Source organism: Coffea arabica, chromosome 1e (assembly GCF_036785885.1).
Source record: "Coffea arabica cultivar ET-39 chromosome 1e, Coffea Arabica ET-39 HiFi, whole genome shotgun sequence".
NCBI classification, from domain to species: domain Eukaryota; kingdom Viridiplantae; phylum Streptophyta; class Magnoliopsida; order Gentianales; family Rubiaceae; genus Coffea; species Coffea arabica.
Genome location: NC_092311.1, coordinates 19494134 through 19566222, shown reverse-complemented (window position 1 = coordinate 19566222; position 72089 = coordinate 19494134). Strand labels below are relative to the sequence as shown.

Sequence of the window (72089 nt, the reverse complement as noted above, 5' to 3'; positions counted from 1 at the left end):
GAAAATTGAGCTATTACACTGGAACACAGAACTGAAAAGGCAATACGAAGGGATTTCTGAAGAGGTTTTAGCAATGGCACAAAGTAAAACTTCTACGAAGTATCCGGAAAGACCCCAAAGGATAGAAATTGCAAGGGCACAAGTGAAGGGCTTCCATGGAAAGAAAAGGGGTGCACCTAGTGAAAATCAAAGTCAAGAACAAGGTGAACGATGTAGGCCACCCTTTAAGGTAGGTCGAGGAGCTAGTGGTGTGAAAATTTTGGGGACCTCTAAACAAGATACTCCGAGAGGAGCCCCAGGTGGAGGACAACAACTAAAAACTGTCTCACAAGGAGATCAAACCTCAATCGTCCACTTATCTTGTGGCTATTGTGGAAAAATCAACCATACTAAGGAGAGTTGTTGGAAAAAAGGGGGAGAATGCCTGCGATGTGGGAGCACCAAGCATTGGATTGCTAATTGTCCGGTCCTATTACGGGACGAGAAAGGGACCCGGCAATCGACCAAGACTAACCCTGGACCGTCGAAGAGAGAAGACAACGTAGAAGGTACGATCTGCCATTTAACTTAGGGTTTTATAGTCCCGATGGTAAGAAAATTTCGAGGACGAAATTTTTTTAAGGGGGAGAGAGTGTGAGGACTTGCAAATTCCTTATATTTTTCTTAAAAATTCCCTTTTATTTGGAAATTATTACTTTATAATAGCCCTACTACCTATTCACCCCACAATAAGTGCAAATGAATATAGAAGTAAGGGTTTTCTCATTTCGATTTCAAGTTAGCACGAATTAGGGTTTTTACATCTATCCGTAGTGTGACTATCTGGTGCGGAGTGTGGATCAAATTTGGTGATTAAGAGTGAGTTTTAGGTGTTGTTAAGTGTGTGAGTAGAAGTGATAATAATAAGTTAGTGAATTATAAGTTAAAACTCTAGTATACGCGATTTAAGGAAAATTGGCTCGAACCGACGTGTACCATTTTTTTTTTTCCGATTGACCACACCACTTGACCAACACTTTCCTATCCTAAAATATCCTTGATATTATTGCAAAATATCTCCCTCAATCTCAGCATGGAGTGGCCGAATTATTTGACCAAAAAAACAAGGAAAAAGGAAAAAATTTAAGAATGAATCTTGAAGCAACAAGTGGCGGTCTTCCATTGGATTGTTGACTAACTAATTTACACCATATTTATCACCAAAACCCAACCAATTTCCTCCACAATTTCAGTATACCAGCTGAGAGCAAGAGAGGGAGAAGAGTGAAGAGAGCTTTCCAATTTCCAACCTTGAATCCAACATTTTGAGTGAAAACAAAAAAAAACTAAACCGATTAATCACTAGTTTGGGAGTTTAGGAAGCTTGGAAGCTAAACTTTGCAAGGAGTGGTGGAGGATATTCTTTGTAAACTTGTTCTTTAGGTATATTGGTTGTCCCTTATCTTTGGTTCTTTTATTTTTGGCTTAAGCTGCTATACAACTCATATTTTGATTAAATTGGTAGCTATACAAGTAGTTGTGATGATTTTGGGTGCATTAGTAAGGTAGGGTTTTGTATTGTTCAGCCCTATTTCTTATTGTGTGGATGGTATATGATGTATATAAGCTTGTATATGAGGTGGTAGTGATGGTTTTAAGCTAGAAATGTGAATTATACCTTGAATGCAGCAAAATTCCAGAAGTGAAAATCCTTAGTACCCTGTTCTGCCCGGTTTTAGTTCACCATGATAGAGGCCGAATTAGGATTACCACAAAACATAAAAGTTGTAGACAACGATGTTTTTATAGTTTCCTGCAAAATTTCTGTCCAATCCAAGCACTGTAGCTCATGAAAGGACAAAACTACCCCTGAGACTGCCCTAGGTAGAGTCCAGCAGACAGTTTTGAAATTTCCTCATGTTGGCTGCATTTTTCACCTTGATCCGTACCAAACCAGTCTTTGGCCAAAACATGAAATTTTTAGCCCTATGTTTCATCTTTCCAACGCAACCAAAAACATCTCAAACGGAATTGTGTAGCCTGAGTTGTTGTCATTTGAAGTCAGTACTGATGACTATCCTGACAAGGACATTTTGGTTCTGTAATCCAGAGTTTTGACCTAGATACACTATGAATTGGACTGAGTAGTCTTCATCAAAGTTGTAGCACTCTGTCTTAGCTTCGAAACGGTATAAATTTCACCCTAATCCGATAAGCGTAGCCTCGGTTGTGTTTGTTACGCAAAACAACATCAAATCTGCCTTTTGTTTCTTGACTCAAACTTAATTTCCGCACATGTTCCTAGATTGATTTTGTATGTGACAACCCCACCTTCCCCTAAGGCATACCAAAGGGGTTAGCGGACTGCCTGCCCAACTCTTGCCAGGACTACTAGCGCAGTCTAAAATGTTCCGGAAGTTATTTGCGCGCTCAAACGAAGCAAAATCATGAAACAAAAAATGGAAAAGCAGAGCCGCACATGAACAGTGCCGGCCACGTCTGTGACAGCCCACATTTCCCTAGGGCATACCAAAGGGGTTAGCGGACTGCCTGCCCAACTCTCGTCAGGACTACTAAGACGATCGTATATAATCTAAAATGTTTCGGAAAATGTTAGCGCGCTCACGCGATTAAAATCTTAAAATGGGAAACGAAAATTAAAATAGCAAATGAATAGTGACTGCACGTCACCGTCCAACTAGAATCCAATCGTATGTAGATCTCACCATATACCTCGGAGAAACATTCCCAAACCAAATAGGATACATGAACAGGGTTTAACAGTGTTATACACATACGATTGTAATTTACAAATCAAAAGGGACAAATTTAGATCAAAGCACATTTAGGGTTTTTCCAACCATCGAGGAGCTTTACAAAAGAATATATTCAAACTATATGAAAACTAGCTCAACTCGTGCTTCAAAACAATATAGTTCCCTCAAAAGTTATTCATATCCCTGTAAGGAAAACAAAGTAATGAGGGTGAGCTTACGCTCGTGAGGTACCAATAAGACACACCAATAAACACATTTTATCACATAGTGATTCCAAAGCTCATAAACAAAACAAGTCAATGAAAGGATACAATTGGCTCTCAAGAGCCACTTTCCACTGGCCGCACTTGATCTCCAACCCGTTGACACTCCGTCAACCTTTGAAGAAAAGAACATCCCGTAGATCCCCACTTTACTCCGTATCCCTTCCACCGATCACCCCCTTCCCGGGCCCGAACACCTCACAGTAACAGAGAGGGTAATACTCGAGTATACCATAAGGTCGAGGAGTTAACACTCCACTCGACTGCAATGAACCCAAGGTCCCTTATCGATTCGCCCAAGCCTTTGCCGGCTCGATTCGATTAAAGACCAATGGGGTATGAGCTCAGATAACACAGTTAAGTTGTCGGGCAAAGCCCTCAGCCATGTCAAATCATACATGTAGACAATTTCACATTTTGACAATAACAATAATACAGATAAGAGATCGAGAGCAATAAAGTACACTCTCGTCTCATTCAAGCCATTCAAGTTCACATAACAAGTATAAGCAACCATTTAAGCAGTAGACCATATAATGGTATACTCACCAAGTTAAGTAAGCAATTTCACAAGTTAGCTTCAGGCGTAGGCGTCGGATTACCGGCACGACCCATACAACAAGAATATCACAATTAAGACTCGAACACGAGTCAATTCAAATCCACGCACTACCAAAAATAAGGCCCAATAGAATGTATAAGTGCACAATCAAGCTAGGGACATGTGCGGAAATGAAGTTTAAGTTGAAAAGCAAAAGACAGTTTTGACATTACTTAGCGGAACTGTCACAACTGGATCTACACTTATCGGTTTGGGGTGCAAGTTACACCGTTTCGAAGCTAAGAGAAAGGGATAAAATGTTGAAGAAGGACACTCAGTCTAGTTTGCAACATATCTAGGTCAAATTTACCAAAACAACCCCAGATTTTCCAGTTCGGAGCTTACTGTGAAATTCAATGAGCAGTCCTGATTCATTCAATCATATCTCAGCACATACGACTCCAATTCAAGTGATTCCAAAGCCATGTGAAATCTAAGATACCAGGCTATAATTCTTATGAAGACATCGACAACCAAATCAGTAGTATTCCCTGTCAAACTAGACAATTACAGAAGCTGATTATCAGGTTCGGACAGAAACAGGGCAGCAGCGGTATTTCGGTCTTTTCACAGGATACGTTGCTCCGATTGGGCTGAAATTTTGCAGGCAACTATAAACCTTCATTTCCTACAACTTTCATGTTTTATCCTAAGGCTTATTCGGCCTCTATCATGCTCAAATAAATTCGGACAGAACAGGCCTGTTTGGAACCCTAATCTGGAATTTTAGTTTCAAACCAACAATTTTTCACAAACACTCATTTCCAACACATACCAACTCCATCTTACACTATAAAAAACCATTAATCCATGACTAATGTGACGGCCCCACTTCCCCCTAGGGCGTACCAAAGGGTTCGGCGGGTCGCCTGCCCAGCTCTCGCCAGGACTCACTCGTTCACTTCAACCCTCAATTAAAATCGAAATAAATCACGAGAATAAATATAACGACGATCCAAAACTTAACGCAAAACTTATGTACATTACTATCTCAAAAGGGAGTATAAACATCGAATATACAAAGGTTCTCAGTTCACCACACATCCAGCCCGTGCCAAGCACTAGGGCGAGAACCATTACAACACCAAAAACTAGTCTAGGCTAGTCTAAACTGAGCTCTCGTCCTTGCTCGCCTTCCCCTGTTAAGGAAAACAACTAAAGGGGTGAGCTAAAAGCTCAATGAGATTCTATATACAAAAACAAGTAATTGAACAAGGACATTAATCATGTAATAACAAATAATCCAGAAAACATGTCCAATATAAAGCAATTATAATACATTCATTAAAAAGATACAGGCTCACAAGGAGCAATTCGTTGTTCGTTTCCCATTCATTGCCTTATTCCTCCAATTATAAAAAAAATGCATCTTTGTAAGTAAAACCCCTCATTTTTTATGTTCGTTTGTTCATTCTCATTCTCCTCCTCCTGGACGTTGGCCAGGCTTTCCCCCCCATCCGGACGTTGACCGGACTCCACCCATCCGACGTTAGCCGGACTACAAGGTAATACTCGAGTATACCAAATGTTCACCCAGGTCACCATATCGCCCGACCGAGTCCGCTTCTGGCTCGAGTCGATCGGTAACAAGGGCAAGGGCACAGTTCAGCCAAAAAGGCTTACATTCATGCGCAACTAGTATTTCAACATTTAATCACCGAAAATTTCATATTTATTTAGGTCGAGTGCGATAAAGTACACACTCACCTAGCAAAAGTTCATTTTAGAAATCATAGAAAACAATTAACATTTAATCAAATATTCACAAATAATCACATAGTCACAACAATTCTCATAGTCATAGAAACAAAACGTATATAGAACACTCACTAAGCTCGCAAATGTGGTTTCATTCACTTCCGTCAAAAGAACGTTGTGCACCACGGTCACGTCCTAAAACATGCAAACAAATACCATGAGTGTGACGCCCCGAAAAGTATAAGTGTGAGAACCCGGAAATTTTCTACTTTTCTAGGGTTTATTTTATTTAATCGCCCGCCTTTTCTACATTTTCTTGATTAGAAAAATTCCCCAGATAAAGTTTATGAGCAAAAATAGTTTTAAAATGATTTTTCTAGTATCGGTTAGTTTTTGAGAAATTAAAAGCGTATTTTGGACGTGGGACCCGCAAGTGCGGTAAATGCATTATATTTTTGACAACTTGTTGGAATTTTGTATTAAGTGATATGATTTTACAATGTGTTAAGATATTTGTGTAAGAGAGACAAAAAGTTAGGCAAGCAATTAATGAAAGTGACATGTGTCACTTAGGGATTCCTTCTTACATTTGACTTACTATTTATCTTTTACCATTTATTACATAAACCCAAAAATTGACTAAATATCTTCCATTTCTTCCAAGCTTGTGGCCGAACCTCTTGCTCAAGAGAAGAACAAAATCCTCCAACTTCCTACCTCATAATCTTGCTCCAATCTTCAAATTAAACCGATACAATTTCAAATCACTCCATAAAATCTCTCCATTTGGTGTTAGTGGTTAGTTTGGTGAAGTTTTTGGAGAAGCTAAGGTGCTAAGTTGGGTCTTTCCTTGGGTTTGCATGGTAAGTGACTAAGGAACCTTTTCTTTGATCTTGATAATGTTCAATTAGTGGTTGGTGGTGGTTGAATAAGTGATTTTATGGATGATTTCATGATTTTGGTTGAAATTAGTGAAGTTTTATATTTAATTAGGATTTTCTGTTCTCATATGATTGTTATTATGTGGTTATGTATGATGATTGGAAATGATGTTTAATGATTCTAGAAGGTGGAAAAAGTGGAAGATTGCAAGTAAATTCTGTTTTGGAAGAAATCTGGAAAATTAGGGTTCTTGGTTCTTCATTCTGTCCGAAATTGTTGGTCCTAGATAGAAGCCGAATTGGCCTTGGATCAAAACATGAAAGTTGTAGGTATTGATGTTTTAAGGGTGCCTGCAAAATTTCAGGGCATTTGGAGTAGTGTAGAGTGAGTTATGTCATTTTTACTGTTGCTGTTCTGGGTGATCAGTATGTGCGAACTGCACTTGTAATTGGCCATTTTGACTGGAATTGGTTTGGATTTGGATGTTGGTGTCTTCTGATGAAATGTATATTGATGCCTTAGCTATCATATGCCTTTGGAATCAATGCATTTGGACCTGTGTAGACTGAGTTGGACGAATTACAGCATTGTGTGATTTGGGAACCTGCAATTACGGTTCTGGGTTGGTTTTCTACATTTTTGACCTAGTTGTGCTAATATTTGGACTGAGTGACCTTCTACATTGTTGTAGCCCTGGTTCTTAGCTTCGAAACGGTGTGTCTTGGACCTCCATCCGATACTCGTAGTACCTTTGGTGCCATTACCGCAAAAGGACGTCAAAACTGTTTTCTGGTTTTGAGCAATTGTGGTTAATTGCTATGTGATTGGGTTTGATTGTAGGATGGAAAGGATGAATTTATGGGGAAATGCTGTCCGATTTTTAATAGCGTTGGTTACCTTAAGTTTCATGTGAAAGGCTTGGACTTGAATGATGGAATTGGCTATATTGGACGAGGATTGTGAGCCGTGGAGGTGAGTGACCTTAAACTACTTGCAACGTTACTTTAAAATGTTTCTTGCATCGTTTCTTTGATTGCATATCCTGTGTGCCGGCATATAAGTTCTTGACATGTTTTGGCTCAAATGAGTACTTGAAATTCGTGTGCTAGACTCCGACGTCTCCTCCACCGTTTAATGTTCCTGTAGAGCACCAATGGGCTCAATGTTCAATGTTCAATGTTCATGTTCAATGTTAAATGATTGTTTGGAGCGTTGGACGTCTAAGTACCATGATTTCACTGGCTCATGAGAGAAGTGAAAGTGCATTGATTGTTGAAGCATGACATTATTGAAATGAACGATTGTGAAACTGATTTGATAACTGAATTTCTTGGTTACTCGCTGAGCTTCTAGCTCACCCCAAAATGTTTTATTCCCCTCCACAGGGCTCAAGGCGAAGGAAGGGCTTGTATTGCTTAATCATGGATTATTTCATGTATGGATTGAATTTGGTTTTCCTTTTGTGTAATCATTCATATTGGGATTGTATTGAACGTTTAGAATTGATTGGATGTGTAATAGTCTAGCTTTGGACTTCCTCCTGTATAATAGTTGGTATCAAGGATCAGAGTGGCGCAGTGGAAGCGTGGACGCTTCGCTTTTGATATGTAAAGTGTGGAAACCTTTGATGTATATTTGATATAAATATCTTGAAATTCAATTGAGGATTGTAGTGAACGACTGAGTCCCGGCGAGAACTGGGCAGGCAGTCCGCTAACCCCTTTGGTTCGCCTTAGGGGAAAGTGGGGCTGTTACATGGGGCCGTGACAATGAGACTCGATAACGAGTCATAAACCAAGACCAAACATGACCCCAATAGGGTTCCATAAGTATATACAACCATTAAAGGAAACCAGAAATTTCAGAAATGTAACTAGCTTTGACCCTGAAAAGAAAACATTTTTTGTCCTCATTTTACGGTAATGGCACCAATTTCACTACGATTATCGGATGAGGGTGGAAGACCCACCATTTCGAAGCTAATAGACAGGGGTACAACATCACAGAAGGTCACTCAACCCAGTTTTGAGTGCAAACAGGTCGCAAATGCAAGATACTACATCAAAAACGTAAAACAGATTCACCAAAACGCATTCTAGCGGAAACATCATAAATCATGCTCTACAAGTCCAAATCCATAAATTCCAAAACCATCTGAAAGCTAAGAAACAGGGCTAAATTTCATCAGAAGGCCTCAACAACCAATTTGGAAGCAATTCCAGCCAAAACAACCAATTACAGGTGCAATTCTTACATTCGGGTAAAACCAGAACAGCAATAGTAATTTTGACTTATCTCATTCTACACTACTCCGATTGACCTGAAATGTTTTAGGCACCTATAAAATGTCATTCCCTACAACTTTCATGTTTTAAGCCAAGGCTAATTCGGCCTCTATCTAGGACCTAAAATTTCGGACAGAATGCTCCCTCAAGAACCCTAGTTTTCTGAAATTTCTTCCAAACCAGAAATTGGTTGCAATTAATCACTTTTCCCACCTCCTTAAGTCATTATAGACCATTTCCAATCATCATAGATAGCCACACAATCATGCTTATATTAAAACAGAAAAATCCCCAAAAATAATAAAACTTGATCATTTCAACCACAAATCAAGAATTAATCCATAAACTTGCATCTTCTACTACCACTAAGCATGATTTAAGCATCAATTAAAGGAGGAGGGTGGTTCTTCACAACTTACCTTAAAACAAGAGAGAGAGAGCTATTGGTCACCTTAGCTTTCCAAATAATTCCACACAACAACTCACCAACACTTCCTTAAGTGGTTTTATGGAGCAAAATCAAGGTTGGATGGTTGAGTAAGTTGATTGAAGCAAGATGGAAGCCAAAATCTTGAAGAGTTTTCTTTCTTTCCTTGCTTAAGAGATTCGGCCAAGAGGAAGAGAAGAATGAGGGATTTTTGGTGAATTTTTAAGATATTTAAGTCAATTGGTAAGACATGCAATAGTAGTCAAAAGGTCCAACCAATAGCCAAGTGACACTTGTCACCTTTTATTAAATACCTACCTAACTTGTCTCTCTCATATCAATCCAAATTGCAACCTCTACTTATCTCTTAACACCCGATAAATTAACTCCAGTATCTAAAACTTAACCTAATTGGTCGAATTTTTCTGAACTTTTCGCACTAGTAGGTCCCACGTCCGGTATACGCTTTTAATTTCTCAAAATCCATTCGATACTAGAAAAAAAACATTTAAAAATTATATCTGCTACTTAAATTCATCTAGAAATTTTTCTAATCACGAAAATGCAGAAAACAAGCCATGAAAAAATATATATATATATATAACTTAGAAAATGAAAAATACGGTTCTCACACTCTCTCCTCCTTAAAAGAATTTCGCCCTCGAAATTCATACCTTCCGTCGCCTCGGAGGACCCCAGAACTTGTTGCTGATCTACGGCATAAACTTGTGTTGATACTTTTGTGCGGTTTCCTCTTTCATGAGTTTGTTTCGGTTTGGTTCCTTCCACTTGTTGAGTACTACCCTCTCGTGGCTGTTTCTTCGGGCAATTGTTAAGTTGATGATTGCTACTCCCACAAATCAAACATTTTCCCCCTTTCCGCCAGCAATCATTCTCAGTGTGATTTGCCTTTCCACAGTATCCACAGGCCAATCGAGGAGCTACTGTTGGATCTTCTCGAGAAATGTCCTTTGATCCGATCTGACTTCCTTTCATGGACCTTTCACCTAATGCTCTTAATGTCCAAGGTGGGCGAGGTGAATGGTTCACTTTTTGCACTTTGGAGAGCATTGTCTTTTCTCCGAATTCCTCAGGTGTGCTGCTGGATGTATCTCTTTTCCGCGTTTGAAAGGCTTTTGCTCGGGCTTTCACATCCTCAATTCTTTGGGCCTTCTCAAGAGCCTCTGTAAACGTATTAACTTGAACTGCCGCTAATGCCTCCTGGATTTCTAAATTTAGTCCTTGTACAAATCGTCTTATTCTCCGTCGCTCTGTAACCACCAATTCGGAAGCGAATTTAGATAGTCTAGTAAATTTGGTCTCGTATTCGGCCACACTTAGGGTTCCCTGATGCAAGCCAATAAATTCGTCCTCTCTCCTTTCTTGAACTAAAGGTGGGAGATACTTTTCGTTAAATTCCCTTACAAAGTTCGCCCATGTCCATACCGTCTGTTCTCTTTCCCACTTGGCCTTAATTACATTCCACCACGCGCGGGCTGGTCCTTCGTATTGAAATACAGCAAAATTTACTTGTCTTTGCTCCGTGTAATTCAAAGCCGCGAAGATATTAATCATTGCCTCCAACCACTGCTCAGCTATATCCGGATCAGGCCCTCCTTGAAATTTCAGAGGTAGAAACTTTTGGAATCTCTCAAGAGCCTTATTCTCTCCGATCTCAGGATTTCGGGGTTGATTCACTGGCATTTGACCCTGTTGATCTACCAGTCGTGCCAGGATATTTGTCATTTGTTGCATCGCCGTTGCCATTTGATCTCCAGCCTCAACCCTCGGTCCCTGTTCTTGCTCGGCCACTGTTTCTCTTTCTTCTCTCGGTTCTTGAGCTTGCCTAGCTCCACGGCCACGACTAGCTCCACGTCCACGACTACGTCTCCCGTCCATATATATGTTTTCCCTCTCTATTTTCTTTTCTTTTCCCCAAAAGGTAACTTAGTAAATAAACACAGTAAATTGACTACAGGAACAAATTCTAGCATTCCAAATACACCAATAAACATATACGCACATAACATGCCATATCAAGAAGACGGATAAGCAAATACACAAATACATATCAAGTTGGACAGATAACCATGTACACACATGTATACTAACGTCATGTAATAACAATATACAGGTAAATCAAAAGGAAAAGGTGAAGTCGTCCCAGTATCAGCCCGTCCAGTCCCTCACATCACTTACTATCCAAACTAGATGTCCCTGTCCTCTTGTGCTCATTCTAGTCAGACAAAGCCTGTTCATGTTCCCAAAATACAAGTCTCAAGTACTTAGCAACTCTGGAGTACTCAGGCACAAGAATCCGAAATAAGATAATTCACATCTCGAGCTGCAGTCCCAAGAGTAAACTATCTACAATCGGAATTCCTACCTGACATACTTATCTATGATCCTCAGATACCATGAGAAAGATTTAAGGCCTATAACATTCGCAATTCATAGCTTCACTTAGTCCCTCATACTTATTCATCACTTAGTCCAGGGTCACTCCGCGCCGAGACCACGCGAAGCAGCTATAGGTTTTATCCCTCAATCGCTTAACTTTCAATTCAAATCGAATCAAATCAAATCTCACAGTCCGGCATCCTAAACTTCAAGCCTAGGATACACTACAGGAATCTGAAGCCTAAGCTCTGATACCACCTGTGACGGCCCCACTTCCCCCTAGGGCGTACCAAAGGGTTCGACGGGTCGCCTGCCCAGCTCTCGCCAGGACTCACTCGTTCACTTCAACCCTCAATTAAAATCGAAATAAATCACGAGAATAAATATAACGACGATCCAAAACTTAACGCAAAACTTATGTACATTACTATCTCAAAAGGGAGTACAAACATCGAATATACAAAGGTTCTCAGTTCACCACACATCCAGCCCGTGCCAAGCACTAGGGCGAGAACCATTACAACACCAAAAACTAGTCTAGGCTAGTCTAAACTGAGCTCTCGTCCTTGCTCGCCTTCCCCTGTTAAGGAAAACAACTAAAGGGGTGAGCTAAAAGCTCAATGAGATTCTATATACAAAAACAAGTAATTGAACAAGGACATTAATCATGTAATAACAAATAATCCAGAAAACATGTCCAATATAAAGCAATTATAATACATTCATTAAAAGGATACAGGCTCACAAGGAGCAATTCGTTGTTCGTTTCCCATTCATTGCCTTATTCCTCCAATTATAAAAAAAATGCATCTTTGTAAGTAAAACCCCTCATTTTTTATGTTCGTTTGTTCATTCTCATTCTCCTCCTCCTGGACGTTGGCCAGGCTTTCCCCCCCATCCGGACGTTGACCGGACTCCACCCATCCGACGTTAGCCGGACTACAAGGTAATACTCGAGTATACCAAATGTTCACCCAGGTCACCATATCGCCCGACCGAGTCCGCTTCTGGCTCGAGTCGATCGGTAACAAGGGCAAGGGCCCAGTTCAGCCAAAAAGGCTTACATTCATGCGCAACTAGTATTTCAACATTTAATCACCGAAAATTTCATATTTATTTAGGTCGAGTGCGATAAAGTACACACTCACCTAGCAAAAATTCATTTTAGAAATCATAGAAAACAATTAACATTTAATCAAATATTCACAAATAATCACATAGTCACAACAATTCTCATAGTCATAGAAACAAAACGTATATAGAACACTCACTAAGCTCGCAAATGTGGTTTCATTCACTTCCGTCAAAAGAACGTTGTGCACCACGGTCACGTCCTAAAACATGCAAACAAATACCATGAGACTCGATAACGAGTCATAAACCAAGACCAAACATGACCCCAATAGGGTTCCATAAGTATATACAACCCTTAAAGGAAACCAGAAATTTCGGAAATGTAACTAGCTTTGACCCTGAAAAGAAAACAGTTTTTGTCCTCATTTTGCGGTAATGGCACCAATTTCACTACGATTATCGGATGAGGGTGGAAGACCCACCATTTCGAAGCTAATAGACAGGGTTACAACATCACAGAAGGTCACTCAACCCAGTTTTGAATGCAAACAGGTCGCAAATGCAAGATACTACATCAAAAACGTAAAACAGATTCACCAAAACGCATTCTAGCGGAAACATCATAAATCAGGCTCTACAAGTCCAAATCCATAAATTCCAAAACCATATGAAATCTAAGAAACAGGGATAAATTTCATCAGAAGGCCTCAACAACCAATTTGGAATCCATTCCAGCCAAAACAACCAATTACAGGCGCAATTCTTACATTCGGGTAAAACCAGAACATCAATAGTAATTTCGACTTATCTCATTCTACACTACTCCGATTGACCTGAAATGTTTTAGGAACCTATAAAATGTCATTCCCTACAACTTTCATGTTTTAAGCCAAGGCCAATTCGGCCTCTATCTAGGACCTAAAATTTCGGACAGAATGCTCCCTCAAGAACCCTAGTTTTCTGAAATTTCTTCCAAACCAGAAATTGGTTGCAATTAATCACTTTTCCCACCTCCTTAAGTCATTATAGACCATTTCCAATCATCATAGATAGCCACACAATCATGCTTATATTAAAACAGAAAAATCCCCAAAAATAATAAAACTTGATCATTTCAACCACAAATCAAGAATTAATCCATAAACTTGCATCTTCTACTACCACTAAGCATGATTTAAGCATCATTTAAAGGAGGAGGGTGGTTCTTCACAACTTACCTTAAAACAAGAGAGAGAGAGCTATTGGTCACCTTAGCTTTCCAAATAATTCCACACAACAACTCACCAACACTTCCTTAAGTGGTTTTATGGAGCAAAATCAAGGTTGGATGGTTGAGTAAGTTGATTGAAGCAAGATGGAAGCCAAAATCTTGAATAGTTTTCTTTCTTTCCTTGCTTAAGAGATTCGGCCAAGAGAAAGAGAAGAATGAGGGATTTTTGGTGAATTTTTAAGATATTTAAGTCAATTGGTAAGACATGCAATAGTAGTCAAATGGTCCAACCAATAGCCAAGTGACACTTGTCACCTTTTATTAAATACCTACCTAACTTGTCTCTCTCATATCAATCCAAATTGCAACCTCTACTTATCTCTTAACACCCGATAAATTAACTCCAGTATCTAAAACTTAACCTAATTGGTCGAATTTTTCCGAACTTTTCGCACTAGTAGGTCCCACGTCCGGTATACGCTCTTAATTTCTCAAAATCCATTCGATACTAGAAAAAAAACATTTAAAAATTATATCTGCTCCTTAAATTCATCTAGAAATTTTTCTAATCACGAAAATGCAGAAAACAAGCCATGAAAAAATATATATATATATATATAACCTAGAAAATGAAAAATACGGTTCTCACACTCTCTCCCCCCGTAACAGAATTTCGCCCTCGAAATTCATACCTTCCGTCGCCTCGGAGGACCCCAGAACTTGTTGCTGATCTACGGCATAATCTTGTGTTGATACTTTTGTGCGGTTTCCTCTTTCATGAGTTTGTTTCGGTTTGGTTCCTTCCACTTGTTGAGTACTACCCTCTCGTGGCTGTTTCTTCGGGCAATTGTTAAGTTGATGATTGCTACTCCCACAAATCAAACATTTTCCCCCTTTCCGCCAGCAATCATTCTCAGTGTGATTTGCCTTTCCACAGTATCCACAGGCCAATCGAGGAGCTACTGTTGGATCTTCTCGAGAAATGTCCTTTGATCCGATCTGACTTCCTTTCATGGACCTTTCACCTAATGCTCTTAATGTCCAAGGTGGGCGAGGTGAATGGTTCACTTTTTGCACTTTGGAGAGCATTGTCTTTTCTCCGAATTCCTCAGGTGTGCTGCTGGATGTATCTCTTTTCCGCGTTTGAAAGGCTTTTGCTCGGGCTTTCACATCCTCAATTCTTTGGGCCTTCTCAAGAGCCTCTGTAAACGTATTAACTTGAACTGCCGCTAATGCCTCCTGGATTTCTAAATTTAGTCCTTGTACAAATCGTCTTATTCTCCGTCGCTCTGTAACCACCAATTCGGAAGCGAATTTAGATAGTCTAGTAAATTTGGTCTCGTATTCGGCCACACTTAGGGTTCCCTGATGCAAGCCAATAAATTCGTCCTCTCTCCTTTCTTGAACTAAAGGTGGGAGATACTTTTCGTTAAATTCCCTTACAAAGTTCGCCCATGTCCATACCGTCTGTTCTCTTTCCCACTTGGCCTTAATTACATTCCACCACGCGCGGGCTGGTCCTTCGTATTGAAATACAGCAAAATTTACTTGTCTTTGCTCCGTGTAATTCAAAGCCGCGAAGATATTAATCATTGCCTCCAACCACTGCTCAGCTATATCCGGATCAGGCACTCCTTGAAATTTCAGAGGTAGAAACTTTTGGAATCTCTCAAGAGCCTTATCCTCTCCGATCTCAGGATTTCGGGGTTGATTCACTGGCATTTGACCCTGTTGATCTACCAGTCGTGCCAGGATATTTGTCATTTGTTGTATCGCCATTGCCATTTGATCTCCAGCCTCAACCCTCGGTCCCTGTTCTTGCTCGGCCACTGTTTCTCTTTCTTCTCTCGGTTCTTGAGCTTGCCTAGCTCCACGGCCACGACTAGCTCCACGTCCACGACTACGTCTCCCGTCCATATATATGTTTTCCCTCTCTATTTTCTTTTCTTTTCCCCAAAAGGTAACTTAGTAAATAAACACAGTAAATTGACTACAGGAACAAATTCTAGCATTCCAAATACACCAATAAACATATACGCACATAACATGCCATATCAAGAAGACGGATAAGCAAATACACAAATACATATCAAGTTGGACAGATAACCATGTACACACATGTATACTAACGTCATGTAATAACAATATACAGGTAAATCAAAAGGAAAAGGTGAAGTCGTCCCAGTATCAGCCCGTCCAGTCCCTCACATCACTTACTATCCAAACTAGATGTCCCTGTCCTCTTGTGCTCATTCTAGTCAGACAAAGCCTGTTCATGTTCCCAAAATACAAGTCTCAAGTACTTAGCAACTCTGGAGTACTCAGGCACAAGAATCCGAAATAAGATAATTCACATCTCGAGCTGCAGTCCCAAGAGTAAACTATCTACAATCGGAATTCCTACCTGACATACTTATCTATGATCCTCAGATACCATGAGAAAGATTTAAGGCCTATAACATTCGCAATTCATAGCTTCACTTAGTCCCTCATACTTATTCATCACTTAGTCCAGGGTCACTCCGCGCCGAGACCACGCGAAGCAGCTATAGGTTTTATCCCTCAATCGCTTAACTTTCAATTCAAATCGAATCAAATCAAATCTCACAGTCCGGCATCCTAAACTTCAAGCCTAGGATACACTACAGGAATCTGAAGCCTAAGCTCTGATACCACCTGTGACGGCCCCACTTCCCCCTAGGGCGTACCAAAGGGTTCGGCGGGTCGCCTGCCCAGCTCTCGCCAGGACTCACTCGTTCACTTCAACCCTCAATTAAAATCGAAATAAATCACGAGAATAAATATAACGACGATCCAAAACTTAACGCAAAACTTATGTACATTACTATCTCAAAAGGGAGTACAAACATCGAATATACAAAGGTTCTCAGTTCACCACACATCCAGCCCGTGCCAAGCACTAGGGCGAGAACCATTACAACACCAAAAACTAGTCTAGGCTAGTCTAAACTGAGCTCTCGTCCTTGCTCGCCTTCCCCTGTTAAGGAAAACAACTAAAGGGGTGAGCTAAAAGCTCAATGAGATTCTATATACAAAAACAAGTAATTGAACAAGGACATTAATCATGTAATAACAAATAATCCAGAAAACATGTCCAATATAAAGCAATTATAATACATTCATTAAAAGGATACAGGCTCACAAGGAGCAATTCGTTGTTCGTTTCCCATTCATTGCCTTATTCCTCCAATTATAAAAAAAAATGCATCTTTGTAAGTAAAACCCCTCATTTTTTATGTTCGTTTGTTCATTCTCATTCTCCTCCTCCTGGACGTTGGCCAGGCTTTCCCCCCCATCCGGACGTTGACCGGACTCCACCCATCCGACGTTAGCCGGACTACAAGGTAATACTCGAGTATACCAAATGTTCACCCAGGTCACCATATCGCCCGACCGAGTCCGCTTCTGGCTCGAGTCGATCGGTAACAAGGGCAAGGGCCCAGTTCAGCCAAAAAGGCTTACATTCATGCGCAACTAGTATTTCAACATTTAATCACCGAAAATTTCATATTTATTTAGGTCGAGTGCGATAAAGTACACACTCACCTAGCAAAAGTTCATTTTAGAAATCATAGAAAACAATTAACATTTAATCAAATATTCACAAATAATCACATAGTCACAACAATTCTCATAGTCATAGAAACAAAACGTATATAGAACACTCACTAAGCTCGCAAATGTGGTTTCATTCACTTCCGTCAAAAGAACGTTGTGCACCACGGTCACGTCCTAAAACATGCAAACAAATACCATGAGACTCGATAACGAGTCATAAACCAAGACCAAACATGACCCCAATAGGGTTCCATAAGTATATACAACCATTAAAGGAAACCAGAAATTTCGGAAATGTAACTAGCTTTGACCCTGAAAAGAAAACAGTTTTTGTCCTCATTTTGCGGTAATGGCACCAATTTCACTACGATTATCGGATGAGGGTGGAAGACCCACCATTTCGAAGCTAATAGACAGGGCTACAACATCACAGAAGGTCACTCAACCCAGTTTTGAGTGCAAACAGGTCGCAAATGCAAGATACTACATCAAAAACGTAAAACAGATTCACCAAAACGCATTCTAGCGGAAACATCATAAATCAGGCTCTACAAGTCCAAATCCATAAATTCCAAAACCATATGAAATCTAAGAAACAGGGATAAATTTCATCAGAAGGCCTCAACAACCAATTTGGAAGCAATTCCAGCCAAAACAACCAATTACAGGCGCAATTCTTACATTCGGGTAAAACCAGAACAGCAATAGTAATTTCGACTTATCTCATTCTACACTACTCCGATTGACCTGAAATGTTTTAGGAACCTATAAAATGTCATTCCCTACAACTTTCATGTTTTAAGCCAAGGCCAATTCGGCCTCTATCTAGGACCTAAAATTTCGGACAGAATGCTCCCTCAAGAACCCTAGTTTTCTGAAATTTCTTCCAAACCAGAAATTGGTTGCAATTAATCACTTTTCCCACCTCCTTAAGTCATTATAGACCATTTCCAATCATCATAGATAGCCACACAATCATGCTTATATTAAAACAGAAAAATCCCCAAAAATAATAAAACTTGATCATTTCAACCACAAATCAAGAATTAATCCATAAACTTGCATCTTCTACTACCACTAAGCATGATTTAAGCATCAATTAAAGGAGGAGGGTGGTTCTTCACAACTTACCTTAAAACAAGAGAGAGAGAGCTATTGGTCACCTTAGCTTTCCAAATAATTCCACACAACAACTCACCAACACTTCCTTAAGTGGTTTTATGGAGCAAAATCAAGGTTGGATGGTTGAGTAAGTTGATTGAAGCAAGATGGAAGCCAAAATCTTGAAGAGTTTTCTTTCTTTCCTTGCTTAAGAGATTCGGCCAAGAGGAAGAGAAGAATGAGGGATTTTTGGTGAATTTTTAAGATATTTAAGTCAATTGGTAAGACATGCAATAGTAGTCAAATGGTCCAACCAATAGCCAAGTGACACTTGTCACCTTTTATTAAATACCTACCTAACTTGTCTCTCTCATATCAATCCAAATTGCAACCTCTACTTATCTCTTAACACCCGATAAATTAACTCCAGTATCTAAAACTTAACCTAGTTGGTCGAATTTTTCCGAACTTTTCGCACTAGTGGGTCCCACGTCCGGTATACGCTCTTAATTTCTCAAAATCCATTCGATACTAGAAAAAAAACATTTAAAAATTATATCTGCTCCTTAAATTCATCTAGAAATTTTTCTAATCACGAAAATGCAGAAAACAAGCCATGAAAAAAAATATATATATATATATAACCTAGAAAATGAAAAATACGGTTCTCACACTCTCTCCCCCCGTAACAGAATTTCGCCCTCGAAATTCATACCTTCCGTCGCCTCGGAGGACCCCAGAACTTGTTGCTGATCTACGGCATAATCTTGTGTTGATACTTTTGTGCGGTTTCCTCTTTCATGAGTTTGTTTCGGTTTGGTTCCTTCCACTTGTTGAGTACTACCCTCTCGTGGCTGTTTCTTCGGGCAATTGTTAAGTTGATGATTGCTACTCCCACAAATCAAACATTTTCCCCCTTTCCGCCAGCAATCATTCTCAGTGTGATTTGCCTTTCCACAGTATCCACAGGCCAATCGAGGAGCTACTGTTGGATCTTCTCGAGAAATGTCCTTTGATCCGATCTGACTTCCTTTCATGGACCTTTCACCTAATGCTCTTAATGTCCAAGGTGGGCGAGGTGAATGGTTCACTTTTTGCACTTTGGAGAGCATTGTCTTTTCTCCGAATTCCTCAGGTGTGCTGCTGGATGTATCTCTTTTCCGCGTTTGAAAGGCTTTTGCTCGGGCTTTCACATCCTCAATTCTTTGGGCCTTCTCAAGAGCCTCTGTAAACGTATTAACTTGAACTGCCGCTAATGCCTCCTGGATTTCTAAATTTAGTCCTTGTACAAATCGTCTTATTCTCCGTCGCTCTGTAACCACCAATTCGGAAGCGAATTTAGATAGTCTAGTAAATTTGGTCTCGTATTCGGCCACACTTAGGGTTCCCTGATGCAAGCCAATAAATTCGTCCTCTCTCCTTTCTTGAACTAAAGGTGGGAGATACTTTTCGTTAAATTCCCTTACAAAGTTCGCCCATGTCCATACCGTCTGTTCTCTTTCCCACTTGGCCTTAATTACATTCCACCACGCGCGGGCTGGTCCTTCGTATTGAAATACAGCAAAATTTACTTGTCTTTGCTCCGTGTAATTCAAAGCCGCGAAGATATTAATCATTGCCTCCAACCACTGCTCAGCTATATCCGGATCAGGCCCTCCTTGAAATTTCAGAGGTAGAAACTTTTGGAATCTCTCAAGAGCCTTATTCTCTCCGATCTCAGGATTTCGGGGTTGATTCACTGGCATTTGACCCTGTTGATCTACCAGTCGTGCCAGGATATTTGTCATTTGTTGTATCGCCATTGCCATTTGATCTCCAGCCTCAACCCTCGGTCCCTGTTCTTGCTCGGCCACTGTTTCTCTTTCTTCTCTCGGTTCTTGAGCTTGCCTAGCTCCACGGCCACGACTAGCTCCACGTCCACGACTACGTCTCCCGTCCATATATATGTTTTCCCTCTCTATTTTCTTTTCTTTTCCCCAAAAGGTAACTTAGTAAATAAACACAGTAAATTGACTACAGGAACAAATTCTAGCATTCCAAATACACCAATAAACATATACGCACATAACATGCCATATCAAGAAGACGGATAAGCAAATACACAAATACATATCAAGTTGGACAGATAACCATGTACACACATGTATACTAACGTCATGTAATAACAATATACAGGTAAATCAAAAGGAAAAGGTGAAGTCGTCCCAGTATCAGCCCGTCCAGTCCCTCACATCACTTACTATCCAAACTAGATGTCCCTGTCCTCTTGTGCTCATTCTAGTCAGACAAAGCCTGTTCATGTTCCCAAAATGCAAGTCTCAAGTACTTAGCAACTCTGGAGTACTCAGGCACAAGAATCCGAAATAAGATAATTCACATCTCGAGCTGCAGTCCCAAGAGTAAACTATCTACAATCGGAATTCCTACCTGACATACTTATCTATGATCCTCAGATACCATGAGAAAGATTTAAGGCCTATAACATTCGCAATTCATAGCTTCACTTAGTCCCTCATACTTATTCATCACTTAGTCCAGGGTCACTCCGCGCCGAGACCACGCGAAGCAGCTATAGGTTTTATCCCTCAATCGCTTAACTTTCAATTCAAATCGAATCAAATCAAATCTCACAGTCCGGCATCCTAAACTTCAAGCCTAGGATACACTACAGGAATCTGAAGCCTAAGCTCTGATACCACCTGTGACGGCCCCACTTCCCCCTAGGGCGTACCAAAGGGTTCGGCGGGTCGCCTGCCCAGCTCTCGCCAGGACTCACTCGTTCACTTCAACCCTCAATTAAAATCGAAATAAATCACGAGAATAAATATAACGACGATCCAAAACTTAACGCAAAACTTATGTACATTACTATCTCAAAAGGGAGTACAAACATCGAATATACAAAGGTTCTCAGTTCACCACACATCCAGCCCGTGCCAAGCACTAGGGCGAGAACCATTACAACACCAAAAACTAGTCTAGGCTAGTCTAAACTGAGCTCTCGTCCTTGCTCGCCTTCCCCTGTTAAGGAAAACAACTAAAGGGGTGAGCTAAAAGCTCAATGAGATTCTATATACAAAAACAAGTAATTGAACAAGGACATTAATCATGTAATAACAAATAATCCAGAAAACATGTCCAATATAAAGCAATTATAATACATTCATTAAAAGGATACAGGCTCACAAGGAGCAATTCGTTGTTCGTTTCCCATTCATTGCCTTATTCCTCCAATTATAAAAAAAATGCATCTTTGTAAGTAAAACCCCTCATTTTTTATGTTCGTTTGTTCATTCTCATTCTCCTCCTCCTGGACGTTGGCCAGGCTTTCCCCCCCATCCGGACGTTGACCGGACTCCACCCATCCGACGTTAGCCGGACTACAAGGTAATACTCGAGTATACCAAATGTTCACCCAGGTCACCATATCGCCCGACCGAGTCCGCTTCTGGCTCGAGTCGATCGGTAACAAGGGCAAGGGCCCAGTTCAGCCAAAAAGGCTTACATTCATGCGCAACTAGTATTTCAACATTTAATCACCGAAAATTTCATATTTATTTAGGTCGAGTGCGATAAAGTACACACTCACCTAGCAAAAGTTCATTTTAGAAATCATAGAAAACAATTAACATTTAATCAAATATTCACAAATAATCACATAGTCACAACAATTCTCATAGTCATAGAAACAAATCGTATATAGAACACTCACTAAGCTCGCAAATGTGGTTTCATTCACTTCCGTCAAAAGAACGTTGTGCACCACGGTCACGTCCTAAAACATGCAAACAAATACCATGAGACTCGATAACGAGTCATAAACCAAGACCAAACATGACCCGAATAGGGTTCCATAAGTATATACAACCATTAAAGGAAACCAGAAATTTCGGAAATGTAACTAGCTTTGGCCCTGAAAAGAAAACAGTTTTTGTCCTCATTTTGCGGTAATGGCACCAATTTCACTACGATTATCGGATGAGGCTCCAAGACCCACCATTTCGAAGCTAAGAGACAGGGCTACAACATCAAAGAAGGTCACTCAACCCAGTTTTGAGTGCAAACAGGTCGAAAATGCAAGATACTACATCAAAAACGTAAAACAGATTCACCAAAACGCATTCTAGCGGAAACATCATAACTCAGGCTCTACAAGTCCAAATCCAGAAATTCCAAAACCAGATGAAAGCTAAGAAACAGGGATAAATTTCATCAGAAGGCCTCAACAACCAATTTGGAAGAAATTCCAGCCAAAACAACCAATTACAGGCGCAATTCTTACATTCGGGTAAAACCAGAACATCAATAGTAATTTCGACTTATCTCATTCTACACTACTCCGATTGACCCAAACTTTTGTAGGCACCTATAAAATGTCATTCCCTACAACTTTCATGTTTTAAGCCAAGGCCAATTCGGCCTTTATCTAGGACCTAAAATTTCGGACAGAATGCTCCCTCAAGAACCCTAGTTTTCTGAAATTTCTTCCAAACCAGAAATTGGTTGCAATTAATCACTTTTCCCACCTCCTTAAGTCATTATAGACCATTTCCAATCATCATAGATAGCCACACAATCATGCTTATATTAAAACAGAAAAATCCCCAAAAATAATAAAACTTGATCATTTCAACCACAAATCAAGAATTAATCCATAAACTTGCATCTTCTACTACCACTAAGCATGATTTAAGCATCAATTAAAGGAGGAGGGTGGTTCTTCACAACTTACCTTAAAACAAGAGAGAGAGAGCTATTGGTCACCTTAGCTTTCCAAATAATTCCACACAACAACTCACCAACACTTCCTTAAGTGGTTTTATGGAGCAAAATCAAGGTTGGATGGTTGAGTAAGTTGATTGAAGCAAGATGGAAGCCAAAATCTTGAAGAGTTTTCTTTCTTTCCTTGCTTAAGAGATTCGGCCAAGAGGAAGAGAAGAATGAGGGATTTTTGGTGAATTTTTAAGATATTTAAGTCAATTGGTAAGACATGCAATAGTAGTCAAATGGTCCAACCAATAGCCAAGTGACACTTGTCACCTTTTATTAAATACCTACCTAACTTGTCTCTCTCATATCAATCCAAATTGCAACCTCTACTTATCTCTTAACACCCGATAAATTAACTCCAGTATCTAAAACTTAACCTAGTTGGTCGAATTTTTCCGAACTTTTCGCACTAGTGGGTCCCACGTCCGGTATACGCTCTTAATTTCTCAAAATCCATTCGATACTAGAAAAAAAACATCTAAAAATTATATCTGCTCCTTAAATTCATCTAGAAATTTTTCTAATCACGAAAATGCAGAAAACAAGCCATGAAAAAAATATATATATATATATAACCTAGAAAATGAAAAATACGGTTCTCACACTCTCTCCCCCCGTAACAGAATTTCGCCCTCGAAATTCATACCTTCCGTCGCCTCGGAGGACCCCAGAACTTGTTGCTGATCTACGGCATAATCTTGTGTTGATACTTTTGTGCGGTTTCCTCTTTCATGAGTTTGTTTCGGTTTGGTTCCTTCCACTTGTTGAGTACTACCCTCTCGTGGCTGTTTCTTCGGGCAATTGTTAAGTTGATGATTGCTACTCCCACAAATCAAACATTTTCCCCCTTTCCGCCAGCAATCATTCTCAGTGTGATTTGCCTTTCCACAGTATCCACAGGCCAATCGAGGAGCTACTGTTGGATCTTCTCGAGAAATGTCCTTTGATCCGATCTGACTTCCTTTCATGGACCTTTCACCTAATGCTCTTAATGTCCAAGGTGGGCGAGGTGAATGGTTCACTTTTTGCACATTGGAGAGCATTGTCTTTTCTCCGAATTCCTCAGGTGTGCTGCTGGATGTATCTCTTTTCCGCGTTTGAAAGGCTTTTGCTCGGGCTTTCACATCCTCAATTCTTTGGGCCTTCTCAAGAGCCTCTGTAAACGTATTAACTTGAACTGCCGCTAATGCCTCCTGGATTTCTAAATTTAGTCCTTGTACAAATCGTCTTATTCTCCGTCGCTCTGTAACCACCAATTCGGAAGCGAATTTAGATAGTCTAGTAAATTTGGTCTCGTATTCGGCCACACTTAGGGTTCCCTGATGCAAGCCAATAAATTCGTCCTCTCTCCTTTCTTGAACTAAAGGTGGGAGATACTTTTCGTTAAATTCCCTTACAAAGTTCGCCCATGTCCATACCGTCTGTTCTCTTTCCCACTTGGCCTTAATTACATTCCACCACGCGCGGGCTGGTCCTTCGTATTGAAATACAGCAAAATTTACTTGTCTTTGCTCCGTGTAATTCAAAGCCGCGAAGATATTAATCATTGCCTCCAACCACTGCTCAGCTATATCCGGATCAGGCACTCCTTGAAATTTCAGAGGTAGAAACTTTTGGAATCTCTCAAGAGCCTTATCCTCTCCGATCTCAGGATTTCGGGGTTGATTCACTGGCATTTGACCCTGTTGATCTACCAGTCGTGCCAGGATATTTGTCATTTGTTGTATCGCCATTGCCATTTGATCTCCAGCCTCAACCCTCGGTCCCTGTTCTTGCTCGGCCACTGTTTCTCTTTCTTCTCTCGGTTCTTGAGCTTGCCTAGCTCCACGGCCACGACTAGCTCCACGTCCACGACTACGTCTCCCGTCCATATATATGTTTTCCCTCTCTATTTTCTTTTCTTTTCCCCAAAAGGTAACTTAGTAAATAAACACAGTAAATTGACTACAGGAACAAATTCTAGCATTCCAAATACACCAATAAACATATACGCACATAACATGCCATATCAAGAAGACGGATAAGCAAATACACAAATACATATCAAGTTGGACAGATAACCATGTACACACATGTATACTAACGTCATGTAATAACAATATACAGGTAAATCAAAAGGAAAAGGTGAAGTCGTCCCAGTATCAGCCCGTCCAGTCCCTCACATCACTTACTATCCAAACTAGAAGTCCCTGTCCTCTTGTGCTCATTCTAGTCAGACAAAGCCTGTTCATGTTCCCAAAATGCAAGTCTCAAGTACTTAGCAACTCTGGAGTACTCAGGCACAAGAATCCGAAATAAGATAATTCACATCTCGAGCTGCAGTCCCAAGAGTAAACTATCTACAATCGGAATTCCTACCTGACATACTTATCTATGATCCTCAGATACCATGAGAAAGATTTAAGGCCTATAACATTCGCAATTCATAGCTTCACTTAGTCCCTCATACTTATTCATCACTTAGTCCAGGGTCACTCCGCGCCGAGACCACGCGAAGCAGCTATAGGTTTTATCCCTCAATCGCTTAACTTTCAATTCAAATCGAATCAAATCAAATCTCACAGTCCGGCATCCTAAACTTCAAGCCTAGGATACACTACAGGAATCTGAAGCCTAAGCTCTGATACCACCTGTGACGGCCCCACTTCCCCCTAGGGCGTACCAAAGGGTTCGGCGGGTCGCCTGCCCAGCTCTCGCCAGGACTCACTCGTTCACTTCAACCCTCAATTAAAATCGAAATAAATCACGAGAATAAATATAACGACGATCCAAAACTTAACGCAAAACTTATGTACATTACTATCTCAAAAGGGAGTACAAACATCGAATATACAAAGGTTCTCAGTTCACCACACATCCAGCCCGTGCCAAGCACTAGGGCGAGAACCATTACAACACCAAAAACTAGTCTAGGCTAGTCTAAACTGAGCTCTCGTCCTTGCTCGCCTTCCCCTGTTAAGGAAAACAACTAAAGGGGTGAGCTAAAAGCTCAATGAGATTCTATATACAAAAACAAGTAATTGAACAAGGACATTAATCATGTAATAACAAATAATCCAGAAAACATGTCCAATATAAAGCAATTATAATACATTCATTAAAAGGATACAGGCTCACAAGGAGCAATTCGTTGTTCGTTTCCCATTCATTGCCTTATTCCTCCAATTATAAAAAAAATGCATCTTTGTAAGTAAAACCCCTCATTTTTTATGTTCGTTTGTTCATTCTCATTCTCCTCCTCCTGGACGTTGGCCAGGCTTTCCCCCCCATCCGGACGTTGACCGGACTCCACCCATCCGACGTTAGCCGGACTACAAGGTAATACTCGAGTATACCAAATGTTCACCCAGGTCACCATATCGCCCGACCGAGTCCGCTTCTGGCTCGAGTCGATCGGTAACAAGGGCAAGGGCCCAGTTCAGCCAAAAAGGCTTACATTCATGCGCAACTAGTATTTCAACATTTAATCACCGAAAATTTCATATTTATTTAGGTCGAGTGCGATAAAGTACACACTCACCTAGCAAAAATTCATTTTAGAAATCATAGAAAACAATTAACATTTAATCAAATATTCACAAATAATCACATAGTCACAACAATTCTCATAGTCATAGAAACAAAACGTATATAGAACACTCACTAAGCTCGCAAATGTGGTTTCATTCACTTCCGTCAAAAGAACGTTGTGCACCACGGTCACGTCCTAAAACATGCAAACAAATACCATGAGACTCGATAACGAGTCATAAACCAAGACCAAACATGACCCCAATAGGGTTCCATAAGTATATACAACCCTTAAAGGAAACCAGAAATTTCGGAAATGTAACTAGCTTTGACCCTGAAAAGAAAACAGTTTTTGTCCTCATTTTGCGGTAATGGCACCAATTTCACTACGATTATCGGATGAGGGTGGAAGACCCACCATTTCGAAGCTAATAGACAGGGTTACAACATCACAGAAGGTCACTCAACCCAGTTTTGAATGCAAACAGGTCGCAAATGCAAGATACTACATCAAAAACGTAAAACAGATTCACCAAAACGCATTCTAGCGGAAACATCATAAATCAGGCTCTACAAGTCCAAATCCATAAATTCCAAAACCATATGAAATCTAAGAAACAGGGATAAATTTCATCAGAAGGCCTCAACAACCAATTTGGAATCCATTCCAGCCAAAACAACCAATTACAGGCGCAATTCTTACATTCGGGTAAAACCAGAACATCAATAGTAATTTCGACTTATCTCATTCTACACTACTCCGATTGACCTGAAATGTTTTAGGAACCTATAAAATGTCATTCCCTACAACTTTCATGTTTTAAGCCAAGGCCAATTCGGCCTCTATCTAGGACCTAAAATTTCGGACAGAATGCTCCCTCAAGAACCCTAGTTTTCTGAAATTTCTTCCAAACCAGAAATTGGTTGCAATTAATCACTTTTCCCACCTCCTTAAGTCATTATAGACCATTTCCAATCATCATAGATAGCCACACAATCATGCTTATATTAAAACAGAAAAATCCCCAAAAATAATAAAACTTGATCATTTCAACCACAAATCAAGAATTAATCCATAAACTTGCATCTTCTACTACCACTAAGCATGATTTAAGCATCATTTAAAGGAGGAGGGTGGTTCTTCACAACTTACCTTAAAACAAGAGAGAGAGAGCTATTGGTCACCTTAGCTTTCCAAATAATTCCACACAACAACTCACCAACACTTCCTTAAGTGGTTTTATGGAGCAAAATCAAGGTTGGATGGTTGAGTAAGTTGATTGAAGCAAGATGGAAGCCAAAATCTTGAATAGTTTTCTTTCTTTCCTTGCTTAAGAGATTCGGCCAAGAGAAAGAGAAGAATGAGGGATTTTTGGTGAATTTTTAAGATATTTAAGTCAATTGGTAAGACATGCAATAGTAGTCAAATGGTCCAACCAATAGCCAAGTGACACTTGTCACCTTTTATTAAATACCTACCTAACTTGTCTCTCTCATATCAATCCAAATTGCAACCTCTACTTATCTCTTAACACCCGATAAATTAACTCCAGTATCTAAAACTTAACCTAATTGGTCGAATTTTTCCGAACTTTTCGCACTAGTAGGTCCCACGTCCGGTATACGCTCTTAATTTCTCAAAATCCATTCGATACTAGAAAAAAAACATTTAAAAATTATATCTGCTCCTTAAATTCATCTAGAAATTTTTCTAATCACGAAAATGCAGAAAACAAGCCATGAAAAAATATATATATATATATATAACCTAGAAAATGAAAAATACGGTTCTCACACTCTCTCCCCCCGTAACAGAATTTCGCCCTCGAAATTCATACCTTCCGTCGCCTCGGAGGACCCCAGAACTTGTTGCTGATCTACGGCATAATCTTGTGTTGATACTTTTGTGCGGTTTCCTCTTTCATGAGTTTGTTTCGGTTTGGTTCCTTCCACTTGTTGAGTACTACCCTCTCGTGGCTGTTTCTTCGGGCAATTGTTAAGTTGATGATTGCTACTCCCACAAATCAAACATTTTCCCCCTTTCCGCCAGCAATCATTCTCAGTGTGATTTGCCTTTCCACAGTATCCACAGGCCAATCGAGGAGCTACTGTTGGATCTTCTCGAGAAATGTCCTTTGATCCGATCTGACTTCCTTTCATGGACCTTTCACCTAATGCTCTTAATGTCCAAGGTGGGCGAGGTGAATGGTTCACTTTTTGCACTTTGGAGAGCATTGTCTTTTCTCCGAATTCCTCAGGTGTGCTGCTGGATGTATCTCTTTTCCGCGTTTGAAAGGCTTTTGCTCGGGCTTTCACATCCTCAATTCTTTGGGCCTTCTCAAGAGCCTCTGTAAACGTATTAACTTGAACTGCCGCTAATGCCTCCTGGATTTCTAAATTTAGTCCTTGTACAAATCGTCTTATTCTCCGTCGCTCTGTAACCACCAATTCGGAAGCGAATTTAGATAGTCTAGTAAATTTGGTCTCGTATTCGGCCACACTTAGGGTTCCCTGATGCAAGCCAATAAATTCGTCCTCTCTCCTTTCTTGAACTAAAGGTGGGAGATACTTTTCGTTAAATTCCCTTACAAAGTTCGCCCATGTCCATACCGTCTGTTCTCTTTCCCACTTGGCCTTAATTACATTCCACCACGCGCGGGCTGGTCCTTCGTATTGAAATACAGCAAAATTTACTTGTCTTTGCTCCGTGTAATTCAAAGCCGCGAAGATATTAATCATTGCCTCCAACCACTGCTCAGCTATATCCGGATCAGGCACTCCTTGAAATTTCAGAGGTAGAAACTTTTGGAATCTCTCAAGAGCCTTATCCTCTCCGATCTCAGGATTTCGGGGTTGATTCACTGGCATTTGACCCTGTTGATCTACCAGTCGTGCCAGGATATTTGTCATTTGTTGTATCGCCATTGCCATTTGATCTCCAGCCTCAACCCTCGGTCCCTGTTCTTGCTCGGCCACTGTTTCTCTTTCTTCTCTCGGTTCTTGAGCTTGCCTAGCTCCACGGCCACGACTAGCTCCACGTCCACGACTACGTCTCCCGTCCATATATATGTTTTCCCTCTCTATTTTCTTTTCTTTTCCCCAAAAGGTAACTTAGTAAATAAACACAGTAAATTGACTACAGGAACAAATTCTAGCATTCCAAATACACCAATAAACATATACGCACATAACATGCCATATCAAGAAGACGGATAAGCAAATACACAAATACATATCAAGTTGGACAGATAACCATGTACACACATGTATACTAACGTCATGTAATAACAATATACAGGTAAATCAAAAGGAAAAGGTGAAGTCGTCCCAGTATCAGCCCGTCCAGTCCCTCACATCACTTACTATCCAAACTAGATGTCCCTGTCCTCTTGTGCTCATTCTAGTCAGACAAAGCCTGTTCATGTTCCCAAAATGCAAGTCTCAAGTACTTAGCAACTCTGGAGTACTCAGGCACAAGAATCCGAAATAAGATAATTCACATCTCGAGCTGCAGTCCCAAGAGTAAACTATCTACAATCGGAATTCCTACCTGACATACTTATCTATGATCCTCAGATACCATGAGAAAGATTTAAGGCCTATAACATTCGCAATTCATAGCTTCACTTAGTCCCTCATACTTATTCATCACTTAGTCCAGGGTCACTCCGCGCCGAGACCACGCGAAGCAGCTATAGGTTTTATCCCTCAATCGCTTAACTTTCAATTCAAATCGAATCAAATCAAATCTCACAGTCCGGCATCCTAAACTTCAAGCCTAGGATACACTACAGGAATCTGAAGCCTAAGCTCTGATACCACCTGTGACGGCCCCACTTCCCCCTAGGGCGTACCAAAGGGTTCGGCGGGTCGCCTGCCCAGCTCTCGCCAGGACTCACTCGTTCACTTCAACCCTCAATTAAAATCGAAATAAATCACGAGAATAAATATAACGACGATCCAAAACTTAACGCAAAACTTATGTACATTACTATCTCAAAAGGGAGTACAAACATCGAATATACAAAGGTTCTCAGTTCACCACACATCCAGCCCGTGCCAAGCACTAGGGCGAGAACCATTACAACACCAAAAACTAGTCTAGGCTAGTCTAAACTGAGCTCTCGTCCTTGCTCGCCTTCCCCTGTTAAGGAAAACAACTAAAGGGGTGAGCTAAAAGCTCAATGAGATTCTATATACAAAAACAAGTAATTGAACAAGGACATTAATCATGTAATAACAAATAATCCAGAAAACATGTCCAATATAAAGCAATTATAATACATTCATTAAAAGGATACAGGCTCACAAGGAGCAATTCGTTGTTCGTTTCCCATTCATTGCCTTATTCCTCCAATTATAAAAAAAATGCATCTTTGTAAGTAAAACCCCTCATTTTTTATGTTCGTTTGTTCATTCTCATTCTCCTCCTCCTGGACGTTGGCCAGGCTTTCCCCCCCATCCGGACGTTGACCGGACTCCACCCATCCGACGTTAGCCGGACTACAAGGTAATACTCGAGTATACCAAATGTTCACCCAGGTCACCATATCGCCCGACCGAGTCCGCTTCTGGCTCGAGTCGATCGGTAACAAGGGCAAGGGCCCAGTTCAGCCAAAAAGGCTTACATTCATGCGCAACTAGTATTTCAACATTTAATCACCGAAAATTTCATATTTATTTAGGTCGAGTGCGATAAAGTACACACTCACCTAGCAAAAGTTTATTTTAGAAATCATAGAAAACAATTAACATTTAATCAAATATTCACAAATAATCACATAGTCACAACAATTCTCATAGTCATAGAAACAAATCGTACATAGAACACTCACTAAGCTCGCAAATGTGGTTTCATTCACTTCCGTCAAAAGAACGTTGTGCACCACGGTCACGTCCTAAAACATGCAAACAAATACCATGAGACTCGATAACGAGTCATAAACCAAGACCAAACATGACCCGAATAGGGTTCCATAAGTATATACAACCATTAAAGGAAACCAGAAATTTCGGAAATGTAACTAGCTTTGGCCCTGAAAAGAAAACAGTTTTTGTCCTCATTTTGCGGTAATGGCACCAATTTCACTACGATTATCGGATGAGGCTGCAAGACCCACCATTTCGAAGCTAAGAGACAGGGCTACAACATCAAAGAAGGTCACTCAACCCATTTTTGAGTGCAAACAGGTCGAAAATGCAAGATACTACATCAAAAACGTAAAACAGATTCACCAAAACGCATTCTAGCGGAAACATCATAACTCAGGCTCTACAAGTCCAAATCCAGAAATTCTAAAACCAGATGAAAGCTAAGAAACAGGGATAAATTTCATCAGAAGGCCTCAACAACCAATTTGGAAGAAATTCCAGCCAAAACAACCAATTACAGGCGCAATTCTTACATTCGGGTAAAACCAGAACATCAATAGTAATTTCGACTTATCTCATTCTACACTACTCCGATTGACCCAAACTTTTGTAGGCACCTATAAAATGTCATTCCCTACAACTTTCATGTTTTAAGCCAAGGCCAATTCGGCCTTTATCTAGGACCTAAAATTTCGGACAGAATGCTCCCTCAAGAACCCTAGTTTTCTGAAATTTCTTCCAAACCAGAAATTGGTTGCAATTAATCACTTTTCCCACCTCCTTAAGTCATTATAGACCATTTCCAATCATCATAGATAGCCACACAATCATGCTTATATTAAAACAGAAAAATCCCCAAAAATAATAAAACTTGATCATTTCAACCACAAATCAAGAATTAATCCATAAACTTGCATCTTCTACTACCACTAAGCATGATTTAAGCATCAATTAAAGGAGGAGGGTGGTTCTTCACAACTTACCTTAAAACAAGAGAGAGAGAGCTATTGGTCACCTTAGCTTTCCAAATAATTCCACACAACAACTCACCAACACTTCCTTAAGTGGTTTTATGGAGCAAAATCAAGGTTGGATGGTTGAGTAAGTTGATTGAAGCAAGATGGAAGCCAAAATCTTGAAGAGTTTTCTTTCTTTCCTTGCTTAAGAGATTCAGCCAAGAGGAAGAGAAGAATGAGGGATTTTTGGTGAATTTTAAAGATATTTAAGTCAATTGGTAAGACATGCAATAGTAGTCAAATGGTCCAACCAATAGCCAAGTGACACTTGTCACCTTTTATTAAATACCTACCTAACTTGTCTCTCTCATATCAATCCAAATTGCAACCTCTACTTATCTCTTAACACCCGATAAATTTACTCCAGTATCTAAAACTTAACCTAGTTGGTCGAATTTTTCCGAACTTTTCGCACTAGTGGGTCCCACGTCCGGTATATGTTCTTAATTTCTCAAAATCCATTCGATACTAGAAAAAAACATCTAAAAAATATATCTGCTCCTTAAATTCATCTAGAAATTTTCTAATCACGAAAATGCAGAAAACAAGCCATGAAAATATATATATATATAACCTAGAAAATGAAAAATACGGTTCACACACTCTCTCCCCCTTAAAAGAATTTCGTCTCGAAATTCATACCTTCCGTCGCCTCGGAGGACCCCAGAACTTGTTGCTGATCTACGGCATAAACTTGTGTTGATACTTTTGTGCGGTTTCCTCTTTCATGAGTTTGTTTCGGTTTGGTTCCTTCTACTTGTTGAGTACTACCCTCTCGTGGCTGTTTCTTCGGGCAATTGTTAAGTTGATGATTGCTACTCCCACAAATCAAACATTTTCCCCCTTTCCGCCAGCAATCATTCTCAGTGTGATTTGCCTTTCCACAGTATCCACAGGCCAATCGAGGAGCTACTGTTGGATCTTCTCGAGAAATGTCCTTTGATCCGATCTGACTTCCTTTCATGGACCTTTCACCTAATGCTCTTAATGTCCAAGGTGGGCGAGGTGAATGGTTCACTTTTTGCACTTTGGAGAGCATTGTCTTTTCTCCGAATTCCTCAGGTGTGCTGCTGGATGTATCTCTTTTCCGCGTTTGAAAGGCTTTTGCTCGGGCTTTCACATCCTCAATTCTTTGGGCCTTCTCCAGAGCCTCTGTAAACGTATTAACTTGAACTGCCGCTAATGCCTCCTGGATTTCGAAATTTAGTCCTTGTACAAGTCGTCTTATTCTCCGTCGCTCTGTAACCACCAATTCGGAAGCGAATTTAGATAGTCTAGTAAATTTGGTCTCGTATTCGGCCACACTTAGGGTTCCCTGATGCAAGCCAATAAATTCGTCCTCTCTCCTTTCTTGGACTAAAGGTGGGAGATACTTTTCGTTAAATTCCCTTACAAAGTTCGCCCATGTCCATACCGTCTGTTCTCTTTCCCACTTGGCCTTAATTACATTCCACCACGCGCGGGCTGGTCCTTCGAATTGAAATACAGCAAAATTTACTTGTCTTTGCTCCGTGTAATTCAAAGCCGCGAAGATATTAATCATTGCCTCCAACCACTGCTCAGCTATATCCGGATCAGGCCCTCCTTGAAATTTCAGAGGTAGAAACTTTTGGAATCTCTCAAGAGCCTTATACTCTCCGATCTCAGGATTTCGGGGTTGATTCACTGGCATTTGACCCTGTTGATCTACCAGTCGTGCCAGGATATTTGTCATTTTTTGCATCGCCGTTGCCATTTGATCTCCAGCCTCAACCCTCGGTCCCTGTTCTTGCTCGGCCACTGTTTCTCTTTCTTCTCTCGGTTCTTGACCTTGCCTAGCTCCACGGCCACGACTAGCTCCACATCCACGACTACGTCTCCCGTCCATATATATGTTTTCCCTCTCTATTTTCTTTTATTTTCCCCAAAAGGTAACTTAGTAAATAAACACAGTAAATTGACTACAGGAACAAATTCTAGCATTCCAAATACACCAATAAACATATACGCACATAACATGCCATATCAAGAAGACGGATAAGCAAATACACAAATACATATCAAGTTGGACAGATAACCATGTACACACATGTATACTAACGTCATGTAATAACAATATACAGGTAAATCAAAAGGAAAAGGTGAAGTCGTCCCAGTATCAGCCCGTCCAGTCCCTCACATCACTTACTATCCAAACTAGATGTCCCTGTCCTCTTGTGCTCATTCTAGTCAGACAAAGCCTGTTCATGTTCCCAAAATGCAAGTCTCAAGCACTTAGCAACTCTGGAGTACTCAGGCACAAGAATCCGAAATAAGATAATTCACATCTCGAGCTGCAGTCCCAAGAGTAAACTATCTACAATCGGAATTCCTACCTGACATACTTATCTATGATCCTCAGATACCATGAGAAAGATTTAAGGCCTATAACATTCGCAATTCATAGCTTCACTTAGTCCCTCATACTTATTCATCACTTAGTCCAGGGTCACTCCGCGCCGAGACCACGCGAAGCAGCTATAGGTTTTATCCCTCAATCGCTTAACTTTCAATTCAAATCGAATCAAATCAAATCTCACAGTCCGGCATCCTAAACTTCAAGCCTAGGATACACTACAGGAATCTGAAGCCTAAGCTCTGATACCACCTGTGACGGCCCCACTTCCCCCTAGGGCGTACCAAAGGGTTCGGCGGGTCGCCTGCCCAGCTCTCGCCAGGACTCACTCGTTCACTTCAACCCTCAATTAAAATCGAAATAAATCACGAGAATAAATATAACGACGATCCAAAACTTAACGCAAAACTTATGTACATTACTATCTCAAAAGGGAGTACAAACATCGAATATACAAAGGTTCTCAGTTCACCACACATCCAGCCCGTGCCAAGCACTAGGGCGAGAACCATTACAACACCAAAAACTAGTCTAGGCTAGTCTAAACTGAGCTCTCGTCCTTGCTCGCCTTCCCCTGTTAAGGAAAACAACTAAAGGGGTGAGCTAAAAGCTCAATGAGATTCTACATACAAAAACAAGTAATTGAACAAGGACATTAATCATGTAATAACAAATAATCCAGAAAACATGTCCAATATAAAGCAATTATAATACATTCATTAAAAGGATACAGGCTCACAAGGAGCAATTCGTTGTTCGTTTCCCATTCATTGCCTTATTCCTCCAATTATAAAAAAAATGCATCTTTGTAAGTAAAACCCCTCATTTTTTATGTTCGTTTGTTCATTCTTATTCTCCTCCTCCTGGACGTTGGCCAGGCTTTCCCCCCCATCCGGACGTTGACCGGACTCCACCCATCCGACGTTAGCCGGACTACAAGGTAATACTCGAGTATACCAAATGTTCACCCAGGTCACCATATCGCCCGACCGAGTCCGCTTCTGGCTCGAGTCGATCGGTAACAAGGGCAAGGGCCCAGTTCAGCCAAAAAGGCTTACATTCATGCGCAACTAGTATTTCAACATTTAATCACCAAAAATTTCATATTTATTTAGGTCGAGTGCGATAAAGTACACACTCACCTAGCAAAAGTTCATTTTAGAAATCATAGAAAACAATTAACATTTAATCAAATATTCACAAATAATCACATAGTCACAACAATTCTCATAGTCATAGAAACAAATCGTATATAGAACACTCACTAAGCTCGCAAATGTGGTTTCATTCACTTCCGTCAAAAGAACGTTGTGCACCACGGTCACGTCCTAAAACATGCAAACAAATACCATGAGACTCGATAACGAGTCATAAACCAAGACCAAACATGACCCCAATAGGGTTCCATAAGTATATACAACCATTAAAGGAAACCAGAAATTTCGGAAATGTAACTAGCTTTGGCCCTGAAAAGAAAACAGTTTTTGTCCTCATTTTGCGGTAATGGCACCAATTTCACTACGATTATCGGATGAGGCTTCAAGACCCACCATTTCGAAGCTAAGATACAGGGCTACAACATCAAAGAAGGTCACTCAACCCAGTTTTGAGTGCAAACAGGTCGAAAATGCAAGATACTACATCAAAAACGTAAAACAGATTCACCAAAACGCATTCTAGCGGAAACATCATAACTCAGGTTCTACAAGTCCAAATCCAGAAATTCCAAAACCAGATGAAAGCTAAGAAACAGGGATAAATTTCATCAGAAGGCCTCAACAACCAATTTGGAAGAAATTCCAGCCAAAACAACCAATTACAGGCGCAATTTTTACATTCGGGTAAAACCAGAACATCAATAGTAATTTCGACTTATCTCATTCTACACTACTCCGATTGACCCGAACTTTTGTAGGCACCTATAAAATGTCATTCCCTACAACTTTCATGTTTTAAGCCAAGGCCAATTCGGCCTTTATCTAGGACCTAAAATTTCGGACAGAATGCTCCCTCAAGAACCCTAGTTTTCTGAAATTTCTTCCAAACCAGAAATTGGTTGCAATTAATCACTTTTCCCACCTCCTTAAGTCATTATAGACCATTTCCAATCATCATAGATAGCCACACAATCATGCTTATATTAAAACAGAAAAATGCCCAAAAATAATAAAACTTGATCATTTCAACCACAAATCAAGAATTAATCCATAAACTTGCATCTTCTACTACCACTAAGCATGATTTAAGCATCAATTAAAGGAGGAGGGTGGTTCTTCACAACTTACCTTAAAACAAGAGAGAGAGAGCTATTGGTCACCTTAGCTTTCCAAATAATTCCACACAACAACTCACCAACACTTCCTTAAGTGGTTTTATGGAGCAAAATCAAGGTTGGATGGTTGAGTAAGTTGATTGAAGCAAGATGGAAGCCAAAATCTTGAAGAGTTTTCTTTCTTTCCTTGCTTAAGAGATTCGGCCAAGAGGAAGAGAAGAATGAGGGATTTTTGGTGAATTTTTAAGATATTTAAGTCAATTGGTAAGACATGCAATAGTAGTCAAATGGTCCAACCAATAGCCAAGTGACACTTGTCACCTTTTATTAAATACCTACCTAACTTGTCTCTCTCATATCAATCCAAATTGCAACCTCTACTTATCTCTTAACACCCGATAAATTAACTCCAGTATCTAAAACTTAACCTAGTTGGTCGAATTTTTCCGAACTTTTCGCACTAGTGGGTCCCACGTCCGGTATACGCTCTTAATTTCTCAAAATCCATTCGATACTAGAAAAAAAACATCTAAAAATTATATCTGCTCCTTAAATTCATCTAGAAATTTTTCTAATCACGAAAATGCAGAAAACAAGCCATGAAAATATATATAACCTAGAAAATGAAAAATACGGTTCTCACAACTAAACAATAATTTATATATTAAAACAGAAAATCCTCAATAATTAGAAAAATTTGCACATCTCAACCATAAGTCATGAAATAATCCACAAACTAACATATTCAACCTTTATAACTTATTGTAACCTTTACATACCGCCAGACAGCTTATTGTAACCCAAATCGAGTGTTGTCAAATTGAAGCTTCCAGACAGCATGTTTGAGATGGGCCCTGAGATCATGTTTTGATGCAGGTGGATGAACTTCAATGATGTAAGCTCGGAGCAAGCTGGTAAAGGTCCGATCAACTGATTTTTGGAAAGGTCTAAAAATTTAAGATTCTGAAGTTTGCATATAGCATCTGGTAAGCTACCTTCTAGCAAGTTGGCTGACATGTCAAGAGCCTCCAATGATGAAAAATTTCCAATCCAACTAGGAATTTTGCCTTGAAAAGAATTGTTCGAAATATCCAGCAAAGATAAACTTGGAGAACGAGATAATCCATGTGAAATGCTCCCACTAAAATGGTTATTATCCAAGTGAAGGAATTCTAGGCTTGTTAAGTTCGTGGACCCAGAAGGAAAATTGCAATGCAAATTATTATAAGACAATACCAATATTGTAAGAGCTAAACATCCAGTTCCAATTTGACCTGGCACCTCCCCCGAAAACTTATTATGGGACAAATCAATTGATTCTGCACTTGTCAAGTTTCCCAATGACTAGGGAATATTGGCTTCAAATGAATTTCCTGACAAATTCAACCACTGCAGAGATGGAAAAGATAAATCGATATTTTGAGGAACTTGACCACTGACGTCATTGTTTGAGATGTCTAATCTAATTAGATTTATCCCCAGAGAATCATCTACAAGAAATGGACCCGTAAAAGAGTTATCCTTTAGAACAAGAAGTTCTAAGTTTGTATTATTTTGCAGAAGCCATGTCGGAATCTGGCCGACTAACTTATGGGAAGAAAGATGAAGAAGAATTATTTCTTTCTGATAGAGCAAAAAACTTGGGATTCTTCGAGTCTGATTATTCAAGTTGCAGCCAGATAAATAGAGAACTTTTAGCTGAAATGGTGGGGGGAGAGAAAGGTCCTCAGTGTCGACATGTAAATCATTGTTCAAAGGTCCAAGTTCGAACCCCTGAAGCTTTGAATGGTTGCCCAAAGAACTGAAAGAAAAAGAACCTCCAAAAAGGTTGCCAGAGAGATATAGATACTCAACGTGTACAAGAGGAGTAATGAGAGCAGCAGGTATGTTTCCACTGAGAATATTACTGGAGAGATCAAGAAATCGAAGAGACGTCAAGTTTCTGAAGCACATAGGAATAGGCCCGTAAAAATTATTCCGACTCAGGTCAAGTTCATGGAGATTCTTCAAACTGCAAATTCCTGTCCAAAAAACAAGTTCATTGTAATCTTTTCATACAGTAATAGGTGATGCTAGGTATGAATTGTCAATACATAGCCAATTCAGAAACCATGAAATCATATGTTACACGCAAAAAAATTGAAATGTTGGTTTTCAAATTTCATCCGTTCTAGCTCAACATTTGAAAAGTAAATAACAACTTCATGCAAGCAACCGAGCCTTTCATAGCCTATCTTATTACCTTGAAGGACGGAGGAATCATTAATACCAATACGGTGCAAATATAAGGCTTTGAGAGAAGTTAAAGCCTCAATGTTTGAGAGTTTGTTAAAATTTGTATTTGCAAGATTGAGTACCTTCAAGTTCTCCGGCTTCAGTTCTGCACTTCAAAACGTTTATGTTAATACTGTTGAATTCAAAGACTCAATTGATGACTTTTTCAAGCCAAAATTGTTGAACTTTTTGGCACAATTCTAATCCCACATCGGTTAGCTTAACATTTGAGAGGTTGCTTGAGAGCTATTTTAGCTTAACATTTGAGAGGTTGCTTAACCTTTATAAACTAACACCATGTAATATAATCCGTGTATACAAAGCTTCTCCAAATGAACCACATTTACCACACTTATCGCACTAGTGGATCCCACATCCACTGTACACTTCTAAAATCTCATGAATTAACTTATACTAGAAAAATGATTTAAAAACTATATTTACTCATAAAAAATCCCAGAATATTCATATAAGAAAGAAGATACGGAAATTATACGTAAAAGACTAAAATAAATGCCTAGAAAATAAGAAAATTTTGGGCTCTCACAACGTCACAATCCGGCCGGATTGGAGGCAGTAGCCAATTGCCCGGATCCAAATTTTCCCAAGACAATCCGGACCTGTCCGAAACCCAATCAATTACCAACAAATCATATAAACCTTGACATTGAACCTTTACAACCCAAAATAAACACATGAACATTACTACGCACGTTTATACATATCTAGTTGTAAATTTACATCCCATGTGGCAATGTTGAATCAAAATACATATAAGGTTTTCCACCATCGAGGAGCTATACAAAAGCATATGAAACTGGCTCAACTCAGCTTCAAAATCACAGTTTCCAAAAGGTAATCATATCCCTGTAAGGAAAACAAAGGCAACGTAGTGAGCTTTTCGCCCAATGAGGTACCCTCATGCAGATCAGTAAAGTTCACGTAGGCCAAAAGTTGCTCATACCAAATACGTTCAACAAGTAAGCCGAACTAACATCACATTTTAATAACAGTGAAAGGATACAGACGGCTCTCAAGAGCCCTTTTCCACACTTGCCGTACTTGATCTTACCCCGTTGACTCTCCGTCAACACTTAAAAGGAAACAATACCGTTGACCCCACTTTCTCCAATTTCCATCCACCTCACATACCCCTACCGGGCCCGAACTCCAATCAGTTTGCAATGGTAATACTCGAGTATATCGGAATCAAGAGTCTCATACTCAATGATTCCATTGAAACAGTCCCCACAGCTTATCAATCTCCTCGACCATGCCCTTGCTGGCTCGAGTCAATTGACCGCCAATGGGGTTGAGCTCAGTGTCAACAGTAAAAGCCATTGGATACATGTCCAAACGACACCAGTTCAAGTATATTCAAAAGACATTCAATTGATACAGTAAACAGTCACATAAGCCATAGAGAGCGAGAGTGATAAAGTATACCCTCTTCTCAACCCGGCTTAACAGTATACATAAGCATTCAAATCATAGATTCCATGTATATCAAAGCCATGAAGTAACAATTATGTGAGTAGTATACTCACCACTCAAACAAAGAGAGTTATCACAAATTTCTATCCAACGAGCGCCTTGCGTCTCCGGCACGTCCTAAAACATTCAATAAAACACAATGAGACTCGATTACGAGTCACAAATCCAAACCACACATTACTAATGTAAAGTCGTAATAACTTGAAAGTAATATAAGGTACACTTGGTGCTAAAGATTTGGACAACCCTAAGGTCACTAACTAACATTCTAGCAACCCAAATTCCAAGAAATCATATGGACCTAACATTTGGACAGCATGTCCCCTCAAAATTTCAGATTTCCATCCTACCTTCCATCACTTATATTTCTCAAGCACAACCACAATTACCATTGCAAGTCATAGGCTACTCAATACAACTTATTAGGGTCACAATACCCTTTAAATAAAGCCAAGTCAAGAGTTCTATAGCAATCCTAGAAAAGCCCCAATTCAAACCCCTAAATCTGAAATTTTCCGTACAAAGCGGAAATTTTCGGCAAATAGCTACAAGTAACACTCCATAAGTTCATTCTAAACCAAACCAAGCCATCATCCATGGCCAACCAACATTAAACATATAAAAACAGGAAAATTATGCATAAAATCAGAAATTCATCAAGCACTACCAAAAGTTATGAAAACCTCCACCAAATCACCTCCTTAACTCACACAAGTCACTAATTGCACATTTTCAAGAACAAAAGAAAGGTTCCTTAGTCACTTACCTTGCAAACTCAAGAAAAGACCCAACTTAGCACCTTCTCTTTCCAAACCACTCCACCAACTACCTCACTACTACTTCACTAACGGTTTTTATGGAGAAATTTCAAGTTTAATCGGTTGGATTGGGAGATTGAGCAAGATTGAGAGCAAGAGAGTTGAAGGTTTCCTTTCTTTTTCTTCTTGAGAGTGTGAGAACCCATAATTTTTCCCATTTTCTAGGTTTTATTCGGGTTACTGGCATGTTTTCTGCATTTTCTTTATTCAAAAAGTTTCTAGATAAATTTTATGAGTAAATATAGTTTTTAGGTGAGTTTCTAGTATTGGTTAGTTTTTAAGAAATTGAGAGTGTAGACACCAAATTTTGATTTCAAACTTTATTCATTTAATTAATTTAATTTGTTTCGATTTTAGGGTTTTATGTTATTTTATTTTATTTTTTGTTTTGATTCGTGTCTCTTGTCTTATTTTAATTGAATTAAGAGTTTTTTAGCACTAAATTTTTGAAAAAAAGTAAAAAGAAGAAAAAAGAAAAAGGAACAAAAAAAAGGAAAAGAGTGAAAATAACAAGTGGAGAGGCATGCATTAGGACAAGTGTCCCTTTTATATATTGGACAACTAAGCACTTAAGGGATTAGATGTTAGACACTTGGGGGCCTAAGATTAAAAGATATAGAAAACAAAAAGAAGGGAGGAAGGATGTGACGGCTAGGGTTGGAAAAGGGGGGAGGGACGGAAGGAAAGATAGGGAGCTACGTTCAGGAGGGGAGGAAGAAAGAAAAATAGCTTCGGGGGGCTTCAGTTGGGAGGAAAAAAGAGGAGTGCTTCATCAGAGGCTAAAAAAAAATAGAAGAAAAGAAAGAAACAGAGGGGGGGCGACAAAAGAAAGCTACGGAGGTTTTTGAGAAAAAAAAAACAGAGGGTAAGGGGATGAAAAGAAAAACAGGGGAGGCGGCGGAGTTGATAGAGGGGGAGAGTTTTGGCGGAGGGAAAAAGGAAAGGCAGCAAAGAAAAATAGAAAAACAAGAAAAAACAGAGGGGGAATTCAGGCAGAATTAAACAAAAGAAGGGACAAGGAAACAGGGAGCTTGGTCTGAAAAGGAGGAAAAGGAACCAAAAAGGGTAGCTACGGCTGAAGAAAAAGGTAACCAGGGGGGGCAAAAGACGCAGGAGGTTTCTGGTCTGAAAGTTGGGAGAGAGCTAGAGAGCTACGGGAAGAAGGAAACGAGACCAAAAGGGGGCAGTGCGGACGAGACGAAAACAGAAGTGTTGCGTCTGAGAAGGAAAATGGAGCAAAAGAAAGTGGCGGAGGAAAACTGAAGCTGCCTGTGAGAACCCGAAAATTATATTTATATTGATATTCTCAAAAATTATATATATATATATATATATTTGTATTCTAATCTAATTGCCTTGAATCTTTGGTTAATCTAACGGTTGAATCGTGATTTTACTCCTATTGCCTCATTCAATTTATTGCATGTTGGTTTTCTTGGGGTGATATACCAACTCGTCCAACTAGCGAGGTAGGTGCGATAAATTTTGTGAACTAGAGGGAGATTTGTACAAAAGGGGTTATTGTACTGCAAGGTGTTTTCGAAACGTATTTGTTTTGAAATTCTCTACCTTGAATGAATTATATTTCTTAGTAATTGGAAAATGATTTATATATGATTTTATACCTTCTTGTTTCGGTCCAATAATTTTGAAAACATTTGCAAGGGTTTAATTGAAGTAGTCAAACTTATTTGGTTGTGCAAACTCTATTTGAGTGGAAATGAAGGGTTAATCTTGGCTAATTACTTTTAGAATTATTGGATTTTTGACTTTGATCAAGACTAGTTTTAGTCTTCACCTTGGAAGCAAAATGGACCAAGACATTTCATTCCTTTTCTTACCTCTTGGCCGACCATGGAGTGGAAATATCAGCCATAATCTTCTTCTCTTGGCCGAAAATTTTGACTAAGCAACAGAGTAGGAAAAAACAAATTTAAGGGAAAGCTGCCGGATTGTTTTTCCTTGTCTTACTCCAATTGCCCAACCGAGAGAGACATATTTCTCCATTGCCTCCATTTTTGACCAAGTAGCATGCAAGTTGACTAAGCCAAATTTACTTCCTCTTGTTTCTTTTCTTTAGCTCAACCACCGAGAGAAAGAAAAACAAAGACAAACAAGACTGCTCACTTGTTTTGTCCCACCTTAGCCGAGAGAGAGTAGAGAGAGTTGAGAGGAAAAGGTTGTGGCTTGCACCCACCTTCCAGCCGAGAGAAAATTTGGGGAAAACAAAGAAATTTCCCTTGTTTTGTTTCCACTTCAGCCAAGAGCAACCAGCGAGAGAAAACTGAAAGGAAGCTTGAGTCTTGTTTCCATTTCCAGCTTGTTTGATCGAGTAGAAGGACCAAAACAGGGGAGTTAACTTCTAGCTTGTTTTAAAGGTAACATGACTTGGAACTTTAATTTCTTTCACATACTTTAGAGGGCTTTTGATGTATATTTCCTTGAGGTTGGATTGAAGTAGAAATTGGTTGTAAAGACTGGATTTATTGCTGGAAATTTCTGGAAAACCAATGATAGGAAACATATGTTATACATTTACCTTAAGTTTATAAGAGGTTTGGCTGAAGAAATAAAGATTAAAATACTGACCAAGTGCTGGAAATGCTCAATAGAAGCTGTTATGTGATATTGTTGAGCTAAGCTGAGATTTTCTGATTGTTTCTTATGTGCATGACTGATATACACTCTCTAGTTCACGTATATGGACATGAATGTTAGACTTTAGCTAAGAATGAACCTTGCTGAAGAAAATTTAGATTAAAGGCTGATTGGGTGCTGGAAAATTTCTGAGATGACCGAGGCTAAGGAGCTAGAATTTTAACGCTTGTAACTGGAATTTCCTTGAAGACTCGTGTTAGCAGAAGTATGAAATATATCTACTTCAGGTTATATAGGATTACTAGCTGTGAAAGTCGTATATAAGTTGTTCTAGTTGCTATGCTGCACTCTTGGCTTTATTTTTAGATAACAATGGTGAGTTTCTGAAATAGAAATCGTGTCAGATGCTTCAAAGAGAGAGCTGCTGTGAAAACCAATATACTACGGATCTGGGTGCCAATATCTATGTCTCTTGGTTCCTTAGGTAGTGCTCTTCAAGGACACAGTATATGATTAATTTCCATTTTAGATATATGACCAGGTTCCGTATAAGAATAATGGTAGTGAAGTTCAAATTTTCTCCTTTTATAAAACATGTCAATGTTTTGCGGAAGTGGGTATTTAAACTTTAGATTGCTATTCATTGGTGCAGTTAAGCTGCATGATGGTTGGCTTAGTCTGGTTGCTATTCATTGGTGTAGTGGAACAAAACCCAAACTACAAACAACTTAGAATCCATGACTATTGAATAGAAAATGATTTAATCTTAGTCTACACATCTTACAAAACTTTCAACTTGGCATATACGTATATCTTTGGTTTTTGTTGAAATTTGATGCTTAAATTATGTTACAATTGCTGGTATGAATGTCATACTTAATGTATGGGTGGTTGGAATAAAAGTCTTGTGGTTTTAAAAGAGAAAAAAGAGTTTTTCACAAGTGAAATTGAGTTTCCAGATTTTCGGATTTCACTGACCAGTTTCAGTAAAATGCTTATATCTTGGTGTAGAAAAATCCGATTGAGGTGCCGTCAGTGGAATTTGAAACTAGACTCATGGACCTTTGTTCTGTAAAACTTTCATATTTTTCTACCATGTGTACTGCTGTCCGTGACTCCTCAAAGTAGGCTGCCCTGCTTGAATGTCCTGTTTCTTCAGGAAAATGAATTTTTGACTTGGATCGAATATTTGGCCTATTTGTGATTTTAATCTCTAAAAAGTGTCTTCTGGGATGTGGTAGTACTAAAAATCTATTTTACAACGGTATAACTTTCATAATTTTTTGACTTGTGGAACTCGAGTTGCGAATTTTTAAAGTTTACTGTTACTATTCATCTCGGTAGATTCCTAAAGCAGAGAAACAGGCTTCTTGACTTTAAAACCTCGGACGGCCTACTTCCAACCTCTTACCTTGATTTTTCCACTTCCTTGACTTCAAATGTACCCCTATTGAACTTCTCTCGCTAATGTATCTCTTATTTCCTCAAAGTTTTACTCTTTTAACAAGTTATCTTAATTAAAACGGTCAAGACTTGTACTTAGCTTTTAGCCACTCTTTTCGAATTTCCAAGTGAAGCTTACTTGCTAGAATTGCCTTGTATTTGGATGACTTTTAGCCTATTGAACGACTATTGTGATGAGATTATTTATATGTGTTTTGGGGCTGATTGAGAAAAAGAATGAAGCCATAAATGGCTGGAAAATAGGTAAATACCAAGGGCATGCTGCCCAAATTTGCACTCGAGGACTAGGTAGATATACTTGCGACTCGAGTAAGGCTTGAGAGCGAATACCACGTGAACCATCTAGAATATTTGCGTCTTCTTTTATCGAGGTATATGAGTTAGAATTCGGCCGAAACTTGTACCCTTGGAAAAATGAAAATTACGACTAATAGAAATACGTTTTCTCCATTTCTTCGACTCAAATGGTATTTCAAAGTATAATTGCTTCAAAGTTACAAAGGTTTAAGAGCGAGCATGAATTGTTCGGCATTTGATAAGTATCGTGAATACCACTTAAACGATTTGCATTTACTTGATTTTCTTGAAGCGAAACTCCTATGTTTCGAACTTTAGAGAGTTTTACATGCATAAATGATATTTTATCGCAGATTTGGACTCCAACCAAGGAGTTGGACCTGAATGTGACTTTTGAGAGGCACTAGACCTTTGGTGAGTGCTTCCAAATACCTGATTGAACTGGACACTAGTTTTAATATTTGACCAATATGGTCGAATGATATGTGATTGGTATGATCGAGCAAGGGTGCACTTTATCGCACTTGCCCTAATGTGATATGTACTTGTTTATTGTTGCAATTGATTTGAGATACTTGTACGTGACTTGTAAGTACTGAGTGGCAGTATGTACCACACTCGATCTGAGTGGGAGGTACCTCTCATTCCCGTCTCCGTACTTTTATCTTGATTCAGTCGATTGGAGTGTTATCTCATCGACTTTTTGGGGACCCAAACCCCATTGGCTAGTTAATCGAGTCGAGCCGGCAAGGGCCTGGTCGATTAGATAATGAACCATGGGTATCTAGTGTTGTCGAGTGGAGTGTAATCTCCTCGACTAATCGGTATACTCGAGTATTACCACCAGTGTTTATCTTGGAGTTCGGGCCCGGTAAGGGGTTTGGTTGGTGGACGGAGATTGGAGTTAAGTGGTGATCTACTGGATTGGTTACTTTACTTGAAAGTTGACGGAGTGTCAACTAATATTTGATCAAGCTCTGGTGAAGCAATGGGAACTTGGCTCCTGAGAGCCATCCGTATCCTTATACTTGGAAATGATTATTGCCTATTGGATTATTGTTTCTTTTAAAAACCAAAAGCACTTTACACTCGCTCATTTGGAAATTTGCTACTTGAAGTGTTAGTGTTCACTTTTATGAACTTGTTATGCTCGCTATCTTTTGCTACGTTGATACGTGTACTTTTAAATAATGGTCAACTTGCTATTTGGAACCTCACTGGGCTTTTAGCTCATTCCACTCCATTTGTTTTCCTTATAGGGGGTACGAGCGAGGCGTGAGACATGTACCGACTAGCGTAGTCTAGTTGTTTTGAATTTTGAATTTGTACTTGTGCTAGTACCCGACCAGGGTTGATTGTACTCGAATTGTAAACACTTTGAAGTATTTTGGTATGTAGAAGCTTTGTATCTGGATTTGAGTTTCGATGTATATTATAAGTTTGAATTGCGATGTTATTTCTTGTCTAAGGATGTATGCATAAGATACGAGTGAGTGAGTCCTGGCGAGAGTTGGGCAGGCGGTCCGCCGAACCCTTTGGTACGCCTTAGGGGGAGGTGGGGCTGTCACACTGCCACTACTTCGCCGGAATCCGCCGCTGCAGCCCGTGAATTGTCACCGTGAGAAGCCCATGTAAGATAACCTCTTCCTTTACACTTCAGTTATCGGCCAAAGCATGTTTTCCCTGAAGTTGTTATCTCAATTTTTTATGCTGATTGTTCATGGATTTTGATACATATACGCTTTCTGTGTAAATTGGAATAAAATCTCTTGTTTGTTGAACAATTTTGGGGCTGATTGACTTCAATTTGAGCAAAAATCTGATGAAACTTTTAATGCCCCCAATCTGTTCGATGAAATGTCTAGCCGAAAATTCTTTGTTGAAAGATGGTTTTGTTGCATTTTTTTACGTTCGAAAGAAATCGGACAAGTCAGTGAGTTAGGCTTGTTGCAGCAGTTCCTTTGTTTTCCCCTTTGGTTTGCTGACGTATTGTTTTCGGATGTCAATAAGATTGTCTTGTGTCACCTCTGTTATGTATGATCTTTTCCAGAAGCCTAATTCATCAGTTTTGGTACTTAAGTCAATGTTTGTTTCTAATTTTTAGAGGAGTAAATTGTTTTGGCCATGGATTTTTTTTGGGGAAAAGCAGCTACTGGAACTCTGGTTTTGTATTATGATTTTGTTTAAGTGACTCGGTTTGAGTCTTGGGGCATTAGTTGGTGTGTCTACATGCTCCATTGGGGCTTATAAATTCTGTCCCATGCATGCTGAAATGGTAGAGAGGAAGCTGCCGCATGATTCGTTAGTCATCTTGGGTTGCTGAAATTCATAGTTACTCCAAATACTTGATTTTCTTGTTGTGTAATTAGGATACTGGTATAAAATTACTATAAGCTATGAAGATCTGACTTGCAAAGTGGCCTAAGGCAGATTTCGCAAGTCTTTTACCATGTTGCAAAAATCTGCACTTTCAAAGTGCTATTAGCTTCATTTCGAGTTTATTGATTTATAAACATAGCTTGCTTTTCTGGTTCCCTTATGAAGAGTTCAACGTTTGGTCAAAGAGTGGAATGTTTTCTGTTGCATGTTTTGGTTGGTCGTTGCAAGCAGATGATGAAGTTTCTTTTTGCTGCATTTTCATGTTTTGTCCTTGTTTTCTTGGCTCGGGTTTTATCCGAGGGGATCATCAAAGTTGAAAATTCATGTTTGGTTTTGTTAAAAACAATGATTTGTGGATAGGTAATGAGTGTGGGTATGAATTTTGTGTGAGTTGAAGTTGCAATTCTGGTAGCAGAAACGATTGAGGGAAGCTTCATGAGCTGCAAAATTTTGTTGCAGAAAGCTTTCTCGTAGAATTTGCAGGAAGTTTGCATGATAATTTCTAAAAATTGCACTTTGGCCCCCCAAGTCCCTCTTTGTTGCACTAAGGCCCAAAACCTTCTGCAAATAAATCGTTTTTACCTCTTTCAAGCTTAAATTTTTTTTTATGTTTTACGTGTGTTTTCTTTAGTTCATTAATTCTGGATTTTGGAATAAAATTAGGCTTTAACATATTTAGTTCACCCATTAGTTTGTTGGGTTTTGGTAAAATAGAAGGGGAATTGGATTTGGCTATTTATTTGGGTTACTTGGATTTGGGTTAGGTTTTTTTTATTTGGGTTTGTCCTGGGCTGAAGGCAATGTTTTAAAAACCGGACCGTTAATTGAACCGGTGAAGTGAAAGGGTCGAGGTTCAACCGGTCGGACCGGTTCAACCTCGGTTCAATGAATTTTTTAAAAAATAATTTATATAAATATATATATGTACAAAATAAGACATGTAATGGACTAATTTAATATTTTATATGATGAAAAGTTTACTATTTTTTAATAACTTGGATTTTTAAAAATAAATTTTTTAAATTATAAGTTAAAACAAATAAATTCATCTCAATTTCAATTATATCTAAATCCAACCCCAAAATATCACAATATTTTGAAATTATACAAAATTCATGTCTCTGAGAATTTAGATATTATGAACTTAAATTTTAATTTACGTTTTGTTATTTAGAGATTGCAATTTAAAAAAGAAAATTTGGAGTTCGAAGGAAGTCAAGAAAATCGAAAATAGAAATGTAAACTTGATAAGAAACAAAAAATAAGATAAAAGTGAGTGGTTGTGGCATTAAATAATTTGGGTTAAAAAAAATTCTTTTTTAACTTTTTTCAATTTAATGGACAAAAACAAAATTAAAAGATGGAAGAAAACATCAATAAATTAAAAATAAAGAGGTTTGATTAAAAAGGGAGTGACAAAAGAAAAGAGGATAGAGAGAGAGAGAGAGAGAGTTGAAAATTAAAAAGAAAGAGCCATGAGGGGATGAGATTTTGTAAGAAAAATGGAAAAAAGAAATATGAGTGTTTGCTTTATATAAATAAGTTATCAAAAAAAACTAATAAGATGTGATGGTGCAACGGTTAATACATTAGTCTTTTATTACAAAGGTCTTGGGTTTGAATCTTGATAGTTGCATTTTGCAAAACTTAAAAAAAAAAAAAAAAAAAAAGAGGGAAAGCTGAAAACCGGAAAATCGCCGGTTCAATCCGGTTCGGCGGTTTTCACGGTTCAACCGGTCTTTGACTTGTTTTCTAGCAAAGTCAACAATGTTATTGAACTGGACCGGTGCCATGGCCGGTTCGCGGTTCAACCGGTCGAACCGGCCGATCCGGTCCGGTTTTCAAAACATTGGCTGAAGGGTTGAAGCCCATCAGTTTGTTGGATTATTCTTTGAGTCAATGTAATAAAATGGCCCATTCCCTTTTGTTTTGGATTTCCATTGGGCTGGGAAGCTTTGGCCCAAACAAATAAAGGAAATGGCCCAATGGCTTGGTCCATTAAGAAACCAGAAAACGATTTTGCAAATCAATCCTCAGACTTTTCTTAATTATGCTATGACCCTAAAAACTTTTAGTTCTCTTTCAATTGGGTGCTTAATATAATTGCAAATAGGTCCCTAGACTTCTTTTTTCTTTAATTTTAGCCCCTAAATTTTGTTAATTTGTTGCAATTAAGTCCCTTCTTCTTCTAACTTCCTAAATGTGGGTTGTTTACATGATTTAATTGATTCAATTTCATGTTCATTTTTATCTTTTGTGGTTATTTGTTAATTAAAGTGATGCCTTGACCTTTTTCTTTTATTTTGGAGGGTAAATAAGTAATTTCACCCCATTAGAGCATCAACTCAAGGGAGGTACACTCTATCCCTTATTCTTACTTTATTTGACTCTACGTGCCCTATGTGACTTTACATGTTTGATTGTATGCCTCTTGAATGTTTTATTTATTCATTTATTTATTTATTTATTTATTGGCTTTGCATATTTATTTTAGTTCAATTTGATTATTTGAAAGGCAATTTAATGCCAAGGTTTTAATAGTTAGGTTATTATTTTATTTATTTATTTCTTTTCCCCCTTAGATTGTAGTAGGACCTCCCCAAGTGTAATAGATAGGGCTTGTGTGCTATGTGTTTGCGTGTGCCTATATGCCTATGTGTTTAATCGCTTTCCTTAGGTTTTTGCATCTAGATAAGCATGCTTATGAGATACGTGCTATGTGAAACTATGTGCTTTTGTATGCCTATTTGCTTTTAATATTTTATCTGATTATGTGGATGGAATGTACGTTACCGTGGCTAGTCCAATGCTAGTCATGGTTTTCCCTTCGAGCTCTTACAAGTCCAATGCTTGTGAGAGAACGTTAGTTAAGGGCTAGTCCAACGCTAGACCCTTAGGGACCTCCCTCGCTAGATCATGTTTGTATGATTACATTACACTTTACCCATATTTTTTCATTTTTAGGATCTTTATCATTTTCACATAATATTTCCTCTAATAAAATATCCCTTACCCCTATGTATATATAACATTTAGATTTGCATCTCATTTAGGAAATTAGCGGGTAGATTAGTGCATTTTTCCTGATTAGACTAGAGATTACCCCTTGAGTATGGGATATGGACGAGTTTGGCCCTCTGGCCTTAGCACGCTCGTATTCCCTCTGTTAAAGGGAAAATTGGGTCACTAACATTAGTCCCCCGTACCCGACATGATGCATTTCTTTAGGTCACGTATATTTGTATAATTATTATTATTTTTATTTTTATTTTTTCCCCTTGCCTTTTTTTAGAATCCCATATTTTGACATTATTCGTGACCTCTCCAAAGAGTCCACATTGGGCATCACAATTAATGTGATTGGCACCAATTGAGCTTTGAAGAGAAATTTTGACCCCCCAGATACCCTCCTAGGTCTAGGGTTTGCATTCATATAGTACATCCAAATGTGATAAATTCTTTGGTTAAAACAAGAAAAATCTTTGACTAAATCACGCAACTAGCCTTGGCTAGGTCGAAGGGGTGCCTTGGATTTTTTTCCTTGCCTTCCCCTTCGTCAAATGTGACTCCCGAACCTTTCCTTTGATTTTCGTAGACTAGGAGTCGTTTAAAAAGGGTTTTCTATTTTTTCAAAAAATTCATTTTAGGTGACTTGGTACACCTTAACTCAATACCAAGTGGCGACTCCGATTTTTATTTCAAAACCCTTTTTAAATTTATTTTGGGTCAAATCGTCGCATTTTCTATGTCCCATTAGGCCCATTATTCTAAAAACCTAATTTATTCATTTATTTTTCTTATAAAAAATGGGGCGCGACAGCTGGCGACTCCACTGGGGACTTAGAGAGTTCGAGCAATTTTGATTTAGTCAATCTTTTTCTTTTTTTAACCTCTTCATATATCGCATTTGGATGTTTAGGGTTGCATTTTTTCCTTTTTTTAGGATTTTTGCATTTCGCCGCTATCAACTCGCTCACTCACCCATTTGGCGTACGATTGTTTTGATGGATGGATGGTTTATGTATGAGATTCCGCGTTTTGAATTGCATTTGGGTGGGGGATATTACCCTAGAGTCTCGCATTGGTTCTTGATCCCTCCCCTCTAAACGAGCACTCGCATACGTGCATACGTTTTAATTTTGTACCCCTCATTTATTTTTCTTTTAGTGGCTTGTCACGCCACTCCACCCTATTAGGATTAGGCGACCCACTTGGAAGTGTGATCGCGACACGACGTGTGCGTAGCATGATCCGAGGTCACTCAATCTTCCGCTTTAAGCTTTGGGTTAATAGCCTTTAGCTTTTAGTCGAAGGTCGGGGATTTTTGATAGATTCACTCAGACATGTAGCCGTGACACGACGTGTGCGCAGCAATGTCTGGGGAATCGCTCGAGCCACCGACAAGGAACCTTGGGATTGATGACCCTTGGTTTCCAAGTCTGAAGGCTCGGGGACCTAAAGCCTATCGAGTCTAGATGCATTAGTGAGCCAATACCTCATGCATCCATGATAGTTTACCTAGTGTAGAGTCTGCCTCACCTTATTACAGACACTATCCACGAGGAGAGGGATCCAACCCCTCTTTTCCTTTTATCTCTTTATATTTCTTTGCTACAATGTGTTATGTGTTATACCTGATTAAACTAACTCTCTTTGGTTTTGTCTCCACTTGCATTCATAAATCCTAGGAAATAAGAGTCCTGGCATGGTACTCTCTAGGAGCCTACCCCGTTTGATGTGACACGTTTAAATTCAATGCTTCGCACTTGTAACATGAATACATTTCATTTTAGGCTCACCCCGACATACAAAAAGTGGGTTCCTTTAGGTCACGTTTTCTTTGTGTACTGCATATTTATTCGCTTTGATAAAATGACATCATGCATAAACCCTAGAAGGGAATGCCATTTAGGGGATCCCGTGTTAGGAATAAGCCACCTTGTGTCTCGGATATATAATCCAATGAGACTTGCACGTTTATATTTCCTGTACCATCCAAAGGGGTAGTGCACGAGGTAAGGTAGGATCCAATCTTTTCAAAGACGGCAAAGCGATTTTTGCACATTAGAATATGGGCATTTAACAATCATCTTTTGGCCATTTTAAGCAAAATTGGTAAAAATTTCCTTGCATAAAGGACATTAATTTGAAGAAATTCACAAATGATTCCTCATTGTTGAGACGATAAATATAAAGGCCAAATCTTGATTTTAGGAGGCTCATAGACTAATGCATCTCAATAATTTTGAAATCACCAATGGCTGGACAATTCAATCGATCCATTTTGCCAATTCATTCATTTTAAGACAATATAGTCGATTTTTGAATAAATCATCAATTTCATTAAATTCATTTGACCAGTTTACCCCTTTTAGGGTGACCCAGTCAATTTTGAATACATTTTCAATTTCATTCGATTCATTTGATCCGTTTACTTTTTTTGGGTAATCCGTTCGATTTTGAATAAATTGTCAGTTTCATTCAAATCCATTTGACCAATTAGGGTTTCAATGTCAAATTTCAAATTGGGAAACCTAGTCGATTTTGAGAAAACCATCCATTGTATCCAACCATTTGATCGGTTGGGGTTTTGACCCATGCTTCATGAGAAAATTTGTCAACGAATTTCAATCTCTCTGATAGGAAGTTCGTCAAGGTCAAACCGGTACGTTTTTCCAACTTCTAGTCTTGATCGAAGTGATCGATCCATTCGGACGTTGTCCTCATTGTGACAAATGTCTCTCGTCACTTCAATTGACCAAATATTTCAAATTATTTTTTCACTCAAATAAGTTGATCAGATCCATCAGGTATTGTATGGTGCCTACCCTAGAGGATTGCATTTTCATGCTAGGCCTACCCTTGGCATAAAAGGGTTCCCCCATAGGACATGCATATCGATTTTATAGTCTTGCTTACTAACTCAGGGTATTTTTCTTTTGTTTTTCCCCCTCCCCTGCATTCATAAAAATGCTTCAATAAGGTAAAGAATATATTTCTATATCTGATAACAATTCTGATCTAATAAAGTGTGAAAATTACAAGTATTATTTGATCCTTGGGCAGACCTTGCAATGAAAACATGAAGGATCTATTTGGAAGCGCTAGGCTAAAGCCTCTAAGAGTCTTCATCATTATTTGTCAAAGAAAAGAAAAAGTCTGTTCCGAAAAGGAGGCAAACAAGTGTGTATATGTGGAGCTCTTTAGAAGTTTTTCTCTTCTCATTTGTAGAAATTTTGTTTCAAACATTTTCAGCAATAAAGTTTTTTATTTATACAATTGTTGATTTGTATATAATAATGTATATTTCATTCTTTCTTGGCTATTTGAGGGATTTCATGATGAATTTGAAGAAATAAGACCGAATTGAGATTTTTTCAACCTCTAACCTGAAAATTCACAAGTGTATGCTTTCTAAAATCCATACAATAAGACCCAATGAGATACCTTTTTCTCATTCACTGTACAATTCCTATTTTTGCCCACCTCTATTTAACCCCAAAATAAAATCAGTCACATTGATTGATAAATTGCAAATTGGGGCGATCTTTGCTTGAGAAATGTCCACTGTGTCTAATTATATTCAATTTACATCTAAGTGAAAGCAAAAATGTACATTATTCTTGTTTGTTTTGAAAATTTGGAATGATACTTCAAGTGTTCATCTCTCTATCTATACAGATTATTATCATTTGCTCCCCCACTTGAGCCTGAAAAGAATAATTTCGTTTCAAATAAGAGCCTTGATGATCACTACCCTACATTGGAAAATTTTCAAATATTAAAAGGGGAATGGATTCTCAATGACCATTTCGTTACTTTGGTTGTCATGAGGTGTAAGAATGATACTTTGGCCATCGTTTCTACAACCTAAACACCATTTACCCCTTGCATCCTCATTTGAGCTAAAATCGGTGGTTCTTTTCGAATGCACTTATGATCGCACCCCACATTGAGGAAGGAGATTGGGGAATTTTGCAAGAAAAATGCTAAATTAAAAAAAAAACAAAAAAAGAAGAAGAAAAGGGGAAAAAGCAAAAATGCTAAAAAGTGAACCGCGAATTGGGGAAATTTGATTCTACCTGGGCTTCAATTATGAAAAAAGAGAAGAAAAGAAAAGAAGAAGAAAGGGAAAAGAAAAATACGGCGGATCACCTATGTTTCACAGATATGGATGAATAAGGGTCTTCCTCAGTCAGTTAATTCAGATACAAGTAAGAACTTCCCATTAATGAAAGTTTCCTTTCAGAGTTAATGTAAGGAACGGAATAAAAGTCAGGCCCTTTTCTTTTCCAATCAGACATTCTATCCCTAGTTATCCCTTTTGAGCCTTCAGAATAAATTATTTCGTTTGGCAACCCCTGAGAATCGTAAACCCCACACTGGGGCAAGTTTGAGTAGAAAAGGGAAAAGTTTCAAGAAGTGAAGAGTGATAATACAACAAAATCAAAAGAAAAAGAGAAAAGAGAACCTCAGTTCAAAAATAGATTGGGGCAAATTTTTGAAAAATTTCAAAGGAATGATAGAAGGCCGAAGGAAAAAAGAGAAAAGAGAAAAATGAGAGAAAAAAAGAGCCTCAATTGAGAATAAACTGGGGCAAGTTATGATTTAACCTTAAAAAAGGGTTGATATAATAATACGATCTCAAATCATTTAAACCACTTTTGAAAATCCGCTTTCAAGCCTTAACTTTTCTAAGAACCCCACCTGACCCCATTACAAAAGCCGAAAGTCCTGACTTCTGTTCTTTGCAATGGCCCTGTCAAGAAAATTTCTGATGCCGAAAAATTTTAGCTGTATTTCTGAATTGCTTGGGTATGGGGTTGACGCTACTCACCATGAGAAAACCCACCAGGTCGAGGAAAAGAAAAGGAAGCAAAAGCAAAGCAAGAAAAGTAAATGCGAGAAAAAATACAGAAAAATTCGACGCTGAAGTCCCTGGTGAGTGATGAGAAAAATGCAAACAAAGTCCGAGATCTTTGAGTATGAAATGAGAGCCATTTTGAAAAAATGCGATCTTCAGTGCAATGTCCTTGAAAATTATTTCTTTAACTATCGTTTTCAAGCCACATTACAAGCTCATAAAGTCCATCGTTGACTTATTCCTTCATGACAACCCAAAGTGAGGATTATGCTCATAAGAAATCCATCAATCACTCATGATCATAAGGGTATAACCAGTTTTCACATGTTTAGCTATCGTTTCTACCCATTTGTTGCAAGCTTAAAGCTTATATGTTGACTAAATTTTCTTAAGAAATAGGGGTGACAAACTATTTGCTTTCACTAAGATGCGGTATTGAAGGGATTACATACAATTTGGGCACAAGAATAAGACAAATCTTGACCTCCCATTTCCAAATCAGAAATAACGCCCCACTTGATTGGTCCTGAAAGATGAGCCAACAAGAAATGGTGACCCATTACCCAAAGCATCGATGCTAAAGTGAGGAAGAAATCTTTTGTAATTTGGCATTATTTTGAGAAATTCATCATGAAATTTTCTGTATGAGTTTAAGCAAGAAGTTCAATTTTCTTCACATTATATAGGAAACACAATTTCTTACTTTGTTCAAATAAATAGAGAGGCATCCAAACCAATTTTTGCAATCAAATGGGCCCACACTGGGGCAAAATTTTTATTTGTAAGATTTCACAAAATAAGCCCACACTGGGGCAAATTTTTGCAACACATTTGAGGATTTCGCCCAAGAGTCAAGCAAGATATCATTTTGAATCAATCATGCTGCTCTTTACATGAGTAGTAGGTGCATCAATTCAAAAAATAATAATAATTTTAAGCGCATATTGTACTTTGGTAAGTCCCCTGTGCAGGTATTCATGGCTGAAATCGACGAAGAAGCATCTGATGAGGTGGAAGGCCGGTACCAAAGAAAGAGAAGAAAGAAGGAAAAGGGCCCTACACTGGGGCAAGATTCTTTCAAAATTCAAAGAAAAATAAAAAATTAGAAAATCCAAAAAAATCAAAATCAAAAGTCAGAAAAATCAGGAAAAATCAAAAGTCAAAAATCAAAATCAAAATCTTGTTTCTTGAAAAATCAAATTGAATTCTTGTTGGCAATGTTTCAGCGTCCGCCGCACTCCCTTCTATTTTCCCCTTTTGACAATCACACTTAATTTTTGGGGCTAATTGAACGGCAGGCTCGGGTGCTATCCCACTGACCGATTCTTACGGCAGGCTCGGGTCTAATCCCACTGACCGATTCTCAAGGCAGGCTCGAGTTTAATCCCACTGACCAACCGACCAATTTGTCAAAGGCAGGCTCGGGTTTAATCCCACTGACCAATTTTCACGGCAGGCTCGGATGCTATCCCACTGACCGATTCTTAAGGCAGGCTCGGGTTTAATCCCATTGACCAACCAACCAATTTGTCAAAGGCAGGCTCGGGTTTAATCCCACTGACCAATTTTCACGGCAGGCTCGGGTGCTATCCCACTGACCGATTCTTACGGCAGGCTCGGGTCTAATCCCACTGACCGATTCTCAAGGCAGGCTCGGGTGTTGATCCCACTGACCAACCGACCGCTTCTCAAGGCAGGCTTGGGTTTTATCCCACTGACCAATTTGTCAAAGGCAGGCTCGGGTTTAATCCCACTGACAAATTCATCACTGGGGCAAATTTTTGGATGATTCTTCAAGTAAATTTTGTACAGTTTCTGCATACATACTAGCATTTCATTTTCATTGCCACTGAACATGGGTCAGTCCCACCAGTGAGCACTTTATTTTCATTGCCGCTAAACATGGGCCAGTCCCATTAGCATGCATTTTATTTTATACCGCCACTGAACATGGGTTAGTCCCATTAATGTACATTTCATTTTCATTGCCGCTAAACATAGGTCAGTCCCACTAGTGAGCATTTCTTTTGCACCGCCATTTCATGTTGGGGTCAGTCCCCTTCGGGTTAGTCCCGATTTAAATTTCATATTGGGGTCAGTCCCCTTCGGGTCAGTCCCAATTTTAATTCGATGTTGGGGTCAGTCCCCTTTTAAATTTCCTGTTCGGGCCAGTCCTATGATTTAAATTTTCATTCGGGTCAGTCCCATGATTAAATTTCCCGTTCGGATCAGTCCCGTTTTAAAATTTTTGTTAAAGGAGGTCAGTCCTCATTTTCAAAGACGGCAGTCGTTCGAGTCGTTCGTAGCCGAATAACACAGGTAAGTATTTGGTGTCTACTTCTTTGTCTCAAGTTTTTCCCAAAACTCAGATAAAGAGGGGCAAACTGTAGACACCAAATTTTGATTTCAAACTTTATTCATTTAATTAATTTAATTTGTTTCGATTTTAGGGTATTATGTTATTTTATTTTATTTTTTGTTTTGATTCGTGTCTCTTGTCTTATTTTCATTGAATTAAGAGTTTTTTAGCACTAAATTTTTGAAAAAAGAAAAAAGAAGAAAAAAGAAAAAGGAACAAAAAAAAGGAAAAGAGTGAAAATAACAAGTGGAGAGGCATGCATTAGGACAAGTGTCCCTTTTATATATTGGACAACTAAGCACTTAAGGGATTAGATGTTAGACACTTGGGGGCCTAAGATTAAAAGATATAGAAAAAAAAAAAGAAGGGAGGAAGGATGTGACGGCTAGGGTTGGAAAAGGGGGGAGGGACGGAAGGAAAGATAGGGAGCTACGTTCAGGAGGGGAGGAAGAAAGAAAAATAGCTTCAGGGGGCTTCAGTTGGGAGGAAAAAAGAGGAGTGCTTCATCAGAGGCTAAAAAAAAATAGAAGAAAAGAAAGAAACAGAGGGGGGGCGACAAAAGAAAGCTACGGAGGTTTTTGAGAAAAAAAAATAGAGGGTAAGGGGAGGCGGCGGAGTTGATAGAGGGGGAGAGTTTTGGCGGAGGGAAAAAGGAAAGGCAGCAAAGAAAAATAGAAAAACAAGAAAAAACAGAGGGGGAATTCGGGAAGAATTAAACAAAAGAAGGGACAAGGAAACAGGGAGCTTGGTCTGAAAAAGAGGAAAAGAAACCAAAAAGGGTAGCTACGGCTGAAGAAAAAGGTAACCAGGGGGGGCAAAAGACGCAGGAGGTTTCTGGTCTGAAAGCTGGGAGAGAGCTAGAGAGCTACGGGAAGAAGGAAATGAGACCAAAAGGGGGCAGTGCGGACGAGACGAAAACAGAAGTCTTGCGGCTGAGAAGGAAAATGGAGCAAAAGAAAGTGGCGGAGGAAAACTGAAGCTGCCACTACTTCGCCGGAATCCGCCGCTGCAGCCCGTGAATTGTCACCGTGAGAAGCCAATGTAAGATAACCTCTTCCTTTACACTTCAGTTGTCGGCCAAAGCATGTTTTCCCTGAAGTTGTTATCTCAATTTTTTATGCTGATTGTTCATGGATTTTGATACATATACGCTTTCTGTGTAAATTGGACTAAAATCTCTTGTTTGTTGAACAATTTTGGGGCTGATTGACTTCAATTTGAGCAAAAATCTGATGAAACTTTTAATGCCCCCAATCTGTTCGATGAAATGTCTAGCCGAAAATTCTTTGTTGAAAGATGGTTTTGTTGCATTTTTTTACGTTCGAAAGAAATTGGACAAGTCAGTGAGTTAGGCTTGTTGCAGCAGTTCCTTTGTTTTCCCCTTTGGTTTGCTGACGTATTGTTTTCGGATGTCAATAAGATTGTCTTGTGTCACCTCTGTTATGCATGATCTTTTCCAGAAGCCTAATTCATCAGTTTTGGTACTTAAGTCAATGTTTGTTTCTGATTTTTAGAGGAGTAAATTGTTTCGGCCATGGATTTTTTTTGGGGAAAAGCAGCTACTGGAACTCTGGTTTTGTATTATGATTTTGTTTAAGTGACTCGGTTTGAGTCTTGGGGCATTAGTTGGTGTGTCTACATGCTCCATTGGGGCTTATAAATTCTGTCCCATGCATGCTGAAATGGTAGAGAGGAAGCTGCCGCATGATTCGTTAGTCATCTTGGGTTGCTGAAATTCATAGTTACTCCAAATACTTGATTTTCTTGCTGTGTAATTAGGATAGCTGGTATAAAATTACTATAAGCTATGAAGATCTGACTTGCAAAGTGGCCTAAGGCAGATTTCGCAAGTCTTTTACCATGTTGCAAAAATCTGCACTTTCAAAGTGCTATTGGCTTCATTTCGAGTTTATTGATTTATAAAAATAGCTTGCTTTTCTGGTTCCCTTATGAAGAGTTCAACGTTTGGTCAAAGAGTGGAATGTTTTCTGTTGCATGTTTTGGTTGGTCGTTGCAAGCAGATGATGAAGTTTCTTTTTGCTGCATTTTCATGTTTTGTCCTTGTTTTCTTGGCTCGGGTTTTATCCGAGGGGATCATCAAAGTTGAAAAATCATGTTTGGTTTTGTTAAAAGCAATGATTTGTGGATAGGTAATGAGTATGGGTATGAATTTTGTGTGAGTTGAAGTTGCAATTCTAGTAGCAGAAACGATTGAGGGAAGCTTCATGAGCTGCAAAATTTTGTTGCAGAAAGCTTTCTCGTAGAATTTGCAGGAAGTTTGCATGATAATTTCTAAAAATTGCACTTTGGCCCCCCAAGTCCCCCTTTGTTGCACTAAGGCCCAAAACCTTCTGCAAATAAATCGTTTTTACCTCTTTCAAGCTTAAATTTTTTTTTATGTTTTACGTGTGTTTTTTTTAGTTCATTAATTCTGGATTTTGGAATAAAATTAGGCTTTAACATATTTAGTTCACCCATTAGTTTGTTGGGTTTTGGTAAAATAGAAGGGGAATTGGATTTGGCTATTTATTTGGGTTACTTGGATTTGGGTTAGGTTTTTTTTATTTGGGTTTGTCCTGGGTTGAAGGGTTGAAGCCCATCAGTTTGTTGGATTATTCTTTGAGTCAATGTAATAAAATGGCTCATTCCCTTTTGTTTTGGATTTCCGTTGGGCTGGGAAGCTTTGGCCCAAACAAATAAAGGAAATGGCCCAATGGCTTGGTCCATTAAGAAACCAGAAAATGATTTTGCAAATCAATCCTCAGACTTTTCTTAATTATGCTATGACCCTAAAAACTTTTAGTTCTCTTTCAATTGGGTGCTTAATATAATTGCAAATAGGTCCCTAGACTTCTTTTTTCTTTAATTTTAGCCCCTAAATTTTGTTAATTTGTTGCAATTAAGTCCCTTCTTCTTCTAACTTCCTAAATGTGGGTTGTTTACATGATTTAATTGATTCAATTTCATGTTCATTTTTATCTTTTGTGGTTATTTGTTAATTAAAGTGATGCCTTGACCTTTTTCTTTTATTTTGGAGGGTAAATAAGTAATTTCACCCCATTAGAGCATCAACTCAAGGGAGGTACACTCTATCCCTTATTCTTACTTTATTTGACTCTACGTGCCCTATGTGACTTTACATGTTTGATTGTATGCCTCTTGAATGTTTTATTTATTCATTTATTTATTTATTTATTTATTGGCTTTGCATATTTATTTTAGTTCAATTTGATTATTTGAAAGGCAATTTAATGCCAAGGTTGTAATAGTTAGGTTATTATTTTATTTATTTATTTCTTTTCCCCCTTAGATTGTAGTAGGACCTCCCCAAGTGTAATAGATAGGGCTTGTGTGCTATGTGTTTGCGTGTGCCTTTATGCCTATGTGTTTAATCGCTTTCCTTAGGTTTTTGCATCTAGATAAGCATGCTTATGTGATACGTGCTATGTGAAACTATGTGCTTTTGTATGCCTATTTGCTTTTAATATTATATCTGATTATGTGGATGGAATGTACGTTACCGTGGCTAGTCCAATGCTAGTCATGGTCTTCCCTTTGAGCTCTTACAAGTCCAATGCTTGTGAGAGAACGTTAGTTAAGGGCTAGTCCAACGCTAGACCCTTAGGGACCTCCCTCGCTAGATCATGTTTGTATGATTACATTACACTTTACGCATATTTTTTCATTTTTAGGATCTTTATCATTTTCACATAATATTTCCTCTAATAAAATATCCCTTACCCCTATGTATATATAACATTTAGATTTGCATATCATTTAGGAAATTAGGGGGTAGATTAGTGCATTTTGCCTGATTAGACTAGAGATTACCCCTTGAGTATGGGATATGGACGAGTTTGGCCCTCTGGCCTTAGCACGCTCGTATTCCCTCTGTTAAAGGGAAAATTGGGTCACGAACATTAGTCCCCCGTACCCGACATGATGCATTTCTTTAGGTCACGTATATTTGTATAATAATAATTATTTTTATTTTTATTTTTTCCCCTTGCCTTTTTTTAGAATCCCATATTTTTACATTATTCGTGACCTCTCCAAAGAGTCCACATTGGGCATCACAATTAATGTGATTGGCACTAATTGAGCTTTGAAGAGAAATTTTGACCCCCCCGATACCCTCCTAGGTCTAGGGTTTGCATTCATATAGTACATCCAAATGTGATAAATTCTTTGGTTAAAACAAGAAAAATCTTTGGCTAAATCACGCAACTAGCCTTGGCTAGATCGAAGGGGTGCCTTGGATTTTTTTCCTTGCCTTCCCCTTCGTCAAATGTGACTCCCGAACCTTTCTTTTGATTTTCGTAGACTAGGAGTCGTTTAAAAAGGGTTTTCTATTTTTTTGAAAAATTCATTTTAGGTGACTTGGTACACCTTAACTCAATACCAAGTGGCGACTCCGATTTTTATTTCAAAACACCCTTTTTAAATTTATTTTGGGTCAAATCGTCGCATTTTCTATGTCCCATTAGGCCCATTATTCTAAAAACCTAATTTATTCATTTATTTTTCTTATTAAAAATGGGGCGCGACAAAGAGCGTATACCGGACGTGGGACCCACTAGGGCGAAAAGTTCAGAAAAATTCGGCCAGTTAGGTTAAGTTTTGGATACTGGATTTAATTTACCGGGTGTTAAGAGATAATTAGAGGTTACCAAGTGGATTGGTGTGAGAGGAACAAAAAGATAGAGATGCATTAAATAGGGTGACAAGTGTCACCATAAGATTAAGTCTTAAGTTATGACTACTATTCATTCTTTTACCATTTGACCAAATAAACCAACAAAAACAAAATTTCCAAAATTCACCCTTATTTCCAAGCTCTTGAAGCCGGCTCTCTCCAAGGAAGAAAGAAAGGAAAACTCTCCAAATTCCTAGCTCTACTCTTGCTCAAATCCAATAACTCAACCATTTAATCTTGCTTTTGTTCCATAGAAACCCTTAAGTGAGTGATTGTGAGGTGGTTAGTGGAGTTGTTTGGAAGGCTAAGGGGATTAGTTGCTCCCTCTCTTGTATTACAAAGGTGAGTAGTGAAGGAACCCCTCTCCTCCATCTAATGATGTTTAATTCATGATTTGTGGTAGCCTATGAGGGAATTTTGTGGGTTATATCTTGATTTTGGTTGAATTTGGTGAAGTTTTATAATTATTGATGATTTTTCTGTTTTCATATGATTATCATTGTGTGGCTATGTATGATGATTGGAAATGATATTGAAGGAAGTTAGAAGGTGGAAAGTGTGGTTAATTGCAGAAAATTTCTGTTTCGGAAAGAAATTTTGGAAGATAGGGTTTCATTTTCTTACATTCTGCCCGGCAATGTACCTCATAGTTAGAGGCTGAATTGGCCTTGGGTTAAAACATGAAAGTTTTAGGGAATGATATTTTAGAGATGCCTGAAAAATTTCAGGTCAATCGGACCAACGTATCTTGTGAAAAGACTGAAATACCCCTGCTGCCCTGTTTCTACCCGAACTTGGTAATCAGTTCTGGTAATTGGTAAATTTGATAGGGAATGCTTCTGATTTGGTTGTTTATGTCTTCTGATGAATTGTATCCTTGTATCTTAGATTTCGGATGGCTTTGGAATCACTTGATTTGGACTTAGGTAGCCTGACTTATGATGTTTGAACCAGAATGCGGTTTGTGAACCTGTTTTTGCGGTTCTGGTGTAGTATATTGAAATGTTGACCTGGTTACACTCAGAACTGGACAGAGTAGCCTTATTCAAGATTGTATCCCTATCTCTTAGCTTCGAAACGGTGTATCTTGTACCTCCATCCGATAATTGTAGTGCCAATGGTGCCAAAACCGCAAAATGATGTCAAAAACTGTTTTTCTGGATTAGAGCTTAATTCCATTTCCGGATTTCCCTGGTTTACTCTAGTGCTTATACATTCTTCTGGAGCCCTATTTTGATAGTATTGGGAATTGGTTTATGACTTGTAATTGAGTCTTATTGTGCTTATTTGCATATGTTAGGACGTGACGGTGGTGCAAGACGCTCTTAGGCGGAAGTGCATGAAATATCATTTGCTTGCTTGGTGAGTGTACTACTCACTTGTTGTTTACAATGTGGCTTTGGTATATGTGAACTTGATGCCTTGAAGGCTTATTTGCTCCGTTGAAATTGTTTAAGTGAGTGTGTACTTGATCGCCCTCACCCATTTGGTGTCTCATATGACTGTCTACTGTTTCACTGTAATGATTGAATGATACATGAAATACTGAATTTGGTTCATGAATTTGGTGTCGGTTGGACGAGTATCCAATGACCATTACTGATCCTCCTGAGCTCAACCCCATTGGTAGTCGATTGGATCAAGCCGGCGAGGGCTTGGTCGTGAAAATTGACGAGCCATGGGGACTGTTATATGGAATCTTGTAGTAGTGAGACTCTTGATTCCGGTATACTCGAGTAGTACCAAATTTCTACTGTTTGGAGTTCGGGCCCGGTAGGGGTATGTTGGGTGGAAGGAATGGAAGTAAAGTGGAGCCTACGGATGGTTACTTTGTAAACATTGACGGAGGGTCAATGAAGTCCGATCAAGTATACAAGCGAGGAAAGGGGCTCTTGAGAGCCGTCCGTATCCTTTTACCCATCTTGTTAATGTGTGATCTTGGTTTATTTTTTTCCTTGACCGCTTTATGCCTATATGACTTGGTTGCTTGAGTGATAGTATACCACTGGGCGTAAGCTCACTCTGTTCCTTTTGTTTTCCTTACAGGAAAATAATACTTTTGGACTGGATTTGATAGTTGGTTGCCGAATTGAGCTAGATGGACATATCTTTTGTATAGCTCATTGATTGAAACCCTAAATGTACTTTTGGGTCCATTTTCTCTTTTGATTGGACAAACTGTACATGTATCCACTTTTGAATAACTTTTGTATGCCACTCTGGATTGTATATGCTTAATTTCATCGTATAAATGTTTGATTGATGTTGGGTGAGAATTCGGACAGATTCGGATTTCAAACGGCAAATTTATTTTTTTTGTTTTTGCGACCGGATTTTGACGTGTCGGTTACTATTCATGGCAGACTCCATTTTTTGTTTTTTTTATTATTTTCTTTTGCGTAATTTTGACTTGTCTAAGCGCGCTTGTATGTTCCGAAACTTTTAAACTGTATTGAATTGTTCCGTTAGTCCTGGCGAGAGTTGGGCAGGCAGTCCGCTAACCCCTTTGGTTCGCTCAGGGGAAGGTGGGGCTGTCACAGGTGGTATCAAAGCCTAGGTTTGAATTGGCCTGGGCGTGTTAGAAAGGCCCGACTTGAGGATTATGTTAAGTATGTTCCTTAAGGTTATTTACATTTATTTACTCTTTTGGTGTAGGATGGACGGATGGGGTGAGCCTAGTGATAGCCCTCCGGGCGAGCGACCTCGTGGAGCGCTCCCAGTGATCCCATACCAGATTTGGCCAAGAGGAGCCGTTGTGCGTTGGAGCCCGGCTAACCGCCTCCGACGTTGCGAGTGTCGACACACGTACGCCTACCCTAATGCCTTAGTGTTGGCCGTGGCTGAGGAGCGTAAGGAGTTGGCCGCAGATAAGTCTAGGCTTGAGTCTGAGGTGAAGCAGTTAAGAGCGGATAATGAGAAACAAGCCAAGCGAATCAAGGATTTAGAGTACGATGTGCTTGAGGTAGAGGATCGGGTGGATGACTTGTGCACTCAGCTTAGGGAGACACGTGAGCGCGAGTCTAAGCGAGCTCGAAAGGTGAAGGTTCGAGCCGCATCGATCCTGAACCTCTGCGCCGACGTGGTCGAGGGAGTGAGCTACGAGGCGTCGTGCACAGGGGCCGAGGCGTCGGGTGAATCCACCCCGTCGGGTGGGTCCACTAGCCCGACGACGGACTAGGTTGTGACTCCTAGGATCTTTTGGGATAGTTTTGTGTCTGTATATAGGACGGATAGGGAAAAGAGCCTTAGCTAGCCGTTTTGTATGTCGGATTAGCTACATGTATACTCTTTTGATAAGGCCATTCCCTGGTGGATTTTCTATGTTTAGACTTGACTTGACTGTACTTGATTTGACTGTACTTGGCTTGACTGGTTGTTGATATGTGTGTTGTTTGACTTTGTTTGGCATGTATATATATTTTATTGTAAAAGCTTTTGGGATTTTATTTACATGCATTGTTATTCTATTGTTCTAGTACGTTTGCCTAGATCAAATAGATTTTATGGAAGGCACACGTAGTGGACGGGGGCGTGGGCGTGGGAATAGGCAACCTACGCCAGACCGGGGTTGTGACGCCCCGAAAAGTATAAGTGTGAGAGCCTGTAATTTTGTTTTAAAGTACTCGATTTTATTTTTTTTATAATTGCACGTTTTTCCATATTTTATTGATGTGAGAAATTGGGAAAATAATTTTTATGAGTAAATATAGTTTTTGGATGATTTTTCTAGTATCGGATAGTTTTTGAGAAATTAAGAGCATATACCAGACGTGGGACCCACTAATGCGAAAAGTTCGGAAAAATTCGGCCAACTAGGTTAAGTTTTGGATACTGCAATTAATTTATGGGGTGTTAAGAGATAAGTAGAGGATGCTAAGTGGATTGGTATGAGAGAGACAAAAGTTAGGCAAGCATTAAATTAAGTGACAAGTGTCACTTGGCTATTGGGTGGACCATTTGACTACTATTCCAAGTCTTACCAATTGACTTAAATAACTAAAAATTCACCAAAATTCCTCATTTTTGTCTTCCTCTTGGCCGACTTCTTCAAGGCAAGAAAAGAAAGAAAACTCTTCAATTTTTGGCTTCAATCTTGCTCAAGTTCAACAATCTAACCATTTAATCTTGCAATCTCTCCATAAAACCTCTTCACTTAGTGTTTGTGAGTTGATTTGTGGAGTTATTTGGAAAGCTAAGAGAACCTATTGCTCCCTCTCTCTTGTTTCTAAGGTAAGTTGTGAAGAACCACCCTCCTCCCTTAATTGATGCTTAAATCATGATTAGTGGTAGTATGAGATGCAAGTTTATGGATTATTTCTTGATTTGTGGTTGAAGTGATGAAGTTTTATAATTTTTGGGGATTTTTCTGTTTTAATATGAGCATGATTGTGTGGCTATCTATGATGATTGGAAATGGTATATAATGACTCTAGGAGGTGGGAAAAGTGGTTAATTGCAACCAATTTCTGTTTTGGAAGAAATTTTGGAAAGTTAGGGTTATGATGAATACATTCTGTCCGAATTTATAGTTCCTAGTTAGAGGCCGAATTGGCCTTAGATTAAAACATAAAAGTTGTAGGAAATGACATTTTAGAGGTGCCTACAAAATTTCAGGTTAATCGGAGTAGCGTAGAATGAGAAAAGTCGAAATTACCCTTGCTGTCCTGGTTTTACCCGAATGTAAGAATTGCGCCTGTAATTGGTTGTTTTGGCTGGAATTGCTTCCCAATTGGTTGTTGAGGTCTTCTGATGAAATGTATCCCTGTCTCTTAGCTTTCATTTGGTTTTGGAATTTCTGAATTTGGACTTAGGTATCCTGATTTATGATGTTTCCGCTAGAATGCGTTCTGTGATTCTGGCGTAGTATCTTGCATTTTTGACCTGGTTACACTCGAAACTGGGTTGAGCGACCTCCTACAATATTGTATCCCTATCTCTTAGCTTCGAAACGGTGTATCTTTCACCTTCATCCGACAATCGTAGCGCCTTTGGTACCATTACCGCAAAATGACGTCAAAAACTGTTTTTTTCAGGGTTAAAGCTAAATCATTTCCGGATTTTTCCTGGTTTACTCTAGTGCTTATACATTCTTATGGAGCCCTATTTTTGGTGGTATTTGGAATTGGTTTATGACTTGTAATCGAGTCTTATTGTGCTTATTGGAATATTTTAGAGCTTGAATTGTACTTGTATTATTGGGAGCCTATTGAACGGCCGTTGTGAAGAATTTATATTTCGTGTGACTTTGGGACTGGCTGAGGAAATAATGAAGCCATGATGGCTGGAAAAGTTGGCAAATTCAGGGGAGGTGCTGTCCGAACTTTGAAGGGATTTGTTTGCATTGAGTTTGTGATCTAAGACTTGGATTTGCGCAAGGCAATGTTATATGATGGATGATTTCTGAGCCATGGAGGTGAGTGACCTCAAACTATTTCTAAAGTTATTTATGAACCGTTTCCTGCATTAGTTACTTTTGAACTGTTTCCAAAGTTACTTTTGAACTGTTTTCCTGCATTATTTACTTTTGAACTGTTTTCTTGCATATCATGCGTGCTTGCATGTGAGTGTTGCTGGTTTGTTGTATTTCCTTGACTTATTGGCTTGTTATTATTGATTGATAATGTGTTAAGTGCTTTCAATGATTGTTAAAACGAGTTTTCTAGGCGAGTGTGTACTTTATCGCACTCGACCTAAATAAATGTGAACTTTTCAATGATTAATGATTAAATGCTAGTTGCGCATGAATGTAAGCCTTTTGGCTGAACTGGCCACTGCCCCTTGTTATCGATTGACTCGAGCCAAAAGCGGACTCGGTCGAGCGATATGGTGACCTGGGTGAACGTTTTCGTATACTCGAGTATTACCTTTGTAGGTTGGTGGAGGTTGGTGGAGCCTGGACAATGTCCAGGAAAGGGTGAATGAAACGAACAAATGAACGAACAAACGAGGGTTTATTCACAAAATGAAATTTTCAAATAATTGGAGAAATAAGGGGAAATGGCAGGAGAACGAGCGAGCGCGCGAATATTTGGCTCCATGTGGGCCCGTATCCTTTTCATGAATGTTGCTATCGCTTTCCATTGTAAATGTTTCTTGAATTATTGATACTCTATCATTGATTTATGACATCATTGAAATGAACTATTGTTAAACCGATTTGATTACTGATTTTACTGGTTACTCGCTGAGCTTCTAGCTCACCCCAAAACTATTTTATTCCCCTCCACAGGGCTCGTGGCGAAGGAAGGCTTGTTGTGATTTTATTGTTGTGGAATTCCTCTTGTGTAATAATTGGGATCATGGATCAGAGTGGCGCAGCGGAAGCGTGGACGCTTCGCTTTTGGATATGTAATTAGTGGAGAATTTAATGTAATATTTGAGATTTATCTTGTAATTCATTTGAGTTATATTGAGTTTTATCTTGTAATCTGTTTGAGGAATGTAATGAACGACTGAGTCCCGGCGAGAGCTGGGCAGGCGGCCCGCCGAACCCTCTGGTTCGCCTTAGGAGGAGGTGGGGCTGTCACAGGGGTGCTGGGGAAACCTCCTTTGGACCTAATCCTGAACCGAGGGTTGACCCCAACGTCCAGATAGCTGCCGCTATGCAGCAAATGACCAACCTGCTGGCACAAGTGGTGCAGCAACAAGGCCAAAACCCAAACCCTAATCCTGGAAACCCGGGCAACCACGTCGAAAGCGACGATAGGGCACTTGAGAGGTTCCAGAAGTTCGCACCACCGAAATTTATTGGGGGACCCGACCCGGATGTCGCCGAAAGGTGGCTTGAGAAAATGATAGATATTTTCGCTGCCCTGCACTATACCGAAGAACGGCAGGCGACTTTTGCCGTTTTCCAGCTGGAAGGGGCGGCCCGTTCCTGGTGGAATGTCATTCGGTAAAAATGGGAACGAGAACAAACGCCCAGGACTTGGGTGAATTTTATGAGAGAATTCAACGTGAAATTTTTCCCTCCTCTAGTGCAGGAGAGGAAGGAAGATGAGTTTATTCGACTCCGTCAAGGCGCTCAGTTTGTAGCGGAGTACGAAAGCCAGTTCACGTGCTTATCCAAGTTTGCCCCTGAGTTGATTATGACGGAGCAGCGGCGGATCAGGCGTTTTATCCAGGGCCTGAATGTGGAGATTCAGAAGGACCTCGCGGTGGCCCAGATTAACGCTTTTAGCGAGGCCATTGAGAAGGCCCAACGGGTAGAGAGCGCCAGGGTACAAGTACGAAACTTCCCGGCGAAGAAGCGGGGTTTTCCTGGAAGCAGCTCCGGGCAAGGGGATAAAGGTACCCCCTCCAAGTTCGGACGAGGAACTGGAGGTGGACGACAGACGGGTTTCGGTAGAGGGGCTCAGTCCAGGAGTGGCCCAACTGGGAGAGGCCAAGGCGGAAACTTCCATAAGAGTTCTGGTTCGGCGTCCCGCGGGCCTTGTGGGTATTGCGGAAAGCCGAATCACTTCGAAGATAATTGCTGGAAGAAAGAGGGCAAATGTCTGCGTTGCGGAAGCGCAAACCACCAGCTTGCTACCTGTCCAATTTTAAAGCAAGACAGAAAGGGAGCTCAACCCGTGCCAAAGACCAATACGGGACCGGTTAAGGGAGATGGGACGAAACCTAAGGTGCCAGCTCGAGTATATTCGTTAGAACCCCAACAGGTCCCAGATTCCTCAGAGGTCGTAGAAGGTACGATCCCTATTTTCCACCGTTTTGCCAAAGTTTTAATTGATCCTGGTGCCACTCATTCCTTTGTTAACCCTGATTTCATGTGTGGCATCGATATAAAACCTGCTAGTTTACCATACGACCTAGAAGTTAGTATACCTACGGGGAATCAACGTTTGGTTACTAGTATGGTTTATAGGGATTGTGAAGTGTGGGTAGGAGAGAAGAGATTGTTAGGGGACTTGATAAGCTTGGTCATTAAGGGGTATGATGTGATTTTGGGTATGGACTGGATAGCCAAGTATAATGCCCAACTGGATTGTAAAACGAAAGTGGTAGAATTCCGCATTCCGGGTGAGGCAACCTTAAGGTTGGATATAAGGGGTAGGTTAGCCTCATCTGCTTTGATTTCGGGCATTCGGGCTAGGAAACTGCTAAGTAGAGGGGCACAAGGATTTTTAGCCTTTCTGATTAACACCCCCACGGATAAGTTAAAAGTGGAGGACGTGGCCATAGTAAATGAATTTTCGGATGTATTTCCTGATGAGTTAGTAGCCCTACCTCCGGAAAGAGAGATAGAATTCAAAATAGACTTGCTACCGGGAACCTCACCTATCTCAAAAACCCCGTACCGAATGGCCCCTGCGGAGCTCAAGGAGCTGAAATTACAATTACAGGACCTTTTAGAGCGAGGGTTCATTCAAGAGAGTGGGTCTCCTTGGGGAGCCCCTGTACTGTTTGTGAAGAAAAAGGACGGTGGTTTGAGGATGTGTATCGATTATTCGGGCCTGAATAATATTACGGTTAAAAATAAGTATCCATTGCCCCACATAGATGAGTTGTTTGACCAGTTGCAGGGAGCGGTGGTCTTCTCGAAACTGGATCTCCGCCAAGGGTATTACCAGTTATTAATCAGGAAGGAAGATATTCCGAAAATCGCTTTCAACTCGAGATATGGGCATTAAGAATTCGCAGTTATGCCATTCGGACTAACCAATGCTCCTGCCGCCTTCATGGATTTAATGCATAGGGTTTTTAAGCCCTACCTGGATCGATTTGTCGTAGTCTTCATCGATGACATTCTGGTCTAT

The 72089-nt window shown here is 39.4% G+C and overlaps 1 protein-coding gene and 1 long non-coding RNA gene across 2 annotated transcripts; one reads left to right on the top strand and one right to left on the bottom strand.

Moving 5' to 3' along the window:
- Positions 1-38434: 38434 nt before the first annotated feature.
- On the bottom strand, positions 38435-39663 carry LOC113692450 (cuscuta receptor 1-like). The gene is made up of 3 exons (XM_072069823.1): positions 39645-39663; positions 39333-39470; positions 38435-39111 (listed from the first exon to the last, which is right to left on the bottom strand). Exons 1-3 carry the CDS (start codon positions 39661-39663, stop codon positions 38435-38437), a joined length of 834 nt encoding a protein of 277 aa, XP_071925924.1.
- A 3940-nt stretch (positions 39664-43603) lies between these two features.
- LOC140008862 (uncharacterized) lies at positions 43604-54722 on the top strand. Its single transcript, XR_011816152.1, has 3 exons — positions 43604-44054; positions 47295-54397; positions 54481-54722. It is a non-coding gene; the product is annotated as an uncharacterized lncRNA (long non-coding RNA).
- Positions 54723-72089: the final 17367 nt, after the last annotated feature.

Coding starts and splice junctions, on each gene's coding strand:
- LOC113692450 (XM_072069823.1), bottom strand. Junction 39,112..39,332: donor TGATTCCTCCGTCCTTCAAG/GTAATAAGATAG, acceptor TTTTTTGGACAG/GAATTTGCAGTTTGAAGAAT.